Genomic DNA, 69,923 nt, shown 5'->3' on the forward strand with positions numbered 1-69,923 from the left:
GGAAGGGAAGAAAGGAGCAGGTGGGCACCTGGAGAAGGGTCTGCACACGGGAAGGAGGGGGGGTGTTAGCAGCTCTGTGAGAGGTGAGCTTTGGGCTAACAAACTCTCTCCTTGACCAAACTTTAGGCCCCTCTGAGCCCTCTTCACCAGGCCTTGACCTTGACACCCCACGTCCCCCATTAGTTTAGAGAGAATCCCCACCCCAGATACCTGATCAAGTTCGTCACCCCCTGACTTTGACGTCTAGGCCCTGGCCTGTCTTCAGCAAGAATCCCCCCAGCCTCGCTGTCCCTCTGGTATTTCCCCTCACTGCGTCCCACCCTGCCCCTTGGCTCTCCACCCCACTTGTCTTCGCTGTATTCAGAGCTGGCAATAGTCTCAGATACAGTCTTCCTTACCGTTTTAACAAGAGTCAGAATATCATCTCTTTAGCAGGGGAGAGGAAAGACGGCTTTTTCAGCTTTTGTTGGGAAGGACCGGTTAGCCCCTACAAAGGGGTCTCGTTGCTCTTGTTTGCTGGATTATATGTTACCTCACTTGGCCCTCCTAACATCTCTCCGAGCATCCCTGGGGCCGTCCCTGGCTGCACTGCTTCCCCAACACTCTCTCCAAGACAGCGGGACCAACTAATGCATTGTGTGAACCGGGGCGCTCCGGGCACTCCTAAGAGTCAAACGTGCGCAGTCACTAAGAAGGCCGGGGCAGCAGGCACAAGCCAAGACTTCCGGTCACCGCCACGAACGCCTCCCTTCCTTGCGCGCCTCCCGGCCGCCCAGTCGGCCCAGGACACGCGGCCGGGAGCGCGGGGACCCGGGTGCGGGTGAGCGGGGCTGCAGCTCAGCCCGCTCCGCCCTCCAGAGGCGCCGAGTCCGCGCACCGTCCCCACCTCCTTGAGTTCCAGAAAAGCCTGGAAATCCACGGCCGCCTCTGGGCCGAGCCCAGTGGCCACTAGGGGGCGGGCCGTGCGCGCGGGGCGGGGACGCGGCGACGCCGGCGCCTGCGGGTCCCGTGACCGCGCGCCCCGCCCGGAGCCGCCGCCGTCATGCCGTCCCCGGCGGTGCTCGTCACCTCCAGGTGAGCCAGACCCCCCGCGCCCCGCGCCGCGGCTCCGGCGACGAGAAGTCCGGGTGCGCGCAAGGCGCCCGAGGCGGAGGAGCAGGCGGAGGCGGCTGGCCTCCCGGGCGCGCCGGTTTCCCTGGACCCAGCCCCTCCACCGCCCTGCACGGGGGGGGGGGGGGGGGGGCAGCATCGAGTGTCCCCGTTTTACAGATGGGGAAACTGAGGCCCCTAGAGGGTAACGAACTCACCCAAGACCCAGTGGAAAGCCTGGACTGGCCGGTCCTGCGCAGGCCAGCAGAGAGGGGACTCTCCTCTCCCCTTCCCTGCCGACCTGCGTTCATTTCTTTTGACCCCCCCAAAAATATACATCCTTTCGGTACTCGACGTGTGCCAAGCCCAGTGGTCGGCACTGGGGACCGGGGTGAATCAGACAAGGCCTGGCCCTGCAGGGGCAGATGGGGATGAACCAATGCAGACCTGCCCTGCCGGGGACAGATGCCGGAGGGGACAGGTTGCCATGGGAACACAGGGCAGAGGTGTAACCCTGGCTTCTGGGAGGGTGTCAGTGAGGCCATGTGCTGTAGGAAGAGTGGGTGTGAGCCAGGTGAAGGGGAGCAGAGAGGTGGCAGCTGCTCCAGGAGGTGGCTCAGAAGTGCAGGTTATAGCTAAGGCCTGGGAGGCAGAGGCTGCAGGGTGGGCCCCACTGATCCAGGCCTGGAGGGCCCAGTGCAGGATGGTTCCTGGAAAGGCTGGGATGGACATGGTTTTACTCCTTTCCCCCTTTTTAGTATCTGTAAAGTGACCCAGTGCAAGAATTTTCTTACACTCTACTCATCCCCCCTACACAGAATCTTGGGCTTAGACCCCAATTTATTACATAAACGACTGTCTTACCCAGCCCAACTGTGATTTTTCCAGCTGTAATCTGAACTCCCCTGTGACTTCAGGTCTAGAAAAATATGATTCTTTAAGTAAACTCTGATGTCAGACCCTGCTTGATCTCCTCGGCTTGACACAGTGAGGCTGCAGGTCATATCTTCATTGGCAGAAGAGGTTTCCCTACTGCCACATAAGTCACTTCCTCTCGCTGAGCCTCGGTTTCCTTTTCTGCAAAAAGGAGGTTTGAGATTGGAGCAGGGCCAGCAGCACACAGCTCTCCCAGCCACACGCAGACCCGTGAGGGGGTCGCTTTGGTGCTGGGTGCGTGGGAAGGTGCATGGCTTCCCTGACTGCTCCAGCCTGGGCAGGGCTTGTTCACAGACGGCAGTGGTGCTCGCTCCTTCTTGCTGGCGGGCACCACCAAACCTGAGGAGCCGTCTGCAGGGTAAGTCCAACAACCATAGACCGGCCTCCATGCAGGCTCTTCTCAGTCGGGCCCCAACTCAGCTTCCCAGCCCAGCCTCCCCTCTCATCACCAGGTACATTCAGGCAGAAGTCCTCCAGCAGATCTGTATCGGGGGCCTACTGTGTCCAGTGTATGTCCAGGTTCTGGATACAGCAATGAGCCAAACCAAGTCCCTCTTGTGGAGCGTTAGTGGGGACAGGTGGACAGTAGGTAAATATATGGTGTGTCAGCGATGACAGATAGTATGAAGGAAAATAAAACGGCAGAGGAGATAGAGTGACAGGAGGAGCGAGTGCTGTTTTATGTGATGTGGTCCAAGAGCATCATTCTGATAGAGTGGAACTTGGGCAGATCCCTGACAAGCTCCCTGAGGGAGAGAGCCATGAATGAGAACTCTTGAGAAAGAGTGTACCAGGCAGAGGACAGCAGGAACCAATGTCCTGGGGCAAGAGGGTGTTGAGCATCAGCAAGGAGGCCCGCATGGCTGGAGTGGAGTGAGCGGGGAGAGTGTTGGGTGACGTGGTGAAGAGCTGTGGGCTTGGGAGCAGGGGACAGGACGAGCCTCACAGGCCATGGTAAGGCGTTGGATTTCCTTCTCAGAGCCATGGGACCGGCCTTAGATTTCATGAAGGTCCTTTGTTGCTGTGTTGAGCAGGCTGTAGGGAGCAGGTGCAGCAAAGAGACCATCTACGAGGCTCTTGCAGTCATCCACGTGCGGGCTGAGGGGGGCTTGGACCGGAGGGGTGGTGGTGGAGGGAGGAGCAATGTTTGGGTCCTGGGTTTGTTTGGAAGATGAGCTTTCAGGGCTTGCTGATGATGAGATGTGGGATGTGAGAACAAGAAAGAGGAGTCAAGACTGATTGCAAGGCTTTTGTCCCGAGTTCCTGAGAGAGGGAGGCTGCAGAGTTCCGAGATGGGGAGACTGTGAAGGGAGCGGGTGTGGGGCTGGTGGGAGTCAGCATCGGTCTAGACGTTCATTTTAAGCTTCTTGTGGACAGCCACGTGGAGAGCTTAGGTAGACAGCTGGGAGAAGGAGCGTGGCCTTGAGGGGGGTCCAGACTAGAGATAGGACTTTGGGGACCACTGGCCCATAAATGGTATTTAAAGCTTTGGATGCAGATGAGGTCACCTGGATAGGGACACAGCGAGAGAAAAGGTCTAAGGAGGGTGTCTGGGGGGGGACGGGGGGACCCTCCAGGGAAGCTGAGCGGGAGTGGCCAGGGAGGGCACAAAACCCAGAGAGAGGGGGCTTGCTGGAAGCCATGAAGACAGAGCCCCAGGGAGCAGAGAGTGACTTCCAAGTGTCACTGACGTAAGAAGAGAAGCGAGAAGTAACCTTTGGCTTTGACAGTGTGGAGGTCGCCGATGACCTGGGCACGAGGAGCTTCAGTTGTGTGTTGAGGACAAAGATTGGTTGGAACAGATTCAAGATCAAACAGGAGGAGAGGAACCAGAGATGGTCAGTATAGGCCACTGTCTTGAGTTTTGCTGGAAAGGAGAGCAGAGAAATGGAGCAGTAGCTGAAGGGACAGTCAGGCCGAAGGGCAGCCATTGTAAGAAGTGAGGATGATCAGTAAGGAGGGGAACTGATGATGCCGCAAAAAGGGGAGACTTGCAGAAGCACTGTCCTTGAGTAGGTGAGAGGGGTTGCCCTTAGGTAGGAGCCAACCAGTGTGTCCCCAGTGGTGGGGGGAGGGGGTGGGGAGAGCAGATGCAGGCTGATTGCGGATGTGATGGGGAAGCTTGGGAAGTCCTCCGATGGCTTCCCTTTTCTCAGGGAAATAGAATGCAGGGTCCTCAGGGATGAACACGTGTTAGGGTTTTACTGACAGAGGCCACTTAGATGCCATGTCTTGCTACTCAGCAGGTGGTCCTGGGAGCTGGTTAGAAATGCAGACTCTCCGCCGGCCCAGTGGCATAGTGGTTAAGTTTACATGTTCCACTTCAGTGGCCCCAGTTTGCAGGTTCAGATCCTGGGCGCGGACATATACTCAGCAAGCCATGCTGTGGCGGTAGCCCACATACGAAATAGAGGAAGATTGGCAAAGATGTTAGCTCAGAGTGAGTCTTCCTCACAAAAAAAAGAAAGAAAGAAATACAGACTCTCAGGCTCTTGCCAGACCGGGTGAATCTGAATCTGCGTATTGACAAGATCCCAGGCCCCTTGGATGCACTTTCCAGCTTGGGAAGTTTGGTCTAGGACAGAGGTGGGCAAACTGTACCCGTGGGCCAAATCCTGCCACCACTTGCTTTTATAAATCAGGTTTACTATGGCCCATGGCTGCTTTCCACAATGGCCAAGTTGAGCAGTCGACAGAGGCTGTGTGGCCTGCAAAGCCTAGAATATTTACTGTGTTTCTGGCCCTTTACAGGAAAAGTTTGCCTAGGGCGTAGAGGAGCGGGAAAAATGAGTGGATTAGGCTCAGGTACATCAGAGTCACCTGGAGGACTTGTCAAAAGGAAGATTGTGGGTCCCACCCAAGGGCTTCTGACTCAGTGGCCCGAATTTGCCTTGCTGACAAGTGCCCAGGGAGCACACTTTGGGAACCCCCCATCTAGACCAAGGGAGGGGAGCCAGGTCTCTGCTGCAGCTTGAGGGTTGTAGGTTGTGGCCACAAACTTCAGGTGGGACCTGGCGGTGTGTCCTGGTCACGTGCACTGCTGGCGTGGGAGCAAAGGAGGTGGAGAACTGGAGAACTCAGGAGAGAGGGCGGGGAGCGGGGGCCTGAGGCAGTGGTTCCAGCAATGGAATGGGGCGTCTCAGCTGCAGACGTGTGACAGGACAGGGAGGGACAGGAAAGGTGGTGGCATCATGGCTTGCAGGTCCTGGGGTGGTCAAAGGACTGTCAGAGGTGGGATACTGAGAGGGAGAGAGCGAGCTGCGCCCACAGGAGCTGCTGGTCAGCAGGGAAGTCAGGGGTCCCCCCATCTGCTTTCCTCTGTGGAGAGGCCCCTCCCCCTCCGGCTCTGGGGGGGCACCCCCTTCTATGCTTAGTTGTCGTAACGATCCTAATTCCTGCCTCCTTCCTTCCTCATGCCCTGGAAGAGACTGCTTGGGCTCTGGGGCGACTGCCCTGGAGGGAGTGCACCCTGGCTCCACCTCTGACCCCCGAGGCCATGGGCAGGTGACTCCCTTTTTGTACCTATTTCCCTGTCTGTAAATGAGTCTAAGTAGTAGTGTCCCTCTGTAGGACTGCAGGAGGCGGGAGTGACTCAGACAGGTAAGGTCCTCAGAACAGGCTGCAGTGCTGCCAGCTGCTCACACGCTCACCTTTGACCTTTAGTCTGGTTTTGCTCTCCCAAACTCAGCAGCACTCCTGTGCACCGCCAGAAGCAGCACGGTCTGTACTCAGGGAACGGCCAGGAACGCTCATTTGGTTACTGGCGAAAGGAACGGAAGGCTGATGTGTTTGGTGTGTTTTCCATCTTGCAAGGGCACATTTGGGCTCATATCACACCTTCCTGGAGGCAGGTTTGCGCGGGCCTTCCTGAGAGATGCATGCTTATCGTAGCATTCTGTGTACTGTCTGGAAGCGTTCGGTGTGCAGAGGTTTGTATGGTCAGTGGATGTGTATACACACTTCATATGAAGGCATATACCCCAGTTGGTGACAGTGGCATCACATTGGTGACTGTCACATGCCTAGTGTGGAGACGGGAGGAATCTGTGTGGAAGAAGTTCTGAGGGACAAGGTGTCTTCGATGGATTGGGACATTAGTCCAGAGAGAGAAGGGGCCTTGCCACAGGCACAGTTTTAGCCCCGGAAGCACCACCCCCCGCCCTGGGCATCCCCTTTCTTCTGTTCTGAAAGCCCTGCCCAGCACAGGGTAGGTCTCGGCCTTGACGATGCCATTTCCTGTCATAAGTGTTCGTGTGCACGGGTCTGCATTGCCCCTTACCCAGGATACATTTAACCTTTTTTCTCCCTTCCGAGAAAATGCTTCATCCCTTGTTTGCATACAGTTCGGCACGTTTGTGTTGTGTTACAGACTCTTGAACACCTATAACGTCTTGTGGAGTGTCTTCTCTAAGCCTCACACAGTGGCCTTCTCATGCCTTTCGGGGCCCGGGGCTGGTGGGGGCCTCACATCCAGTGCCTTCCCGCTTCCCCAAGCCAGGTGGGCGCTGTAGTAGCTCTGCCGCCCTCTGCCTGGCTGAAGAGATGAGTCTGCCTCTCCAGATTCCTGGTGGGGTTTCGTTCCTGCGTTGTGCACGCACAGCCGGGGAGCCCCCAGGATGCCATCCCCTCCAATCCTGCGGGAGCTCATGCCAAGTCTGTGTAAGACACCTAGCTGTGCGTGATGCTCCGTGACCCTCATCATCTCTGCTCTCACCTGTTTTCTTGCTGGGAGCGACACTTCGTCTGGCAGCAACCCAAAGGCAGGGCCCAGGCCTGTGGCCTGGGAAGCCAGGCTTGATGAGGGGTAAGTGGGTGGCTTGGAGCAGTGACCACTGAGGAGTGCCAGTGGAGCAGCCTTGCACCCAGGCCTGCCGAGCTGTCCCAAGGTCCTGCCTGCGTTTCCCTTGAGAAGCCTGCTGACTTGGACCTGAGCTTCCTTTGCCTTCTCTCCCTTTGGCAGGCGAGTTCAGAATGTCCACACAGGCCTCGACCTGACGGTGCCCCAGCACCAGGAGGTGCGGGGCAAGATGATGTCGGGCCACGTGGAGTACCAGATCCTGGTGGTGACCCGGCTCGCTGCGTTCAAGTCGGCCAAGCACAAGCCCGAGGATGTCGTCCAGTTCTTGGTGAGCTGGGGGCTCTGCCAGGATGCTCCAGAGGGTGTGCAGGGCCCAGGGGTCCAGGTGGGCAGTCACACCTGCCACCAGCGGGCGGGTGGCATCAGGGAGCGGACACTTCTCTAGCCAACACTGTCTCAGGGCCTGGACATGTCGAGCGGTAAGGACACAAGAATGAATCAAATTCCTACACTCCATGGGGAGACAGACGTAAAGAGACAGATGCAGGTATGACAGGAGCACATGGGCTGAGGGAGTGTGGAGAAGGGGCACCTAACCCAGCCCAGGGAAAGGGTCCCAGAAGGCTGCTCGGAAGAGGTGAGGGCCGAGCTGTGGTTTAACAAGCAGGTGGATTTAAGCAGCAGCAGAAGGGTGTCCCAGGCAGAGGGTATAGCCCAAGCAAATGCACAGAGGCTGGAAACAGGGTGTTGTGTGGGGACCTGTGAGAGTCGAGTATCGTCCTGGGTGAAGCAGGAGAAGATGAGGTGATGGTGGGCGGAACCAGGGCACGGAGGGCATGCAGCCAGCCTGACTTCTCCCGCAGCCAAGGAGGAGTTTCAAGCGGGGAGTGATGTGGTCCTCTTTGCCCCTCTCTGGCTGGTCTGGTGGGAGAGTGGAGCTGAATTGGAAGGAACGGGGCAGGGGGTAGGGAGCCCAGTCACGAGGGAATATGGCAGTCCCCCTGTGAGGGCTGGGAGCAGGCCAGCCGTCATTCATATGGAAGGAAGGGAGAGACTTGAAACTATTTCCAAGGTGTGCTAACTGATCATTTCCACCAACTGAAGGAGCACCAGCGGGGGCAGGTCTAGCGGGGACATGTCGGGTGTGAAGTGTCTGCTCAATGGATCCAGGAGGACGGATACATGCAGCTGGAGTGTGGGACGGGGGTCGGGCATAAGGGGCAGATTCGGGAGGCCTCAGCTGGGGGGTGATGTTGAAAGTCTGGGAGTGGATGAAGTTGCCCAGAGAATGGATGTGGAAGGTGGCGGGAGGGGCTGAGGAGGAAACCCCGGGATCACCAGCAGCTCAGGGACAGTCACAGAGAAGCAGGAGCCTCCGACGAGGCCGAGGGAAGAGAAGAGGGTGTCGTGGAGTCCCGGGAGCTGAGGGAGGAGAGAGTTTTTAAATGAAGGTAAAATGAGCAGGAGTCCCATGGTAGACAGGCACGCGTCGCTTAACACCTGGGATACGTTCTGAGACATGTGTTGTTAGGCAATTCCATCGTTGTGTGAACATCAGAGAGTATGCTTACACAAACCTAGATGGTATACACCATACACCTAGGCTGTATGCTAGTAATCTTATGAGACCACCATCATATATGTGGTCTGTCATTCACCAAAACGTCGTTCTGTGGTGCATGACTGTATCTGAGGTCAGTGTCCCTGGACGTGAGGGAGAGGCAGCATTCTGGGAGCCCTGAGGAGCACCCAGGCCCGTTTACTCAGTCCTGTTCAAAGGCCTGGCTTTACACGTGAGGGTGTGCGTGAGGACATCTTTAACACCTCCACGTGTTACATAGTGCCGCTTTTTCCTGACTGATGACACCCGTACCCTGTGGAGAGTGTGTGCATGCACAGCTGCCCATGCGTGCAGGTACTTCTCACACATTTTAAACCCCCTGTGAGGGCAAAGGAGAGCACATCTACTCCCCATTAGATCTGAAATCTCTTTGAAGTTTCATGATTTCGCTTAAAAAATTTTGCGTTCTACTCCTCAAAAGGATATAGATGTTTTAATATAAAAATGAATTGAATTTCTAACCAGAGAGTAAAACCAGCCCCCGGAAGGGGCACTGTATTTGCTTGTGGTTTAGCAGACACCACGTGCACTGACTTAGAGCAGAGGGACGCGAGGTGGGCTTGGGGCCCACGAGGCACCAACTGAGCAGGGGCTCCCACCCCTGCCTCAGGGCCTCTCCCTTGGCCTCCTCTCCTTGCTGCTGCGTAGGTAGCTACCTGAGAAGACCTTGTTTGGAACACTAATGAGCATGGGCCTTAGATGGGGGCACTCCTCTGACTTGAAACTCCCCACACTCGGTGCCCTGGAGACATCGGCTCCCAGAACCCCAGTCCTGATGAGTCTGTGGGACCGGCCTGTGTAGAGCAGTCAGGCCAGCAGAGGGCGCTCAGCCCCCAGGGTCAGGGCCTCCAGGATTGGGCTCAATCCCTGCCTGGCTAGAGTCACCGGTTCTCAGGACCGCTGGGACTTGGAGCCTGTGTCACTTTTGTGAAAGGATCCTCTTACCTTTCCGTGGGGCTGTTCTCAGGAAGGCTCTGGAGCCAGCCACTGTGTTGACAACTGCAGGCTTAGTTCTCTGACCTAATGACTCTCCTTGGGGTGGGGGGTTCTGCAGTCCCCCAGTGCCCCAGCCACCTGCTGGCGTCTGCAGCCCTACAGGCTGGGGGTTCTGGTGATAATGCTGGTTAGCCAGGGCTGCATGCTCCAACACAGCTGTGCAGTGGGATTGCCAGGTCTCCCAAGTCTCAGTGTATCCAGACTCCCCACAGCCCATCAGCCATGACAGCATTTTAGTGGTGTGCTGTGGGCGCAGTCCTGGCCGGGGAGTGGAAGTGGGAATATCCATGTCTTCACACTCAGTGCTCTCACAGAGGAGCTGGGCAGACAGGCCCAGCATATAGGAGAACACAGAGGAGTCCAAGACAAGGGTGGACGCCAGGCTGTTGGTGTGGTGTGTGACACAGAGCAGGTAACTCTTCTCTGAGTGCACGTATTGGGTTGTACAGACCTCGGCAATGACACCACTGGCTGTGCTGTGTTTGGCTGCTCGCTCCACGCGAGACCTGCAGCCTCCTGGGGTAAACACAGAGTAACCACAGCAAGAGCTTGAGAAGTGAGGAGTGAACCCTTGGCTGCAGTAGGGGTTCTAGGCAGGGGCCGAGAGGAGGCCCTGCAGGACACTGAATGCTGCCCAAGGTGACTTAGATGGCCCAGGACCACCTTCTAACAGCCAGCAGGAGCCCTGGCCTGCTTCCCTAAGGTCCCAGTACATGCCCGGGTCCTGGCTGACAACAGGGCTGAGAAGGAAACCAAATTTGCAATATCTGGGTCTTCACCACCTGAGCACTGTGAGGACCGTCCCTGCTGGTCGTCAGAGCTGCTGCTAATTCATGGGAGAACGATCCAGAGATCTGTGCTGAGAAAAGGTGACTTGTGTTATTGCAGGAAGATGACCTAATAGCCAGCCGGACCATAAGGTCACCCCACTAATGCGCTGAAAGCCCAGAAAGGAGGTGGCAGCCATGGTCACCTGCAGGCCAGGCAGGGTCCCTGTATCAGATGTGGCAACCTGTGACAGTGCCCAGATCCACCATGACTGCATCTTCCCTTTGGGCCACTGAGCCTTTTGTAATTGAGCCTGGCATTGACCAGGGAGTGGAGGAATGGGCCTGAGGCAGGAGCTGGGCGGAGGGGCAGGAGGGAGGCCCACCTGGTGCAAACTTCCTGGGGCAGCCAGCCCTCTGGGACCTCTGGTTGGGCTGGGAGAGGAGCGCTCTCCGCTCTCGCTCTTCACTCGGGAAACCGCGTGCTCCTCTCATTCCAGGTCTCCAAAAAGTACAGCGAGATCGAAGAGTTTTACCAGAAACTGAGCAGCCGTTATCCAGCGGCCAGCCTGCCCCCACTCCCCAGGAAGGTCCTCTTCGTCGGGGAGTCTGACATCCAGGAAAGGAGAGCTGTGTTCGACGAGATTCTGCGCCACGTCTCAAAGGATGCCGAGCTGGCCAGCAGCCCAGAGCTGCTAGAATTCTTAGGTACGTGAGGCTCTGTCCCAAATCCCTGAGGTCTCCCTGGCCTAGGACTAGGCATCGCTGCCCTGGCTTGGCTGGAGTGGCTCCACAGCTGCCTCCTACAGCCCATGGCTTCGACCAGGCTGTTGAGGCAAGTGGGCCTGACCTCCATCCTTGGGCGGGGTGGTGGGCAGAAGGACACTGGGGCCCAGCCCTCAAGGACTGACCACCTGGGTGCCAGACGGGGCTCACACAGGGACCTTCTCCATAGTCTGACCCCACCCGTGTCCCTCCTGGTCAGCCCCATCCCCAGAGCTCCCCCGACCCATACACACACACACACCCCTCCTCACCTTCTGCCAGCCAGGCCTGGGGACCTGCAATATCCAGAGAAGGCTGGGCCCCCACAGCCAGGCTGGTGACCTGGCCCCTGGGGACACCTCCCTCAGCTTGCACCCTCAGCAGAGATGCTTGTGGGTGTAGCTCCAGGCAGAGGCTGAGCCCACGGTGATCCAGAACCACCTTCCCCCACCCAGTTATGGGGTCTTGAATCCTTGCAGTTCCTGTCCCAGCCTCCTCCATTCTCTTTATAGACTGACAGGTGGTTGTGAGATTTCAGCAAGCCAACACATGTAAAGTGCTGAGAACACAGCCTGCCTCAGAGGAAGTGCTGTAGAAACGATGGCTAACATTTTACCCCCAACGCGGCCCCCTACACTCAGAACACCCCAGGTGGGTCCCATTCTTGCACGAACGCCCCAAGGCAGATAAAGGACTTGCATACCCTCGGGTGGGAACAGGTCCCATCGTGAGCTGCTGGACCCCCACCTCTGACCTTCTCCCCTCTTTGGACCTCTCCATTTGACTCTTTTCCCAACTACTGTGGATCTCCTATTTCCACGAGACAGATGGGAAATTTTCAAAAGAAAATTAGCAAACAGTAAACCAATTTTTTAAAAAAATGAGGGGTGGGAATAAAAGCAAAACCAGTGAATGCAGAGGCCATGACTGGGTGAGGCTGCAGAGCCCAGGCTGCTTCTGTCCTTGTCCACGCCCCCAGCGTGGGCCCCGGATCTCTGCTGCCCCCTCTTTGCCTCTCTCGGGGGGCTGCATTGACTGTGATAAGAGGGCTCCAGCGCATGTGCAGCTGGGAAAAACTCCCGACCTCCTAGTCCCCTCTGTTGTGGAGAAGCAGGATAGAGTGGTCCAACTTTCCTAGTCTCTCTGTGCCTCAGTTTCCTGAGCTGTAAAACAGAGGTACAAATCTCTCTCACATGAGGTCTTTGCAATATTTAAATGAATCTATACCTGTAAAATGCTTATTACATGATGTTTATTACACAAAATTGAAGGTTCATGACATTTTGAATGGTATTTTCACATTTGTCCTAATAAAGTAAAAAGCAGACTATAACATAATGTAACACAATCATTTGCCACTTAGTTTTACATATTACCTCAGTGTATATGTCACATCCTATGTGCCAGGCACTAAGTTCTTTACCTAAGGGTGGTATTTTTAACAAGTGACCACTGTCTAAGGTATACGCTGAGTAACTGTTTGGATAGAGATGAACAAGTAGTCTAAACCCGTGCTTCTCAGACCATCCGTGGGGAAGGACCAGTTTTGTGTCTCAGTCTGTCACAGACAGATAATTTCATGAATACAAAATCCCATGCTTGGATGTCATGACAGTGCCAAGCTGCTGTGGAAATTTCTAGATGTTTGCTCTCCCTTTCTGCACTTACCTCATCATGGACACCTGTCTGCGGACCATGTGTTGTGAACCACTGATATAAGCTGTTGTGTAATGGAGTCATCACAGTTTGTTCTAGAATCTTCCATGTGCTCCCTGTCCCAGCCTCCTCCATTCTCTGGGTGCACTCATCACCCAGACCCTCGGAGCGGGTCTCCATCCGTGGTTGGGTTGGCAGAGCTGCCTGACATGCCCCACAACTATAAAACATTCCTGGAGCTGTTGGTTCTATGGGACATCCCCCATCTGCTGGCTGCCTTCTCCTGCTGTTAGCCCGTGGACAGAGGCCTGGCCGTCCCGCGGTACCGACAGGGTCTGGGCCGCAGAGGTTCAGGAACTGCTGCCTCTGTCTTGCTCTAAGGCTCCCACCTGTAATGGCTCCACTCCAGGCGTCCCTGGTGCCTGTAAACCCTCAGGGCTGCAGTGGGCACTCGGAGTCCCGGCTGCCCCCATCTACCCAGACCCGCCATCCTGGTCCCAGGACACTGGCAAGCCCCCAGCCTCAGGCCGGGGACCTGGAGCTTGATGCAGCACAGCGCCTCCTGGTCCCCTGGCAGTGGGTGTCATATGCCTTCTTCTGTCTCCCTTTTCAGGCACCAGATCCCTGGGTGCTGCAGATCTCACCAGCAGAGATTGCTCTGTCCTGGACGCACGTAGCCAGGCAGGGGATGATGGGGACGCTTTTGACTTCTTCAAGCAACAGGACCACGCAGAGGATGAGTGTCCGCCCATCCTAGGCCGGAAGGGCGAAGATACAGGGAAGTCTGAGGAGGAGGAGGAGGAAGAGGAGGCCCTGGACCCTCTGGGCATCATGCGGTAGGTCGCCCCGTTCTGGGTGGGGCCCCCTTCTGACTGCTGCACGCTCTCTGGAGACAGCTCCGCCCCGCCTCCAGGGAATCTGAGAAAACCTGTCTCCCTGAGGCGTCACCCTGCGTGGCCTGGCGCACTCAGAAACTGGCTCTCTGCTCACCCTCAACATCACCCCTGTCTTTGGGGCTGGCCTCGGTGTTACCTGCTCCCTCTGGTCACAGCGTGGCCCCCTGCCCCGCAGCCCTGCACTGTGGCCTGAAAGTGCTGCCCCCAACCCCCGACAGCTCAGCAGCCCAGGCTGCCTGAACCTGGCCGGCTGGCCTAGGAGCCTGAGTTCTCTGTCCAGCTTATCACTGACAGCCTGTGACATGTGGCGTGTGATGGGAGCTCCCTCGGCTGTTTCACTGTCCTTAAAGCAGGGCTTTTTACCTTGGCCCTGCCTCTCTGCAAGGCAGTTATAAGGCTCCCATGAGTCACATGGGTGGAGGGGGCTGGTGACCCATAAAGTGCCAACTGTGTGTGATGCAAGGAGGTAGAGGGACCCCCGGGTATCCTAGCCTGTGGATTCTGTCCCCTTTACACACTGACACATGCACACACACGTGCACTGGCTGGAGAAGAAGAGGCAAGCCAGCTGTGGTCTTGGTGATCTCTCGATGTCCTGATTCTGTCACCTTCTCGTTCCTTGTCTTTTCTTGACCCTCTGACTGTCTTTAGCCAATCATTGACCTGCTCCCGAGCCTCCGCTGTGTGGACTACCCTCATCCTGTGCTTGGGGGAGGGGACTAGAGGCTGGATGAGGCTAGAGAGCCAGACAACTGCTCCCAACGCCTCTCCGACGGGCGCAGGCTGAGGTGTCTGGGCAGGACCTCCCAACCAGATGGAGATGAGGGGAGCCAGACAGACTTAGCCACCCCAGGACCCTCACTTTTTCTTCTTGGCCCAAACGTGCAAGAAACAAGGTGGGAACTGATGTTTTTGAGCACCCGCTGGGCATTGTACTTTGCACTTTGCTCACCGTCTCATTGACACCTTGCCCTGCTGGCAGCTGTCATTATCCCATTTTACAGATTAAAGAAACTGAAGTCTCCAAGTGCCTTGCCTGAGGTCGGACAGCTGGTGAATAACAGTGGTGGCTTCAAACCCAGTTCAGGATCCTGGGCTGTGGAGCCACACTGCCAGGGCTTGAATCCTGGCTCTGCCACTTACCAGCCATGTGTCCCTGGCAACTTACTCCTTTTCTTCAGTTTTCCACAGTGAAAACAGGGTAATGATAGCACCTCTGTCTCGGGCCTCTTGTGAAGATTGAGCGAGTTGTGGTAAGTGTTAGCGCTTCGCTCTTTTCGTGGCCCCATCTTTCTGTCCCACCACCTCCGCAGAGCCAGACCACAGACCTCGGGTGACATCCTCTCTGCCATGACAAGAGCGTCTTAGAGACTCTCTGAAGGTCAGTCAACAGAAGAGGCATGCCTGGCAGGTCCTGTGCAGAAAGGAATTAGAGCCAATTATTCATCAGGCAGGGGCCAGTTCACTTAAGCAGTGTGGAACATACCGTCCTGGGAGCATTGCCCGCCCTGCATCGGCCCTCCTCTCCTGCTAGGATGCGAGGGGAAGTGTGGGGCAGGATGGCCATGACCCAGCCTGGAGGGGATGAGGATTCGCACTCGGGAAAGGTGCCCAGGTGCTCAGGGAGACGGGACCAGAGCCAGAGGAGCTGCAGCACCTTGGCGCCCAGCAGTCAGGCTCCTGCCAGCCCTCCATGGCTGGCCTTGTCCTGGAGGGGGTCAGCGGCCCTGTGGGAGCGGCAGCGAGGTTATGCTGGGAGAAGTCTGTAACGGCCACTCCTTATCAGCCTTGCACAGCCCGCAGGCCCTCCTTGGGCCTTATTTTGGTGAGGATACAGCTTTGTTTGAACCCACACTCTGTTGTTCTGAGTAACCACCCGTGGTGCCAGGCTGAGATGGACGCCGGTGGTTTGTGCCAGCCTTTGGCTGAAGGACACGCTTAGCAAAGTGGCTCCTTTTTTGGGTAGGAAAATGCTCTTTGGGGTTGGCAAAGGCCGCCTTGAATTTCCTACTGGCTCCAGTAGCAGATTGTCGGGGGATGTGTCAGCCATCCGGGGACCCCAGCACCATACTCGGCTCTGCTCTCCGGGGACCTCGTTCCTGAATCCTAGGAGAGCTTAGCACCTAAAAGGGGTCCCAGAGGCTTCAGGCCTTCTGCCAGTTTTTCTTTTAATGGCCAATGTGACAATAGTCGGCGCTGTCGCCTCCATCAGGAATAAGAATAGCTGATGGGTTTTTGTGTGTGTGTGTGTGTGTGTGTGAGGAAGATGGGCCCTGAGCTAACAGCTGTTACTGATCTTCCTCTCTTTTGTATGTGGGATGCCACCACAGCATGGTTTTTTTTTTTTTTTTTTTTTTAAGATTTTATTTTTTCCTTTTTCTCCCCAAAGCCCCCCGGTACATAGTTGTGTATTCTTCGTTGTGGGTTCCTCTAGTTGTGGCATGTGGGACGCTGCCTCAGCGTGGTCTGACGAGCAGTGCCATGTCCGCGCCCAGGATTCGAACCAACGAAACACTGGGCCGCCTGCAGCGGAGCGCGCGAACGTAACCACTCGGCCACGGGGCCAGCCCCCACAGCATGGTTTTTTGATGAGTGGTGTGTAGGTCTGTGCCTGGGATCCGAGCCAGTGAACCCCAGGCCACCGAAGCAGAGCATGCAAACTTAACCACTACACCACCGGGCTGGCCCCCAACTAACGTGTTTTCAGAGCTCGTTAGATGCCAGGAACTGATTAGCCTTTACATGAATAGAAATTTTCTATTCTATTTCATTTTTTTAAAAAGGTCATGACGCACCAAATTGCTTCCAGGACCCATTGTGGGTCTGGTTTGGGAAATGATGCTCTAGGAAACCAGTACTGGCATCGAGCTCACTTTGTGTATGAGGAAGCTGAAGTTTGGAGTCATCCTAGTAACTCAGCCAAATTCATACAGCCACCCATGTCGGATTCAGGACCTGATGCCATCTCCCTGCACTGTCCCTCACTTCCAGTCTCTCAGCAGACTGGAAGGTGGCCAGAGCCCCAGGAATATCCCTCTTTCACAGATGGGAAAGTGGAGGACAGAGTTGAGTGGGGGCTTGTCCAGAGCATTCTGTGTGTGTAGCAGAGCCGTGTCTGGAAGTCGGGCTTCCCCTTGGCTTCTCCTGGGACACCCATGGGCCTGCTGACTTTCTTGCACAGTGCTGCCCACCCCGCCCTTTGGTGGAGAACATTCTGTTCTTTGCAGGTGACTTATGCTTTGCAGGCATGTCTCTGTCCTGTGCCCTCCGTCCTCAGCAGACGCACAGCCCTGCTTACTTTCCCAGCTGTGCGCCGCACCCCACCCCCGAACACCCATCTGGGCCTGGCTCTGAACTTCCTGGAGCAGCCAGATTTCCAGACGACAGGCGTCGGTCCTTCCTGCCATGGCCGCGAGGGGGCGCTGTTGCTCCGTGGCAGGGCCGCTGGAAGGGTGGGAGCCACCAGCACAAAGCCCTACGCAGGGGCCGGCCAGGCGTTTCTTTGTCTGTTACACCTGGTTTTGATCAAGGAAAAGACGCGTTACTGCACTGTTAGAAAGTGCTTCAAGGTAGAAAAACCCTTACCCAGCCCATCCCAACCCTGCTGCTCTCCTGTTTGTGGGGTGTCTGTGTGTCCCTGTCCCCGTGTGACCCACGTCACCGCAGACATAGCACATGCCGTTTTTAGAGTCTGTTCTTTGACTTAGTGTCTTCTCATAGCCGCCTTCTGTGTCGTACGTGGTTTCGCATTTAACTTTCTTTTTTTGGAGACTTCACAGTTCTGAGAAAGATGAAGTTCTACCACAGTAGCTCTGCCTTCTCCTGGAAATGCTGTTCTGGAAAGATTTTTAATTATAACTCAAATAATATATGATTAGTATAGAGAAATTGACAGCAGTTAAAAATTATTACCAAAATGAGATCATGTTATATGTGCCATTCCATAATTTGCCTTTTTTCAGCTTATGTACTGGATCTTTCCAGATCCACAGGTAGACTTCTTTTCTTTTCTTTTTTTTTTTTTAGATTTTATTTTTCCTTTTTCTCCCAAAGCCCCCTGGTACATAGTTGTGTATTTTTAGTTGTGGGTTCTTCTAGTTGTGGCATGTGGGATGCCACCTCAGCATGGCCTGATGAGCAGTGGCATGTCCGCACCCAGGATTTGAACCAGCGAAACCCTGGGCCACTGAAGCAGAGCGCACGAACTTAACCACTCGGCCGCGGGGCCGGCCCCCACAGATAGACTCTACATTCTCGTTCTGTGCTAGTCCGTCAGGTTGATGTGCTGTAAGTGGCATGGGCAGGCCCCTGCTTGGGGACACTGTGGTGTTTCTGTAGGTTTTTGCTGTTATAGGCAATAAGGACCTGTTTCAGGTATGGAGTGTTTATTCTCTGGAGCATCTCTGCCAGATCCCTGCCCCAGAGCAAAGTCCTGAAGCTTCCCTCCAGTGACGGGTTCTTCAAGGTCTTAACCCCCTCTGTTGCAAAGGCCTCTCTGCTTTTCCAAACCCTGCTCGCCTACAAGGCCTGTGGCCCCCCCACCTGTTCCCCAGTGTCCAGGGAGCCCCTCTAGGCCCCAGGTCCCTGAGGACCCTCAGCTTCCTGAGTGACAGGCTGTTTCACGCACAAACATGCCTTCCTGTAAGGCCAGGCCTCCCACTCTCTGCTCAGAGAGCGGAACCAGCGCCCAGGTCCCTGTGCCGTGGCCTCGAGCGGCGAAGCTGGACATTTCGTGGGAATGCGAGTCACATGTTTTGTCATAATTATCTGGACAAATTTTACTTTACCTTCCATAAAGTAGCCGTGTATGTTTTACTATAAAAATAATATTTTATTCCCTACATTTGGATGGACTCGCTCTCCTGGGGTGATTCTCCAAGTTGGTACACAAAGTCGGCCCTGAACGAACGGACTCTTAGGGGCAACCGATGCAGCAGAGCTTTCCACTCTTCTCCTCAGTAGCGAAGTCTTTGGTTCAAGAGAAATCTCATACAAACCCCGATATATAAGACAGACTGAGGTAGAATTGGCCCTGGGTGAGACCGGAGTAGGGACTGGCCCCTCAGCCTCAGCCCACCCCTCAGGTGGCCCTGGGTGTCTCTGCCGAAGGTCAGGGTCCCTCAGAGCATGGTTCGAAAACCACTGGGAAAGCCAGCAAACCTGGGATGTGTGGTCCCCAGAGCCGGGATAGAGGCAGACCATCCCAGGTTCAAATCCCACCTCTGCCTCTTAGCAGCTGGTGGGCACTGGGCAGGCTGCTGAACCTCCCAAAGCCTCAGTTTCCCTCTCTGTAAATTAGGGGTCAAGTCCAGGCCCAGTGGTTGTAAGGCTAAAGTGAGATGAAGGACGGGAAGTTTCCTTTAAAATGTTAGCATGATTGCAGATTTACTTTGCTCTGAAGAAGCCCTTGGGTGTTTAAACTGAACAGTTGAAATGCTGGGCGTTTAAACGGTTGAAAAGGAAAAGGCAGCCTTCTAGGTTCCTACTGTTGTCATGCAAATCTCAGCACCAGGGCCTGTACAGACAAGGCCCTACCTCACCGCCAGGTACACCTCCACCTGTCGGACCTGCGGCCAGCCATCTGTCCCTGGAGGTGGCCAGGTTCCTCACGCAGCCTCTGTCCCGGGAGGAAGGTGCTTGCTTGTCCATCCTTGATGGGCTTAAGTGGTGACTTGACTCCTTGGGGCATGGAGCTTTGGGGGGTCATACCTGCCATTCCCCTGCCTCAGGATGCGCTGGGTTCTTTTGGCAAGAACCCCCCAAATCAGAGCTTTCTTCAAATGACAGAGCCTTTAAACTGTGAGGGACTGGAGGTCAAATCCAGCGTCTTCATGGTGACAGTTGAGGAACCTTCCCTAGGTCACACAGTCGAGGGCCCCATCTAAGCTGGAGCTCCGGCCTCCTGACTGTTGGCCCAGGACTTTCCCGTTACCCCCAGCCTGAGACTCCGCCTGAGGCGGGTGCCGACTTCCCGGGCTGGATGGTATGTGGTGGCTATTCTCCACTGCAGGGACTGCCTGCGCCCCACTGGTCATGTCAGCATTGGGAGGGACGAGTGTGGGAATAAATGAAGACCCCCCCCAAAATGAGACAAGCAGAGGCCATCTGTTCAGAGCTGTCCATAGCAAGGGAGGGGTCAGCCACCAGGACCTGCAATTGGCAGAGGCTCACAGGCAGGCAGGGGCTCGGCAGGGTTTCTGGTGGAAAAAGAGGAAGCTCAGGTGTGCCCCGACTGGAGGCTCTTGGGATCGGGAAGCTGGGGGCCGCTGACTAGGAGTGGGGCCCCCTGCGGCCTAGGTGATTGTTGGGGCAGCATATTTGGCTTTCTCTGGCTGGTCCTGTTAAGTGGGAAGCAGGCAGTTCCTGAGCAAGTGCTGGCCACGGGGCCGGAGCCGGAGCTGCGGAGGTCGTGGGTTGGCTTCCTGGACCCGTGGCTGCAGGCTGTAGGTCAGAGTTCCATTTTACATCTGCTCTGGTCATTGCCCATTAGTCTGTTCAGTCTCTCAGGGCCGTTTTGGGTGTGACCAGGGTTGGGTACTGGCTTTCAGGCAGTGGGTGGCTGAGCCCCTGCAGCTGGACCAGCCTGGTTTCATGGTGCTGCTGGTGCTGTGGTGGGTGAAGGGTGCATTTGGCCCCTGTGCAGGGAAGCAGAAATGTTGTCACCCACAAGCCAGGAAGGGAGGGCTGTCACTGAGGTCCCGATTCTTCAGGGTGGGGCTCAGTGGCTTGGAGAGTCAGGCTGTGACTGTTGGGAAATAGGTCCTTCAGTGTGACTGTGGGACCACAGCAAACGATGGGTGTCTACCCGACAGGGCCCATTTACTTTTTAGGGCCCAGGATGAAGTCTCTTGGGTCAAAAGCATGATGTGAGCTAGACATCATCAGGCAGCACCTGTGGTCACAGGCTTCTGCTTTGCTCTGTGCCGACAGCATACTGGCTCCACTTTGCAGCTTCCAGAGCATTCTTTGTTCCCATTGAACAGATAAGGAAACAGACTCAGAGAAGTGAAATGACTCGCCCAGGGTCATAGCGGGTTCTCCTGCATCTGTCTCCAGTGCTGCTCCCTTGCAAGTGGCCAGAATCGCCCCAGGCCCTGCGGGATGTGGCCTGACTTCCCCTCAGACCCTCTTCCTCCTCCCCCCATGCATCTGCTGCCCAGCTGTTGGGCACTTTGCATATGCCAAGCTCTTCCCACCTGGACATCACAGGGCTGTCCTCCTGCCTGAAGCACAGCTTTCCCAACTCTGCTCATCCTTCAGTCCAGTCCTTTTGCGAAGCTCCCGTTGGAGTGAGGCTGGCTCAGACCCACAGGGTGAACGCCTCTCCTCGGTGATTCACGCTACTCTTCTGGTCAGATCACCGTGGAAGCCCCGTTGCCTGGTGCTGCCACAAATAACATTGTCCTGGAATGAATTTCAGAAGTTCATTTATTGCCACTGTGAGAATTTTCTCTAACTGGGAAAAGAAGCTGAATTTAAAATTAAACAATGGAAAGATCCTTTCTTTGAAAGCAGGAGAGTTGTGTGATTGGAAAGGAAGTTGGTTTCCACACTTGGTTGAGCATCACCCTGGCTTTGAATGTAACTACCTTCATGTTGTCTGTGAGTCCTGGTTCTGGAAGGATCCTCCATCTTCTCTTTAGTCTAAGAGATACCCCTGAATTCAAGTGTACTCAGGTCCCGGACAGTTGGTGCCCATCGGTGGTCTGCTACAGGGGGCAGGTTCATCTCTGGGAACTTGACACGGCCCCCTGGGTGGCCGGAGCAGAGGATGCTCTCATGTGTCAATCACTGTCGCCAGAACTGCTGAGCCACATGGCGGAGGGCCGCTTCTTGGCCTGTCAGAGCTGTCAGCCGCAGCATCTGCTGCCTTTCACTCATGTGCATCCACACCCGCCTGCACAATGTGGCCTGGTCTGGACATCTGTCTTCTATCAGGCACACACAGCAGGAAAGCTGATGTCTGTCCGTGCACACATGTGCGTACTACAGGAACACGCTTCCACATGCCTGCACCCTTCCAGGGAACCCCCCACCTGCCTCATACAACCTGTGCTGTGCTGGAACCTGCACAAATTCAGAGGACAACCCCCTCCTGATGTTCAGGAAGTCAGGAGCTTCAGTTCTCTTCATTGTAGACATCTCTGTTTGAGGCTCAGTTGCTCCTCCCTGGTGACAAAAGTCTAATCATACTGGCCTCCATCATGTCAGTGTGAAGGGTGGGCTGGTGGGCAGGCACAGCTGAGCTGGGAGGTGCGTCCTGCAGACAGCTGGGTGGACGCTGATGGAGACAGAGTGGGGAGGGGATGGCGGGGGTGTCAGGGCCATCGCCTGTGTGTGCAGCCTGAGTCCATGCTCACACGACCTATGGGAGGGGAAGAGACGGCTTGGAGTCTGAGTGACTCACGTCACATATGAAATGCCTGTCCCTGTCCCTGACTCAGAAATCTGGCATCATCCTGGACATGTCCCTTCTGCCTGCTGATCACCTCAACAGTCCAAATTAATAAGCACGTTTGCCTTCTGATGCCCTCCCTGATCTCGCCTCCCCGTCACATGGCCACTGCTCCCCTGGCCCAGGCCCTGATCATTTCTCCATGACCCATGAGCAGAGCTTCCATGGGGGGCCTGGGCCACTGCCCCCCCCTTCACAGCACTGCCCCTGCCGAGGGGTTCCATGTCATCCAGAGTCATCTGGGTTCCTGGTCCCACCCCCTGCAGACCCTCACAGAATGAGGGTCTCCACCCTTGGCACACTGAGGTCACTGCCCACCTCTGCTGCTCACCTCTGGGAAGCCCTCCGGCTGCGTTGGCTCCTTTATCTGTGCTCTGGCTGTCACGGAATTATTGCCTTATGTTGTCGTGATCGATTTATGTGGCTGTGACTCTGCTCGGCTGTGAGCTTCTGGGGACAGTGGCAAGTCTTACTCATCTCTGTGCCCTCGTCACCCAGCACAGGTTCCTGCATGTGGGAGGTGCTTAATGAGTGCTGGGTCATCGAAGCACTGAGCGAATGGATGTGCTGCTTACAGAATGGCCGAGGGGCTGGTGCTGAGGCCACGGAGAGGACTGAGAGATCTTTGGAGGAGGAGTGATGGAGTGGAGGGGCTTTCTAAATAGGGGTCTCTGTCTCAGACTGAACCTGGGACCCCTCTCTCTTCACTCCCTTTCCCCTCCTCCCTGGGGGAGGAGGTAGAAATAAGTCTGGATAAGAGATGTACTGTCACCCTGTCTGTGCGTCTGTTTGTCTGGTATCCTTTCTTTCCCCTCTTCCTTCCTTCCACCATCCATCCATCCTTTCATCTGATATTTGCTGAGTGTCTGCTCTGGACCAAGCCACATGACTGAGTCCCAGAGACTGAAGTTTTGGGGCCAACCAGGACAGGACCCTGGGGCTCTCAGCTATCAAAGCTCTGTATGTCCTGCTTGTTCCTTCTGTCCCTGGAGATGGGTCAGGGAGAGTTGAGGAGGCAGGATAGCCCAGGGCGGAGTGGGGTGCCTACAGACAGTGCCTGCCTGAGTAGCCCCACAGGCCCCACATTCACAGTATTTCAATTCAAGACAGCAAAAGATCAGAAATGTCTCCAGAGAGAAAAACAAGCACCTTCATCCAATTTGAGATGAAAACGCACATAGCAGGAAGGTCAGGCCCGACTCGCGTTCTCAGAACAGAAGCAGGTGCGAGAAGGGGAATTACTGAAATCTCAGATGGCTTCTCCAGAGATAATCAATCATGTTCACTCACTCTTGCTTCCTTTGTTCCTCAGATGGTTCCCTTCTCTCTTCTTGCTCTGCCTCCTGGTCCCTGGGAAGCCTCTCTCGCCCTTGCGGGGTGCCTGTGTGCTGGGGTGGGTGGGAGCTTGCTTCCCCGGGAGCTGTGTCAGGGCCTGCTGGTTCCCGAGCGGGTGGACCTGCGGGCAGTGCCCTCCCTGGGAGCTGCCGTCCTGGGCCGGGGGTGCTCCGCCTTCACGGCCGCAGTCACTGCCCGTTCCAGGAGCGGGCCAAGCAAGAGTAGCTGTGAAGGGTAATTGAGGGGCAGCAGTGGGCAGAGCCTGCAGGCCCCGGGCCGGTCCAGTGGCTCCAAACCTGACTGGTCGTAGGATTCCACAGGTACTCAAACACAGCTTCCCGGCCCACCCCTAGGGTTCTGACTCAGTAGGTCTCAGCTGGGGCCGTCTCTGCTGGCCTGCCCCCAGGGCCATGGCCTCTCTTTGGCACTCACTTCCAGCTGTCATGAGAGCTGAACTGGCTCGGCCTGATCAGTCAAACAAAAGGGGGAAAATGTTGGAGTAAGAGCAGGCCACCCTGAGTCCCTGAGTGATGTGAGGAGCTGCCGCTGAAGTTTCCAGAAAGCACATGCTCTTGGAATGAAGTCCAGGCCCGCTTTCACCTTGCCCAGTGTCACAGGCAGGGCCTGGGGCTGGCGCCAAAGCAGAGGTGTGTCCCTGGTGGCCTATGAGTAAGCGCGTCTGGCTTGTGTCTGGGACAGAGAAGGAGCAGGGATGGGTGCATGGGGCTCCCTGGCACAGCCCCTGTTACTGAGTCTCTGCTTTCCCTCTCTGCCTTCAAAATGCGCTGCTTTCTCACAGAGAACGGGGGAGAGAGCCTGTTGTCCCCACCTGTGCTGTATCTCCTTCCTGTTCATGGGACACTTTGAGGGGGCCAGAGACTAGGACCATGAGCGTGGCTGCCCTCACTTCTAGTCACCCTGTCTACTGTGTGGCCTTGAGTGGACACCCAGCTTCCCTGAACCACTGTTTCTTCATCTACCCAACAAGCCTGACAGAGATCTTCCCTCCCGGGCTCCGGCCCTAAGCGTGGAGGTGTGCTCCGTCCTGCAGCCTCCCAGCAGGGCATTCCCAGCTTTCGTAGCTTCTCCCCGTCTCAGCTGGGCACTTAATGTTCTAGAGATGTCTGAATCCAGCCCATGGGAATGGTTGCTCTGAGCGCCCTGCCCTCCAGCACCCGGGGCCACCTGCTGCTATTTTTATCTGCTCCCGGTTAGTCTGCACCACGGTTTAGGGCAGAGCCAGCCTCTCGGCTCAGTTTAGCCACATACTGTTGCGGGCATGAGCTCAGCTGGTGACCTCGGCCCGGTGGAACTGCCCTCCAGGCAGACAGGGAAACCGGAAATCCCATTTCCAGTAAAAAGCTGGTTCTCATTGTTTGCAGGAGGCTTCAATGGCTAATTAGGCATCAGCATCGGGGATTGGATCCCCTTGTTAAACTAAAACCACGTTTGCTTGTTTATTTACCTACCGGTGATGTAACTGACGGTGACGTGCGCAGACCCCTAGGGTTCGCTTCGTTGAAAGTCCACATGCAGTGTAGCCACCACCCGGAGCGGGAGGGAAAATACTCTGTGGCCCAGAAGCTTCCCTCGTTCGTGCCCTCTCCCTGTTCCCTCAGCCGTGTCTGCCCAGAGCAGGACCTCGGCCAGTCGGTAAATGAGACGGAAGGGGACCTTAAGGGGGACAGAGCCGACTGGGGCTCTGTGTAGCCAGAGGGGCTTCCTGATGGAGGTGGGGTTTACTCAGAGGGACTGAAGTGTTTTCTAGAATGATGGAGGTTACATCACTCAAGGGACAGGGGGCTGTGTGGGAAGTAAAGGAACATTTACCAAGGCTGCCTTCTGCTCTCCCCTGGGGCCAGGCCTGAGGTTTGTGGCCTCAGACTGCATCCTCCCCTGTTTCTGAGTGGTGCGGTGTGACTCTCTGAACCTGTCCCCAGGGAGGTGCTGAGCTCAGGCAGCCCCCGCAGCCTCCGGAAGCAGAGCATGTTCTCTGACCCATGACCATGCAGGCAGGCCTGAGGCCTGAGCCGCCCTTCAGGGCTGGGAGTTGTCTGGCGGTTGATTGTGTGGTCCAGACACCCACCTGCTCCTCCTGCACATCTTGACAGCCGTGGTTCCCTGGGCACAGCCTTGGCTGCTCCAGTAGCCGGATCTCACTGCCTTCCGTTGCCAGGTCCTTGGAAAGTTCATTCTGGACGCAGCTCAAGCCCGCCCAGCACCTGTGTGGGTCTGACAGGCCACCTGGGCCATCCGCCAGGGCTCTCATGAGAAGTCTTAACCTTGTCCTTCGTCTGTGATTCCCCAGCTCCAAGAAACCCAAGAAACTCCCCGAAGTGGCCGTGAAGCCCAAACCCTCGCCCCGGCTCACCATCTTTGATGAGGAGGTGGACCCTGATGAGGGGCTTTTCGGCCTGGGCAGGAAGCTCTCCCCAGGAGGCCCCGCAGAGGCTGCGCCCCTCAGAGACCGTGAGTAGAACCCAGGTGTTCCCATCCCTCTTGGTGTCTACTCGGTGACTCGGCCGGCCTCTGTGAGCACCTTTGGACCTGCCACATGTCTTCCCCTTGTCCTGCTTCAGCGTGATACAGACTCAACTCACAGAGATTTTCCACAGGAGAAGTCTAGTTTCGTACCTCGTGTCCCCACACCCTGGAACATTCCGGGGATGTGTGTTTATTCTGATCATCCCTTGGAAGGGAGGGTAGTTTTCTCTGTTCGTTAGAGAGGTGTGATTGTGATTGTGTGAAAGCGCCTTCATTGTATCTGCGGCCAGATGTGGGCACTGGGTGGGAAGTGGGTGCTGACCTGCCCTGGGCCTGCTGCTGCTCTAGGATGTGGATTATAGTAAGAGATTTTCTGTCGCCCGCTTAGACTCACTGGAGGGTTCTCTGCAGAGATGGAAAAGAGAAAACCAGCAGCCTTGGGACTTCTACGCTTGTCCTTGGGTCTGCGCTTTCCTTACCCTACCCAGGTCTTCATCCAGGATGGGGAATTGATGTCACGTGTTAATTCAGCCAACACCCACCAAGGGCCAGGCTCTGCGCTGGGTCCGAGAACGTGGGGATGAGTAAGACAGTCCCAGCCTCAGGGCCTCCCATGGGAGACAAGACATCTGACAATTACAGGGTAGCCTGAGTCTGTAACAGGTCTGAGCAGAATATCAGTGCCTGTGGGGACACCGGGGCAGGCTTCCTGGGGTGGGGGTCAGGTGGGGACTGTGCTGGAGCTGGATCCTGAAAAGTCAGCGGGGTTTGCCCCACCTACTGAAGAAGTATATTGCAGTTGAAGAGGCCACGGTCACCTTTCCTGAAGGGCAGCATTGAGCAGTCAAGACAGGAGAGGGTCGGAAGTAGACCCAGGCTCCTTGTAGGCAGGGACTGTAGTCAGAACAGTGTCTGGTCACCCCCCAGCATCACCTCCCAGCAGGCAGCAGTCCTGGCCGGTGGTTGGCACTCGGTAAGTGCTTATTGGAAGACGAGGTGCAGCCCGGGGCCAAGCTGAGGGATCCAGCTGCACCAGGTCATGGGGAGCCTGGCGCAGTGAGCTGAAGAGGCCGTTTCCTCCTAAAAGAAGAGGGAAGGCTGTGAGGATTTGAAACCGAGAGTGGCCCAGCATGGGGGAAGTGGGGGGTGGGGCTGGGCAGACAGGTGCCAGACCCCAAGGAGCGCCTGTTTCTTGCCCCGATCTGGCCCCATTCCTCTGGTTCTTCCATGCTCTGCCTTGTCCCTCGCTCACTCTCTCCTGGCTGTGCCAGCAGGCTGGACCAGGCCATCTCCACCCACACCCCCAGGCAGCTGAGGACGAGCCAGGACTTCCTCTGACCACTCTGCTGCTGCCTTCTCTGCAGCCCTGAAGTTGTTTGATGATCCTGAACTCGGCGGGGCCGTCTCCCTGGGTGACCCCTTACTGCTGCCTGCAGCCAGTGAAAGTGGAGGCCCCACGTCCAACCTGGGCCTCAGGGAGGCCTCCGAGGAGCTGTTCAGGTACTACCTGACCCCAACGATGCTTTGCCAGCTCTGAGAGTGGTCTGGATAGAGCCAGGGACCCGTCCCAATGTGGGTGCAGCCTTGGCTTCTGAGGGAGGGAATCCAGGCCTGTCACAGGCAGGAGGCTGTGGTGGGAACTGACCAGGGGGCAGCGAAGGGGATTCGGTGAGTTGGCTGGGGGCTCAGCCACTCAGCAAGTTCCAGAAAGGGAGAACTTCATGCATACAAGTCTTTTTCTTTTTTTTTTCCACACTCATATTTTAATGGTTTATGTAACGAATAATTAAATTGTATAATTGCAAAAGCAAGTATAACTGGCAGGAACAGCCTTGGGAACAAATAAAACTGACTCTTAGTAGCATGTGGCTCCCCCAGAGGGAGCAAAGCGCAGATGTACTGCACAGTGGCTGGTCACCACGGGGTCCCATAAGTGGACTTTACAGAGGGGAGAGCGAGGCTTAACCTGTTGTGGGAGGTCAATTGACAGAACGAGTGGAAGATGTGTGCAAAAAATAGCCACTACTTACAGAGTGCTTGCTGTGCATCCAGCAGTGTGCTGGACTCTTCACATGTTATCTTGTTTAATCCTCACGACAGCCCCCTGGGTAGGTGCTATTATCTCCATTTTACAGGAAATGCAGGTGGGAGAGATCTGGCCCAAGGCCACAGCCCCCAAGTGACAGAGCCAGGACTGGGACCCAGGTCTGCCTGGTTGTGTGCTGTCCTCCCACTGCTTCAGGACCCTCTAGGCCCTGGGCGAAGGAGAAGCTGGGAGAGCCACCTCCCACCCGGGTTAGCAGCTCCCCCAGGCTTCTGCATGTCCACGGCTTGCTCAGCGTGGTTGGCGCTGTGCGTCTCTCCCTCGCATCTTCGACGTCCCCCAGAGTGCAGGCTGTGCTTGGCCATTTACAGGACGCCAAGCTGTCTCTTTCCAGGGACAGTTCTGTGGCGCTGAGGCGTGCAGTCCCAGGAGGCTGTCATCCCCACCCGTGTTAGCAGCCACGGGCTGTTGGGCAGCCTCTGGAAGTGCCCATGGAGCCTGAGTCACAGTGACAGCTTCTTGTCTGTACATCTCCCCACGACCCCTGGCACCTGTTCACTCGCATCCTGTGTCCTCGCCCCTGACATCCCGGCAGGCTGGAGAAGCTGGGATTATTGTTATGTCATTAGGGAAGAAACTGAGGCACAGGGAGGCAGAGGACTAGAGTCAGCCACGCGGAGTGGCAGGGCCTGGCTGAGCATGTCCTGCACGGGGAGCCTCTGTGTCTCCAGAATTCAGCGTGTCCCAGCGGGACCTTCTTGGCATCGTTTATTCTAAACCATGGCACCGGCACTTGCCAATCCATGTTCTGCAGAACATAGGTTTGGTGGATGTTCAAAGGTGTCACCTTCAAAGGGCTTCTGTGGTCAGGGGCTGGGGCAATACCAGTGTTGAGCAGGACTCCGCGAGTATGCAGGCTCAAGGGGGGAAACACCATGCAGCATTTCACGTTCTTAGTGGTCCCTGGGGCCCTTGCCTATAATGCCTCTGAGCACCCGCAGAGCGCCTCACTGCTTCCCGACCCAGTCCTACAGCCCTACCTCACTCCACCAGACGTCTGGTGACAAAAGAGCTCACTTCTGGAAAGCAGGAACCATATTTTCTTCTTTGTGTCTGCCTTGTGATTCTCCAGGTAGTAATCAGGCTTCTTTATAATAACTTTCTAATATTCATTCCCTGATGTTTTTACCGCTCATTCATCACATAGCTGGCACCAACCGTCCCGAGGCAGCATGGAGCGGTGTGCGAGCGGGGTTTGGAGTCTGAGAAGCCTCCATTCCCTCTTGCTGTGCAGCCACACCAAGATGGGGCCTCCGGTGTTGGTCTTTAGCCAAGTCCTGTCCTCTGCAGGGAGCTGGGGAGGAGGAGTGGGACTAGGGTCTTCGAAGCTCCCTCCAGCCCCTTGGTGGTTGACCTCACACCAGCAGGGCCTGGAAGAGAGGAGACCTTGCATTAGTGGGACCTACTAGCTATGACTCAGAGAGCCCAGGTGGAAATTGGGGGCTTGGAAAGTGGTGCTGTGCGTCCACCCGTATCCCAAGTGTGGCTGCCCCACCTCTCGCCTTGGCTTGCCCCCACCTCCCAACTCAGAGCGAATCCAAGAGTCGTGGCTGTGCCAAGCAGTACAAATCCTGAACTTGGACGCAAGCTTTTAGCTGCTGCTTTATTTCCCCAAGGGCCCCGTTTGACGATAATTCAGTCCCTCTGAGCTTTTCCTGGGCACTGAGCCTCCAGTGGAAGATGCAGAAGCAGCCAGCACCTGCCTCAGGGGAGCTCGAGGAAGGGCTGCTGCTTGGAGGGAGCCAGGCCACACTGGAGTCAGGACACATCTGAGCTGAGGTTGCCGGGAGCAGCTGTCCCTGGATGACGTCTCCGGGGATGGCCTGGAACTCAAGGCAGCTGCTCTCTCTTTGAAGGCCTGGCTCGGGCTGTCCCCTCTGGGTCTGGACTGGAGGGACACCTTTTGCTTGCTTCTCTGCTGTCCACAGAGGCTCTGAATTCTCCCTTTGTGGTCTGTGCCCCGTCACAGAAGGTTGACCCAGGAAGCAGGCAGGGGCGACCCAGAGCTCCCTCAGGCAGCCCCTCCAGGGAGGGTGTGCAGGGCACCTCCACACTCACGCAGGCCTCTGCCAGCCCTGTAGTGCCGGGAGTTGCTCTGACCAAAGGCGCCTCCTCTCCACTCATGTCTCTGTCCAGCCCTGCCATCGGAGCTGGATCCCAGATAGGGATGGAGAGACTGAGGACCAGGAAGGTGGGGTGTCTGAGGCCACTGAGGAGGGAGGAGCGGGTGAGGAATACACCCGCATTCCCCTGGGCACCGTGCTGCGCTCCTATGTACACGGCGCTCAGCAGTCCCGCGGGTAATGCTGCTGTGCCCATTTTGTAGAGAGAAAACAAGTCTGGAGAGGCCAGGTGGCCTGCGCAAGGGCCCCTAGGTCTCCTGCTTCCAGCCCCTGTGCCCTCCTTCCCTGTCCCCAGCATGGCTGAGTGAGGCATGTCCTGATGCTCTTAGACACATGGAACCTCTGCACCCAGGTGTGGGTGGCACCTGTCTAGATATCTCTGCTGGTTTAGGAAGCTTGGAAAGGGCCAGGAACGCCCATTTAGGAATTCCAAAACTGGCCCCTGGATTTCAGTGGGAGTTTTCCATGTAACTGTCCCAGAGCTCCCAGGATACTGTGATCAGACCCTTCCACCAGCCCAGGGTCTCCTGCTGTCTCCTAGTTCCAGACCAGCCTGGTCAGTGCACAGCTTCTCCAGGAGGGCAGGCAAGAGGCTGACGCGTCCCTGGGAACGTAATCTGGAGCCAGGAACGCCTACTGCCTACCCTCAGCCCAGTGAGGGGAGGGCAGGGAAGCACCGGTCGGGTCATTCTTTCTTAGCATCTATAAAAGCTGGTACATTTCTGAAATGACCTCATCTGGCCACTCACAGGTAGGGAAACTGAGGCCCAGGGAGGGGAAGGGCCCTGTCGGTGGTCACTTGTTCTGCAGCTCTTCTTGCTTTGGGTCTTCTTTGAATTGCCGTGTGCCAGGTGGGACTGTCCTCTGTTGAAGGGACAAGAGAAGAGGTGTCCTAAGGCCTGAGCCCAGCAGACCTCCCTGAGGATGCAGGTGTGTGGGAGGTTACCACGGAGTCCCAAGAGAAGCTTCTCCCTCAGGAAGGCGAGAGGGGGTCTGGGTTGGGTCCTCCGAGGCAACAGGTCCAGCAGTGTCACCTGGCAGATGATTGAAGGGCCTCTGGGGAGCCCGGGGCCTCAGCATACAGAGGGATCCTTGACCTTGGAGGAAACCCAGCCTGGCCCTGGAGAACAAGCTTCAGTGTGTTGGTGCCCCAAGAAGGCAGACACACCCTGGAGACCCAGCCACACCCAGGCCGAGTCCTGCTCCTCCACAACTAGCCGTGGGCCCTAGGCCAGGCCCTTCATCTCCCTGCGCCTCTGTTTTCACAGTATCTACTGCCAGACAGTGTTTTGTGATTTTTAAGTGAGTTAATGAATGTAGAAAAGCCTGACCATAGTAGGTATTCAGCACAACGCTGATAGGGAGGGTGGGTGGGTGGGTGGTAGAGTGGATTGTATGGATCTTCTGCTGTGCATCCGGTCCTCAGGAATTGAGTTCCCGCACCAGGAGTTCCCTCAGGCAAAGAGGGCAGAGCGAGGCTGTGGCCTGCCTTTCTTAACTGCCATTCGATTTCTGCAGCGGGTCCCATGTGACCATCACACTGCTGAGGCCGTTAGTCCTACTCACTGATGGGCCATCAGGTCCAGGGCCATGACTGAGTCTTGGTGGACCCTGGCTGAGGCCGCTCCAGCCCTCGGTGGGCTCTGCCTAGTGCCTGTGTGGCCCACAGGGGGCAGGTGGGCAGACAGACCCCATCCCACCCTACAACGGTCAGAGCCCCTCATTTATTGTTTGTCTGGCTGAACTTGGTCTAGATGAGAGCTCATTTCTGGAGTCACACATCCTGGCTCCAGCTCAGGCGCTGCCACATACTGACGGTCATCTCAGGCAGCCGGCTCAGCCTCCTGGGACTTGAGCGTCCACATTTGCAGGGCAGAGATTCAGGGGTGCTCCCCAAAGGGTTGTTTGGGGATAAAACAAGATAACATGTCTAAAGTGCTTGGCACAAAGCAGGAGCTCCGTGTCTGGCAGCTGTTACTGTGGTTTCTTGTGGTGTTGAAGGAAAAGTCACCTAAAGAGGCCAGTGTGTCTAGAGCGGGTCCTCCTGAGACGCAGCTCTCGAAAGGCTGCTGAGGGCCGGCTCTGCTCCCGCTGTGCTGTGGGGTTGCAGGGAAGGACAAGCCTGCCCTTCAGTTCCTTCTGGGGGCAGGATGGTGGCAGGGCCAGGTTGGGGCGGGGCCTTGGCCTGGCCCAGAGTGAGAAGCCAGAGCAGGGAGGAGGTCTGGGCGCAGTCCCCCTGTGGGGGCCATTGCCTGGGGCCCTTGCTCCTTTTGCAGGAGTTTGTGCTCAGGGCTTCTGCTTCTGGTTCCCTAGAGTCGAAGAGGATTTGGACCAGATTCTGAACCTGGGGACTGAGCCCAAACCCCAGCCCCAGCCTAAGCCCAAGCCTCCAGTGGCGGCTAAGCCCGTGCTACCCAGGAAGCCAGCTGTTGTCCCGAGAGCAGGCCCATCTGAAGCCGTGGCTGGGCAGTGGAAGCAGCAGCAGCAGATCCAAGCCATGGATGAGATGGACATCTTGCAGTACATCCGGGACCACGACACGCCTGGCCAGGCCGCCCCCAGCCTCTTCTGACCCTCCCACCCCGGTGCTGGGCCTGGGCCAGCAGACCGTCTGCTTTGGAGGGGCGTGTGGTGAGGTGGGCACTTTCCCCTCAGGCCCAGGACCTCTGTTCCCCCAGGTCGTAGGACCCCTGTACTGCCTTGTTCTGTTTTCTCCGGCCTGTGGGGTCACAGAACCCTGCAGGATGCAGAGAGCAAGGTCACCATAGGAATTGGAGCCCAAATTGTCTGAGCCACGTGGACGTGGAGGGGAGAGCATGTGGGGATGCTTCACTAATCGGGAGCCCAGCCCCCAGGATGGAGTGAGAGTGACAGGGCCCAGGGAGCCTTGCCACTCGGGGCAAGGAAACTTTGTGCCCACTTGTGCCCACTGGCTCTGCCAGCCCCAGCACAGGAGGGAGGGCTGGCCAACTTGGGGTGGGGTCGGGTGTTCAGAGTCTCTGGGAAGTGTGGCGTCTGGGGACCTGCAGGCTCTGAGAGGGTCCCTCAGGAGAGAGATGCTGAGTGAGAGTCTGAGAGAGCCAGGTGGGGCAGGGTGTCCCTGAACTGCCTCTGTTTCCCAGGTGCTAAGCAGGGTTCTTTCCCATGTGTCCACCTTGAGGGAGACGTCAGGCCAGCCCTGCCTTTCTGGGGTACAGATAGCCTGACGAGCCCGGGTCTCCCCCCTCTTCCTTTCCCGGGGAAGGCCTGGCCAAACCATGGCCTCCTTGAGCCTCTGGCCACAGGGCCACTGCTGTTGCAGCTCTGAGCAGAGTGGTCATAGCACCCTCCAGAGCTCCATGTTGGCCTGTGGCCTGGGGTGTCCCTCCTACTCTCGATGGCCCTAGGCGGGATGCTCTCCGGCTGCTGCCTCGAGGGCCTCGTCTGTCCAGTGGCGGATGCTGCCAGGCCTTCCCTGTCCTCTGGGTCTGGACTTGCTCACCAGCCTTTCACAGTGGGAGCTGCCTTCCCAGGGAGAAGGAGCCCTGTGCCAGGGCAGGGCCAGTGCCTTAGACTTCCCCCGGACCCCCTGGACCCCCCAGACCCCGGCACACAGGTCTGGGCGGAGCACGGTGCTCAGGAAGTTCTCAGTGAATGAATGGTGTTTAATGGAGGAAAGAACGGCTTTTTTTTTTTTTGACATTTTGTCGTTTTTGACATATTCTTCATGTTCAGAACTAGTTTTTAATGAAACAAGTTTTTAATGAAATGCAACCACTTTTGTCCCTTGAGTAGACCTGTCTGACAGAGGCATTGGAAGGGGGTTTGGGACTAGGACCCCAGACCCTTTCCTGATTGGGGCCAACAGCCAACCCTGAGGAAGGCCCCCAATGCTGGGCTGGTTGTTTGCCACCATCAGAGGCTCTAGTGCCCTGCTCCTGGCCTTTGCAGGACCTGCTGATCTGTCCTGCATCTCACTCACCTTCATCAGCTGTCCAGTGCTGAAAAGGTGCCCCCACCCCACCCCCCGCCTTCACCTGTGCCAGAATGGGAGGAAATAGGCAGTTCTGATGCTGAGAGCTGATTCCTCCTCCTTGCCTTACTGCTCCAAGGGCCCCTCTCCCCAGGGCCCTGAGCTGGCTCTGGGACAACCCTCAGCCCCCAGCACGAGCCACTCCACTTCCCTTTCACTGCCAGGACTTCACACCCGGCCCCAAAACCCAGCCCTGGGCCCCGCGCCCTCCTGACCACAGGAAGGCCTCGAAGGAGCAGTGGTGAAGCAGGGCCAGCTCTGCCTCGGGCCCTTTCCCCTCCCCATTGTGCCCTCTGCACCCCATGCCAGCTCCCTGCCCCTCCCCCTACCTGCCCCACCTCCCACCACCCTTTAACGTTGGAGCAGAGGGCGCAGCTGACAGGCGCCTGGGTGCTGGTCCTCTGGTGGAGGTCACCCACTGCGACTGGCCTCGTTCTCTGTGGCCTGGTGCTCTCCGGATACCTCAGTGAAGATGTGCGCTTCCCCAGATATTGATGCTCAAACTGCAGCTCGTTTTTCACCACAGGTCTGTGACCTACTGACCGAGTGATGATGCCCAATAAAGTCATCCAGGAAAGTCCATGTCAGTGACTCGTTCCAGCATTTCTTGGTGGCGCTCTTTTCCATACCTGGGCTGATGGGGGACGGGGGGGATAGTCTTTATAAACAGTGGGCTCAACAAGCGGAGCTGCCCTTGAAGTACCGGGATCTGTCAAGGTTCCGCCCAGCCTTCCAGCCTGGTACTTGATAGGGTCGGGCAAGGACAAAGGGAGGATTCCACTGTAAACTGAGGCAGAGGGGCCAGAGGCCCAGGCCTGGTGGGGGTCATCGGGTCAGTAACTGCTCAGCCAGGACCTGTTTGGGAAGAGGACACTTCCTGTCTCCAGACCTCACCTCCCATTCCACCTCCACAGAGTGGGGACTGGCCCTGCAGCCCTTTCAGCTCTGACCCCAGGCAGCCCTGCCGGATAAACCCGTCCGTCTGTCCACAAACATCTCCTGCCAGAGCTCAGGGTCTGAGATGCTGCTTTCTGCCCGGGACCCAGAGGTTCTGAGCAGACAGCTCTGCAAACTGACAGCCCCTGAAGAACTAAAAATGGGTTCCCGGGAGTCACGGAGGTCCCGTGCAGGGGCAGTCTGCACCGACCCTGGCCTCCCCCGACCACTTGGCCTTGGATCCTGTAGCTAAGCTCAAACTGGGGTCTTGGCTCCTGAGGACGAGCAGTTGGGCTATTGTGAGAAGGGCCTCTCAGCCCTCCAGCCTGCAGCGGAGAGTTCACCATAGAAGGAAAACAGGTTTAATTGGGGGCAGCAGCATTGTTTGTGTGGAGGCTGTCGTGAGCCTCGTGGACAGGATGCGCCGTCTGAGGCAGGGGTTCCTCTCTCTTCCAGCATTGTTCCTCTCAGGAAGCTGGCAACTCCGGCCAGTTCTCCTGGAAAGTCCCCATCCGAGCACCTGTGCTGGCCAGGCCGTGCAGCCGGCTCGCTAGAGAGCCCCCACCCTTTTGAGCTCTGGTGTCCCCTGATCATGTCAGTGCAATGCGTCTGGAACCAGCTCGCCTCCACGTGCTCTGGGGGTGTCCCGAGGCTGAAGCCCTCAGGCTGGACACCAACAAGACAGCAAAAGTCCAGCCACTTTGAGGGGTCCTGTGGCCTTAGTGCCCAGCTGCCCCCTTGGCATTCTGTCGAAATGCTGTGATTTAACACCCAGTGTTAGGCTTTGGTTTGTCTCCACCAGGGAGACCTGGTGAGGAAAGTCACGCTCAGTTCTCCAGCTCACCAACTGGTCACCAACTGGGAAAGAAAGAAAGGCCCAGAGCCACCATCCCCTGGATGGTGGCCTTGGCCTGTGGCTGGCATTTCCCAATGCCCCTGGGTCTGTGTGTGGGTTGATGGCTGCCCAGAGCAGGCATGGTCAACACTCAGAGCGCCTTTGAGCAGCTGACCTTAGTGTCAAGTTTTCGATGGTGTCATTCAGTGTAAACTCTGATCGCCCCAAACCATTCCCCGCCCAGCACCCTGAGGCGTCACGGCTGGGGGCAGCTTAGCAAAGGGCCAGTGAAGGAATCAGCCATCAGGCTCAGTGGGCATGGAAGGACCCAGGTTACAGTCCAGCTCGGCTGTGTGACGCCCCTCACCCCACAGTGCTGAGTGAAGAGACCTCCCGGGGCTCCTGTGAATGGCCCAGCTAGACCGTAACATGTCATTCGAGCCCGAAGGAGTTTCTGTGGGCTGGCCACTCTGGTTCATCATTAGGGACCCCTGTCCTGGACAAGCTGGGCACCATGGGAAGTCTCAGGCTGTCAGAATGGTGGTCAGGGGCACTGCCAACTTCAGCTCAGCCTAGCCTCCGGCTCCAGGCACTGACCATTGATTTCCAGATGCTGTGCTACTTACGACATGGTGAATGGGACCCAGGAGGACAACATATGGAGACACCCTGGAGTACAAATGCTAACCCCTCTCCTCATGCTGCCCTCTGGCTCTTGTTGTCCATGGTTCTGGCCACTCTGAGAGCCGAGGGACTTCATTTCTCAGGTCACACTCAGGATAAGGCCACAGCCACAGGAACGGGAACGGTGGACTTAGTGTGTGCCTCAGTGAATGGGAGTCCCTGTGGACAACTTGCCGGGCTGCTGACGCGGCTCCACCCACTCAGCGAGCAGCAGCAGCCTCTAATCACTTTCTCGGTAAAGCCGAGTTGGCCCCCCCAGCCCAGCTGGCCAACCATGTCGTCTGTCTCCTCACACACAGAGCTCATCCAAAAACACTAAGCGTCTAATGGCACCTACTGTGTGCAGGCACTGTGACATGTGGAACACGGGGAATCAGGTGAGGCGAGATGGAGGAAAGCAGGACAAATGCAGGTCAGCCCTTTTGGTCTAGAAGCTGCCCGTCACATGGGGCGTCAATCGCAGTTTGGTGAGTAAGTGATACAAGATGTGAGGAGCGAGACAAGTGCATGAACCAGACAGTGCAGAGCAGAGGGAGGCAAGCACCGTGTAGGAGGCACAGCTCTGGTGTTCCGGGGACGCGGGGAGGGAGAGATCAGGCCAACACAGCCAGGGAACTTTTCCTGAGCACCCACTGGGCACAGTGCCTGTTAGAGGTGTGGTGGAGACCACAGAGATGACAAACCGTGAGCCATTAAAGACACATCTACCAGCTGAGCCTCTAGTTTCAGTTCTGTTCTCTGGGCCTCCTGCCCAAACCTCAGACACAACCAGAAGAGGTGCCGCCTCCTCCGTGCAGTCCTCTCCGCCTGTCATCCTTCCCCCTCTGACACCCGCACCCATATATGCTCTGTCCCATGCAACCTGAGCCTGGCTCTTGGTCACCATGTTCATTTCCTAGGCGGCTGTAACAAAGTACCACAAACTGGCTAGCTTTAAACCGCTGAAATTTACTCTCCCAGTTCTGGAGGCCGGAGTCTCAAATCAAGGTGTTGGCAGGACTGTGCTCTCTCTGAAGACTCTCAGGAGAACCCCTCCTTGCCTGTTCCAGCTTCTGGTGGTTGCTGGCAACCCTTGGAATTCCTTCGCCTGTAGCTGCATCACTCCAGTCTCTGCTTCCGTCTTCACATGGCTTCTCCTCTGTCTGTGTCCAATTTCCCTCTTCTCGTAAGGGCACTAGTCATTGGATTAGGGTCCACCCAAATCCACTGTGACCTCATTTTACCTTAATTACATCTGTAAAGACCCTGTTTCCAAATAAGATCCCATTCACAGGTTTTGGGGAGACATGAATTTGGGGGGACACTTTCACTCAGTACAGTCCCTAAGGGTCTCGTACATTCCAGGAGGCTGAGTTGCCTGAGAACAGAAGCGATGACTCCGCATCTCCTGTATCTGCTTCAGGGCCTAGCAAAGACCCTTTCTGAGGGCCTGTTGGGTGCCATCTGGGACCAGGTGGTCTTGTTCTCATACAAGATTTGGGAGATGCCGGAATCACACTGCCACTGAAGCTGTACTGGCCTTCGTACATCTCCGTGACTGATGGTGGGAGGCAGACACACCGAGGATGTGACTTATGGAGCCCTAGGACCTGCCCATGTGGCCAAGGTGTAGCCTGACCCCCCTGTGCCATTGAGCCCACCCCTAGGCCATTACACCCCCTTCCCCAGGGCGGTGGCAGGTCCAGAATGGGTCTGGATGACCTCCTGTCCTGAGAGGTCGGCTTTCAGGAGTCACCTGGGGCAGCAGCGTCCCATGCTGTCCTGTCCTCTCCAAGCCGCAGCTGTGAGTATTTCAGCAGCACCGGGCCCTGTGAGAAGGGAGGACGAGTCGGGGAAGGAGTGGAACGGCAGGTACCTGTTGGACGCTCACCATGTGCTGGGGTTAGAGTTCTCTCATTTGCTACCAGGAATGTCGAAACCTTTTAATCAAAAGTTGCAACTCTTTTGGGGCTGGCCCCGTGGCTGAGTGATTAAGTTCGTGCACTCCGCTGCAGGCGGCCCAGTGTTTTGTTGGTTTGAATCCTGGGCATGGACATGGCACTGCTCATCAGACCACGCTGAGGCAGCGTCCCACATGCCACAACTAGAAGGGCCCACAACGAAGAATATACAACTATGTACTGGGGGGCTTTGGGGAGAAAAAGGAAAAAAATAAAATCTTTAAAATAAAATAAAATAATGAATAAAAATTAAAAGTTGCAACTCTTTTAAATAGTGAAACTTCAGATCTTACTAAAAACGACTCTAATTTAGAGCAAACTGTGGCACAAACTGAGAAGTCAGTGGTGCTCAGAGCCATCCTGGCTGACAGTGGGCTGCTTCCCCCTTCCCAGAGGGCCGCACAGCTCTGGAGAAGGCCTTTCCTGGCGGGCCCCCAGCGCCTGCCTGGCCCAGGAGTGGCCTGACGGCTTTGCCTGACGGCTTTCCCAGGCAGCCGGCTGTGGGGCTGCCCTCCCACCGTCACCCCATCATCCTCTCACTGGGCCTCCGAGGAAGTTGGGAAAGGCTCTGACAAAGCTGGCGGCGCAAACCGGCTTCCAGAGCATGAGAGCTGCTGGCCGCCTCCTCCCTCTGCCTCTGCTTTCTCAAGTTGGGCTTCTTGTTTGGCGAGATCTCTCTTGACCTCCCCAAGTGTGTGTTTCTCTTTTTCCTTTTGATTTAATAGCCACTTTGCTGATTTCCCCTGAAGAAGTGCTCTGGGTCCCAGAAGGCGATTTTCTTGGGTTAGAAACTAGAGCGGCTGCCTTCTTGTCCACCTGTTTCTGGACCGGCAGCAGCAGCGGGGGCGGCTGAGCTGGACGCAGGGCCGGCCCGAGGGCCCCCGCTGTACCGCTCAGACGGTCTAGGGTCTAACCAGGCTCGGTCTGGTTGTATGGGTGGCCCCGGAACTGGAACGAGTCCATAGGCATGGGAATGGAAAAGGCTGCTGCCCCTTGGGGAAAACATTTGGCAGTTTTTTAAAAAGTTGAACATAAATTTACCATCCGACCCAACAATTCCACTCCTAGGAATATACCCAAAGAGAGAAGGAAACATGTCCACACAAAGACTGCTACACAAATGTTCACAGCAGCTTTATTCATCACGGCCAAAAAGTGGAAACAACCAAAAAAATCCATCAGCTGGTGAATGGATAGACAAAATGTGGGATAGCCACACGACAGACTATTAGTCAGCAATGAAAAGGAATGACGTGCTGACACATGCTACCCCAGGGATCAACCTCAAAAACAGACTCAAAAGACCCAACATTCTCTGACTTCATTATTATGAAGTTTCCAGAAGAGGCAAATCTACAGAGACAGAAAGTAGATTAGTGGTTGCCTCAGGCTGGAGGTTGAAACAGTGACAGGAAGTGGACATAAAGGATCTTTTCTGGGATGATGGAAATGTGCCAAAATTGGTTCGTTATAATGGTTGCACAATTCTATAAATTAACTGAAATCATTTAATTGTACACTTAAAATGGGTAAATCTTAAGTTAAATTACACCATTAAATTATACCTCAATAAAACTGTTTAAAAATTAATAACTGGAAAATGGTACAAACAAAAAATCCGCAGGTAGCAGAGTGCAGTGTCTAAAAGTGTGGGCCACTGCCGGCTCTCTGGCCTCCTAGCTGTGTGGCCCTGGGCCAGTTACTCTCTCCCTGCCTCAGTTTCCTCACCTATAAAATGGGGATAATAATTGTACCTGCTTCATTAAGGTAGTTATAAGGAGAAAATGAGTTAGTATTTATAAAGTTCTTTGGTCAATACCTTGTACACAGTACACGTTTTCTGTGAATAATTAAAATTCTGTTGAGTTGTTTTTCAGTTGTCTATTGTGCTGTAAGGAATTTTGGGTTCAGACGCTCCTTCTCTTCATCCAAGAGTGGGAGCCAGACCTTTGGGTGGAAAGGGAAGCTGAGGGGCTTGCTGTATGGAGGGTGGTTGTAGGTGGTTGTAGAGGAGATCCTGTGCCATTTTATGCCAGCCACTCAGCTTCTCTGAGCCACAGCCTGCCCATCTGCCGAATAGGGTAAGAGCCTGCTTCTGCTGCCTTATGTGGGGTGGGGCTCATGCAAAACCATTTGAGATCCACCAAGGGGGCCTGGCACTGAGGGGCCTTGTGTCTGTGGTGGGGGTGGCTCTGGGATGTGACCAGGGGCCTAGATCTGGATGGGCTGTAGAAACTCAGAAACGTGCTAGAAACAAGCTGCTGGAAAAGACGTCATTCTGATGAGGATACTAATAACACCAGTGGGGTTGTGGCAGCAGGGAGCTGATCCCGGGATGCCCCGCGCTCCAGACCTCGTACAGCTTTCCCAGCACTGTGGAGACAAGGAAATAAACATCACTTCCCTCTTCTGGCCCCTCATCTTTTGTTCAGAGCAACTGGCCAGGCAGGGGAGGGAAGGGACTGTCTGGTGGAGAGAGGTTTCCGGCAGTCGTGGCAGCCCTGTGACCAGACTGAGGGGGTCGTGGAGGTGCCTCAGCACAGATGCCCCTTCCTCTTCATGGTTGGGCCTCTTCCAACTTCCTCATCATCCCCCTGCTCACTCTGGACAGGACTGGGGCGGGGGCCCTGCATTCCCCTTTGAAAAGAGCCACACCCACAAAGACAAAAATGTTCATAGCAGCATTATTCATAACAGCCCCCACTGCCAACCAAAGGAAACAACCCAAATATCCATCAGCTGGTCAGCAGATACACAACAGTTCCATCCATACAGCGCAATACTACTCACCAATGAGAAGGAAAATACTCATGGACATAATGGCTCAGGTAGATCTCAAAAACAAGCTAGTGAAAGAATCCAGACCCCCCAAAACTATGTACTGTATGATTCCATTTGTATGAAATTCTGGAAAAGGCAGAACTATAGTGACAGAAACAGATCAGTATTTGTGGGGGTCTGGGTCGGGGGAGGGGGAGCTTGGCTGCGAGGGGGCCTGAGGAATCTTTCTGAAGTGAGAGAAAGATTCTGAAATTTGAACATGACTATAAACAAAACTCGCTGAACTTTACTCTTAAAATGGGGGGATTTTATTGTATAGAAATTATACCTCAATAAAGCTGTTACAAAGGAACCACGACACACAACATACTCTTACATCTGATCCCACAATCACGCTCCTCAGTATTTACCCAAATGGGCTGAAAACTCAGGTCCACATGAAAACCTGCACTGGGGGTTTGTAGAAGCTTTACTTTTCCAAAACTTGAAAGCAACCAAGATGTCCTTCAGTAAGGGAGTGGATAAATAAACAATGGGACATCCAGACAGTGGAATGTTATTCAGCACTGAAACGAAATAAATGAGCTATCAAGCCATGAAAAGATGTGGAGGAAACTTACATGCATATTACCAAGTGAACAAGGCCGATCTGAAAAGGTTACATACTGTAGGATTCCAACTCTATGACGTTCTGGAAAAGGCAAAACCATAGAGAGAGCAAAAAGATCAGTGGTTGCCATGGGGCTGGGGGAGAGAGGGATGAATAGGCACAGCACAGAGGATTTTTAGGGCAGTAGAAATACTGTGTATGCTACTATAACAATGGATGCATGTCATTACACGCTGGTCCAAACCCATAGAATGTACACCACCAAGAGTGGACCCTAATGTAAACCATGGACTCTGGGTGGTAATGATGTGTCAGTGCAGGTTCATCGACCGTAACAAATGCACCCTCTGGTTGGGGAGGTTGACAGTGGGAGAGGCTGTGAGTATAGGGACAGCGGGCATACGGGAACTCTGCACTTTGTGCTCAATTTTGCGGCGAAATTAAAACAGCTCTAAAATATAAAATTCATTTAAAAAAAAAAAAAAGAAAGAAAGAAACCACAGGGAGGAGGAGGCTCTCCTTAGCCCAGAAGATACTCCCGGTCAGCCCGCCTCCTCAGACCATGCCCCAGCTTCAGTGATCTCCCCCGAGGCCTCCAGGGTGCCCTGGGCTCCAGCTGAGGCTCAGCAAACATTTAGCTGATGGTGGAAGGGGTTTCCAGTCCAGCAGATGGGCAAAACGTAGTGTGGGAGCTGGAGGACACCCTATGAAGGGGAGGACCAGCCCCAGCCAGAGTCCTCTGGAGACACGAGGAGTCAAAATGCCCAGTTGGCCTGGAATCCCCAGGTGCTGACTGACCTTGGTTCATCATCGAAAGCTTCTCTCTCCTCCTCGGTGTGGCTTCCATCTTTACTTTTTCCCTCCTGTAGTTGCCCTGTGTCGTCCTGGACAGGCAAATGGAGAGGATTTATTGCGAGGTGGCTCAGTGCCTCTTGGAGGTGGCTGAGATCCCCTGAGCAAATCCACAGAGAGGCACAGCCCCGCCTTCTCTCCTCTCTCCGCTTCTCTCTCCCCTCATGGAGTGAAGCTCAGGGTCCTCAGTATCAGAAAAAGATGCCCAGGGTGTTCCCAAAGCCCTCATCCAGCTCCAGGGGCTTGGCTACAAGGGCCCTCAAAAGAATGAGCCTTCCAGGAGGAGGCCCAGAGGTCCAGCTGGACCCCTGGATCGGACTTTGAAGTCTCAGTCCTGGCAAAGGTCTCCACCAGCTCTCCCTCTGGGTTGGAAAGTGCACACACCTTTGCTTGCTGGGATCAAGGAGGAACTGTTGTGTGGTTCTCAAGCGGCAGAGAGCCGAAGACTGCTCCCAAGGCCCTGTCAGAGCAGTCGGTTAGGTCCTGGTGTGGAGCAAGGCCTGGATCTGCCCCCCAGGACAGTCTCATCCCGCTGCAGGCCTTGGACAGAGATGGGGAGGTGTTTTGTTTTGTCCCATGGTCATGCAAAAGTGGACACACTGCACGGCTACAAGGTAGGAGCTTTACACAAGCCCTCCATTTCCCGTTAGTCTAAGCCTGAGGTGCTGTTATTGCTGGTAAGTGAGAGGTGAGCCCTTGCTGACGCCCCCACCTGTTCCAGACGTAATTCTTCTCTTGGCATTGGTGTCTTTTGGCTCAGCTTGAGGAGGACCCCCTTAGACCGGAGGCTCAAAGGTCCCGAGTTTGAGGAGGGACAAGGAGAGAGCCCAGAGCCTGAATCCCAGAACTGGGTCCCCAGGCCCACGTGCAGATCAGAACAGCAGACCGACGGTAAAAATGGGGAAGTGCGCAGACCAGCTCTCCAGCCAGCTCCCCAGGCCTGCCCCCACCCGCCCGTCCTCATCCTCACCTGTCACTCATCAGTAATCCTTCCTGGGCCTGCGCTTTGGAGGGACTTCGGTCATTGATAATTATTTCTGTTTCTTCTATGAACATTAATCTGCTCAGGTTTTTCTAATTCTTTTCAAGTTAATTTTGATCATTTATATTTTCCTAGAAATTTGTCTACTTCAGATTTCAAACACAAGTCATATTCTTTTATAACTTTAAAAATTGTCATTATATTTGTGGGTATAGTCCAATTTTCATTTCCAGGAGTTTTTTTAATCTCTTTTTTTATTAGATATATTTGTCAGAAACTTACCGCATCAGTCCTTTCGAAGAACTCGTTCTTGGTTTGAAAGATCTATTTTGTTATTTTTGGTATCTAACATTAACTCGCTTTAGCTTTATCATTCATTTATCCTTTTAGTTCTTTTCTCAGTTCTTTTTTGAGAATCACATCAATTCTTGATTTACTTTCCTTTTTCGTTAATTTTTAAAACACTTAAGGCTACAAAACTCCTCCAGCCCAGTTTTGCACCCTCCCCGCGTGGATTTTATCATGTAGTGTTTGCAGTTTATATTTCCTGTTTAAAACTGAAAAGCTATTTTAAATACTAGTAGTGTTGGTATGTTTGTGTTTTTGTTTCCAAGGTTTTATCTCTATTTGTATTTTTATTTTATTTATCTTTTTTGTAAGGAAGATTGGCCTTGAGCTAACATCTGCTGCCAATCTTCCTCTTTTTGCTTGAGGAAGATGGTCCCTGAGCTGATATCTGTACCAGTCTTCCTCTACTTTGTATGTGGGATGCCACCACGCATGGCTTGATGAGCAGTGTGTAGGTCCACACCTGGGATCGAAACCTGCGAACCCCGGGCCACCGAAGTGGGGCATGCAGATTTAACCACTGCACCATCAGGCCAGCCCCTGCTATTTCTTTTTAAGCCTTTGTAATTCATTTCTAGTCTCAGTGCACTATGGTCTGACAATGGGAATCTGTGTAACTTCTACTTTCTGGAATTTAAAAATCTTGACATCCTAGAATATAACCAATTTTTAAAAATGTTCAATGGATATTTTAAAATATATATTCTTTGTGGAGTATATATAATTTTTAAATTATTAACTATATTTCTTAGAATTCTGTATCCTTATTTACTCTGGGTTCTTTTGACCCATCGTTTCTGAGAGGGGATGGTAAGTATCCCACTGTCATTGGTAGTTTTGTCTAGTTCTCCTGGGAGTTGCTTGGTGCCTCTCCTGGCTGAGGCCCCCGGCAGTCTCTGGCCTGGTCTCAGAGAGGTGCTGAGGGCTCCCATGAGGAATGACCTCACCTTAGCCAAAGGAGCTGGCATAGCAGGAAGGTGCTGCTCGTGGTGCTGGACTGATCTGGCTACTGTCTCTGGATTTATGCTCCAAGTCCACTCTTTTTATGTCTCAAGCCATTGACTTCACAGAGGTGCCTGGTCTCAAGGGCCTGGGCACCAGGGGGACACTTATGGATTCCCCTCCAGCTGAGAGAGAAGGGGGAAAAGGTCCTGCCCACAAACAGAGGTTTCCATGCCAAGTCAGCAGGCTCCACCTGCCATGGAGCTGGGTGCCCTGGAACACCTGTGTCCCTTGGATGGCCATCAGTTGTTTCTGGGCTCCTGCCGATCAGGCCAGCAAGAACTGGAGATTTGTATTTCCTGTGGCTAGGCTGGCCCTACATAGCTCTGCTCAGCAGGACTGACCTCTTAAGCTCCTGAAAAACAGGTGCTTTTCAAGACCTCAGTATTTATGAGGTACATAGGTAAACCCTTCATGCTTAGAACTGTGGGAGAGGGCCAGGAAGGAGAGACATTGCCTGACCAGTTGGGGCCACATGAGTGAGACACAGGGAATTTCTCAAAAAACTTAATTTTGAAGGATGAGGAACTCAACTGGGTTGCAGAAGGCAGAGGTGGGGACTGGAGGGTGTGGCAAGGGCTGGAGAGTGGTTTCCTTGGGGGCAGAGGAATGAGCAAGGGTAGGGAGCCAGATGCCCTGGAGAGAGTGGAGAGATAAGCCAGCGAGAGTCAAGAGAGCGCTTGGTGAAAGACTGAAAGCATTCCCCGAAGATCAGGAACAGGACAGGATGCCTGCTTTCACCACTTCTATTCAGCCTGTACTGGAAGTTCTAGCCAGAGCAATTAGGCAAGAAAAAGAAATAAAGGGCATCCAAATTGGAAAAGAAGCAATAGAACTCTCTCTATTTGCAGATGACATGATCTTATATACAGAAAATCCTAAAGAATCCTCAAAAAACTGTTATAGCTAATAAATGAATTCAGCAGAGTTGAAGGATACACACAAAAATCAGGTGTATTTCTATACACAATCTGAAACAGAAATTAAGAAAATAATTCCATAGACAATAGCATCAAAAACAATAAAATACTTAGGAATGAATTTAACCAAGGAAGTGAAAGACTTGTACACTGAAAACTATAAAACAATGCTGAAAGAAATAAAAGAAGATGGAAACAATAAATGGAAAAACATCCCATGTTCATGGATCAGATTAGGCAACACTTCCTAATCTGATCTACAGATTCAATGCAGTCCCTATCAAAATCCCAATGCGTTTTTTACAGAAATGGAAAAGCTAACCCTAAAATTTCATATGAAATTGCAAGGGACCCTGAATAGCTAAAGCAATTTTGAAAAGTAAGGACAAGGTTAGAGGACTCACACTTCTTGATTTCAAAACTTACTACAAAGCTACAGTAATCAACATTGTGATACTGGCACAAGGATAGATACATAGATCACTGGAATGGACTATATATTTGATCATTGTCTAGTATCCAGAATATATAAAGAACTCTTACAATTCAACAATAAAATAAAACAAATAACTCAATGCAAAAATGCACAGAGGACTTGCATAGGGATTTCTCCAAAGAAGAAAGACAAATGGCCAACAGACACATGAAAATATGCTCAATGTCATTATCATCAGGAAAATGCAAATCAGAACCATAATGAGATATCACTTCACACTCAGCAGGATGGCTATAATTAAAAAAAGGAAAATAACAGGTGTTGGTGAGGACATGGAGAGATTGGAACCTTCATACATTGCTGGTGGGAATGTAAAATGGTACAGCTACTATGGAAAAAATCTGGGTGTTTTCTCAAAAAGTTACACATAGAATTACCACATGATCCAGCCATTCCACTCCTAGGTATATAATCCAAAGAAGTGAAAACAGGTGTTCAAACAAAACTTGAGCAAAAATGTTTGTAGTGCCTCCATTCATGACAGCTGAAAGAAGGAAAGAAACCAAACGTCCATCAGCTGATGAATGAATGAACAAAATGTAGTCTGACCACACAACAGAATATTGTTCAGCCTTAAAATATATGTTGGTAGATGCTCCAACATGGATGAACCTTGAAAACATTAAACTGAGCAAAAGAAACCAGACACAAAAGGCCATATGTTGTATCATACCATTTATATGAAATACCCAGAATAGGCAAATTCAGAGAGACAGAAAGCAGATTAGTGGCTGCCAGAGGATGGGGTTGAGGGAATGGGGAGTGACTCTTTAGTGAGTATGGGCTTTCCTTTCAGGGTGAGGAAATATTCCGGAAGTAGATAGTGGCAATGGTTGTACGACATTGTAAGTGTTGTAAGCACCACTAGGTTGTATGCTTTAAAATAGCTAAAATGGTAAATTGTATGTTATGTGTATTTGACCACACACACGAAAGTGTCCCTAGGGCATGTTGGGGAACTAGGCCAGCAAGGAAGGGGGCATTGCCTGCCAGGCCAAGAGGCCTTGGAGTCACTAGACGATGGGGAGCAGTGGGTGACAGAAACCTGGGGCCATGGGGGATGGAGGGCAGGAGGCAAGGGAAAGGAGTGGGGGCAGTGTGTTTCCACAGTTGATGTTGAAATCCGGGTGAGAGAGGGCTGGGAGTGCCAGCCCCCCAGGTTTAAGGAGCTGTGTGTTTTTGCGGGTTTCCTGGGAATGACATGGGCTGAGACTTGTCTTTCTTGGCTGCGTCTAAACTGAAGACAGGCTCTCCCTGGTTTGGCAGGGAGCACACAAAGCTATTGCCAAGACATCTGTTTCATTTTCCTTGGCAACAAAAAGCATCCTGAGAGATAGACTCGGCTTAGAACTGGGAACATCCGTAATTCTTTTTTCCTTTTCTCCTATGGGAGTCTAAACGGAAGCTCCCAAGCTCGAGTTTAGAGAGGGTCAGATGGGAGGAAACTGAGCTGCAGAGAATCTCTCCCCAAATAAGAGGATTTGGGGAGAGAAATGAGTGGGGATGGGGAATGAGGGGCAGCAGATAGCACAACCAGGTGAGGCCCAAGGATATTCCGAAAATCCAGAGTCTGGAGCAGAGTACTTCTTGTGGGAGGGGAGTGGAGGAAACCCCTGTCCTCTGTGACCGGCTCTGCTTCTAAGATGGAGAAACTGGGGGACCGGTCCAGGAGAAAGAGCACGGCTTTAGCATCAGACAGGCTGCGTTTGAATCCCAGCTTGCTTACTCTTCTCGTGCCCTTGGGCGAGTGTCTGTGTTCTCATGTGTTAAAGGGGGAAATGATATCTACCTCATAGGTTTGTGGTTGGGATTAAGTGAGGGAACGCACGTGAACTGTGAGCAGAAGGTAGCACACTGGAGCGGCTCAGTAAATGCCCCGAATCCTCCAGAGAACAGGGCTGGAGAGGCCACTGTGGCCGGGCCCACCTACCTTGTGCCTCAGTCTCCTCAGCTCGAACACGAGGGGCCCTGGCACTGACTTTTCTCTAATTTTATGAGTGAGAATGTGAGACCCAGGGCTATCCCTGGGGATTGTCTAAAAGTAAAAAATAAACATAAGGTGGCTTATATAGGAGCTGAGAGAGGCAGGGTGTAGACTAAAAAGCTATTGATTCCTCAGCTGAGGGTCAAGCAGTTAAATGACTGCTGAAGGGTGGGTAGCCTCCTCTCAGACCACCCTGGAGACAATAAGACCCCATCCCACTCAGCCCAGGCTCCCTGGGAGACAGGGGCAGAAGAAGTGGCCCCAGCTACACGCTTGCCTTCCAGGACCTTCTCTGAGTTTCTCAGACCTGTAGAATCTGATGAGTTGTTATTTAAATATTTAAACATCAACAAGGCCAATGTGCCGGTAAAGAGAATCTCCAAGTGCCACTCAGGAAATTTGGCACCTCCCAAGGGCAAGGACCTCGGAAGGCCCTCTGGGGGGCAGTGTATTCAGTTTCTACTGAGCGCTGGCAGCCTTAGGCCCAGCACAAGCCCACTGTCATCAAATATCAGTGTCTCCATTTTAGGGAGATGAACTTACTTGTCTGAGGAGGTTACACAGTTGACAAGTGGCTGAGCTGGAGTTTGAACCTGTCTCTGTGATGCCATGTAGGCCTGGGTTGCAAAAATACTTAGTCTAGAGTGGGCCAAGCATGGCGACTTCCTAGTTTTGCTTTTTTTAACAGCTTTATCGAGATACAATCCACATACTGTATAATTCACCCATTTAAAGTGTATAATTCAAGGGTTTTTATTATATTCACAGAATTGCACAACCACCACCACAATCAATTTTAGAACATTTTCATCACCTAAGAAACCCCAACACCCCTTAGCTATCACACTCCACTCCCCCCAGCCCCCCAGCTCTAAGGAATTGTTAATCTGTTTTCTCTCTCTATATATTACTCATTCTGGACGTGTATATGGAATGACAAAATACATGGCACCTTCTTCCCTGCTTCTTTCGCCTAGAATAGTGTTTTCGAGGTTCATCCATTTGTGGCATGTATCAGTGCTTCATTCCTTTTTATGGCAGAATAATATTCCATTGCATGGCTAGACCACATTTTGTCTATCCATTCATCAGTTGATGGGCATTTGAGTTGTTTCTACCTTAAGAGTAATGTTGCAATGAATATTCATGTGCAAGTTTTTGTGTAGACATACATTTTCATTTCTCTTGGGTATATACCTAGGAGTAGAATTGCTGGATCATAGGGTAGTTCTGTGTTTAACTTTTTAAGAAACTGCCAGCCTGTTTTCCAAAGTAGAGGCACCATTTTACATTCCCACCAGCAGTGATGAAGCTTCCGATTTCTCCACATCCTCCCTAGTACTTGTTAATATCTGACTTTTTGATTATAGCCTTCCTCATGAATATGAAGTCATATCTCATTGTGGTTTTGATTGGTATTTCCCTGATGACTAATGATACTGAGCGTCTTCTCATGTCCTTATTGACATTTGTCTATCTTCTGAGGAGAAATGTCTATTCAGATCCTTTGCCTGTTTTTAATTGGGTTCTTTGTTTTTTATTATTAACTTGTAAGAGTTCCCTATGTATTCTAGACACGAGTCTCTTATCAGATATACAATTTGCAAGTATTTTCTCCCATTCTGTGGCCCATCATTTCATTTCTTGATAGTGTCCTTTGAAGCATAGTTTTCAATTTTTATGAAGTCCAACTTATCTAGTTTTAATTTGGTAGTTTATGCTTTTGGTGTCATAGACTTGCCAGGTTTTTTTAAAGCAATATTTAACATAGAGAAATATGCCCATACCAAAACAACAAGAGCTATTAATTCTTTTTTTGTTCTTTCAAGCTGAGACATGTAAGAATTCTTTCATTATACTCCACTTCCTTCCAAAAATAATTTGATGCCGCTTATGAAAATACAAATAATACAAAAGGATACCATAAATAATGAATTCCAAGCAAAAATGAAAGAATGCGTCCAAGATGGAGCCAAGGGTAAAGTCAGTGTGTAGAATTACACACAGAGCTTCCTAGTGACCAAAGCTAAGAGAAAAATGAGATTATTATAAGATTCACAGGCCCATGAGATAAAAATATATCTGTAACTTAGGGGAGGCATTGCTTTTCCTGGCACCGAGACCAGAAATAAATTTCTCCTATGGCTGCTCTTAAAGGGAGAATGTGTTTGGGGAGATCAGCTGGAAGCGAGCACATCCACAACGTCCCTGATAGCCTATCTTCTCACAGCCTGATTTCCTTCCCTTTGTTTCCAAACCGACGTCTCTTACTGCCAACAGTTTTACCACACGAAATTGTCCTTGTTGCTGTAATCTTTTAAAAACACAAATATGAGCACCTCACTTACCTTCTTGAATTCTTCCAAAGCTCCCAGTTGCCCTCAGGATAAAACCCAAACTCTTCAACATGACTTGCGTGCTATTTCATGATTTAACTCCCACCTACAAGGGCCATTCATTTTGAACACCTCCCCACTCTGCATCTCAGCTTGCCAGTGTCTCCACTTTGCAGCCCTCTCTCAGATCTGTGTTCTGTTAGTTTGCTCACACTTCTAACAAATATGTGTGTTTTTTCCAAGACAACAGAAGATTAGAAGGACCAAATTAGAAAGACTGGAAAAGAGTTGCAACGGGCTAGATGCTGAGACTGACAATTTATCAGCAGCGGAAGAGATTGAACAATTATGAAAAGAAAATCCAGCTGCTCTATAGGAGGAGTAATCTGAGGCCATTTACACAGGCACAAACACTTCTGCTCATCCAGTGGCCATGAAACCAGCCTATTATTTAATGTGGTAGAATTTGGACCCTTCACAATGTCAAATTCTTTTCTTTGTACTCTTGTTGTAAGAAGGCATGAGAATATGCAGTACTGTTTGGAATAATTTTCTTACACATTGGTTAATGTAAGACAAATTTTTTAAAAAGTATTTTTTTCTTGGATTAATAAAATATTACTTATAAAGAAAATTTGACTCTCCAAACAATGCCCTCTCGTGCATTTTGTTAACTGAAGTTTGATTACAGAGGGAAAGAATGACCAGCCTCTAATTCTCTGCACCGATTTTTAAGAAAATAAAAGTTTTTAGAAATGCAAGAGAAATTTTTGTTCACTATAGAAAACACAGAGAAACCAAAAGAAAATTAATTATACATGATCCCACTTTCCAAAGGGCTAACATTTTGAAATGTTTTTACTATGTATGTGATTTTTTTTACCAAATCTTATCGGCAGTTTTTGTTACCTTGTTTCTGTGTATTGTGAGGACTTTCCTGTAATACACGTAACCAGCATCCTCATTTGAATGACTGCACCTGCGTTCTCGTTCAGCTGTATGATGCCTTATGTAACTGTCTCTTGGACATTTGGGTTGTTTCTAGTTTTTCTCCTGCCCCTCTGATTCTGGGCTCCAGGGTGACTTTGAGGCTGATGCTGGAGCCGTTCTCTTTAGTGTACTGGGCTCTCTGTGACTTGAAAGCATGATGCGTCTCCTGGTAGGGCCGTTGAGACTTGTAATAATGCTGCTTTGTGGCTTAACGAGAACAGGGCTCTATTAATCCCTCTTTGTCTGACCTCAGCCAACCTCGCTTTCAGTAGAACCAGGATTCTTAGGCCCTTGGGACCCTATTGAGCTGTTGTCATAGTGACTGGTGCCAGGGGCAGGGTCACTGGGCCAGTGTCCCTAACCAGACCATCTCTGTCTTAACGACCCACACGGGTCATGGCTTTTCAATCCCAAGCTCGGAGAGAGACATGACTAACCTCCCTGCGATGCCAGCCATTGGTCTGACTGCCCTGAGGCTGGGGGACTCCAAAGGCTTTCTGGGGCCTGGCTTAACTCTCCCCAGGAAGGCAGCTCAACTCACCTGCCCAAAGAGCCCCAGGGGTGCTCTCCTGTTGCCCCATGGCCCTGGGACCACTTCCAAATCAACAGCCCGAGGCTTCGAGGGCTTCCGTCTCAGAGGACGCAGCATCTTATGGGGAGCCTCCCCGTGACGGAGCAGGCCAGAGGAACCCAGACAACAGGCTGTTTGCTGTTCACACGGCGAAGCTTCTCGTCTCCTGATATCAGGGCTGGAAGGACCTCGGAGACTACCGGGTTCATCTCCCTGTGGTACAGATGGGGAAACTGAGGCCCAGGGAGCCAGATCTGATTCCAAACCATTTGGCGAGGTGGGAGCACAGTCTGACCCAGGCAGCCCCCCACCCCCATGTCTGAAAAGAAACGTGTTTGGAGTCTCTTGTAAGATAACAGATATTTTTACAGTAAGCTCTTCAAGTCTGATCTTTAACAAAAACTTAATATTTGTTATTGTTATTACTCAAGTTCATAAATAAATTTTCCTTGCAAAAAAAAAAAAAAAAGAACATTGCAGAGAAAGCTCAAAGCCCCCTTGGCCTCTGTCCCCAATCCTAGTGCTCTCCCCAGAGGCAGATTCCTGGTTTGGTTTGCATCCAAATCTGATCTTAAAGAACCCAAATCTCATTTGTTTGACTTGGGTGGCCAGGACAATTGGAGTGACGCAGGCCCATGTCCCCAGCGGGGCATGAACCCAGGCGGCTTGTTGTGGCTGGCAGGACTGTTCACACGGGATGCATTTCCCTGGCCCCAGGGTGGCAGGGAGTGTGGGACATGCTGGCACTGTGCGTCCTCACTCAGCCTGGGCCTGTGACAGCTCCTCCGTCTTCTTGTCCCAGTTCCTGTTTCAGAATCCCAACAGCCCCTGCCACTGGCCTGGATTGGATGCCAGGAGTCTGAGCAGAAAAATAAACATTTCCACCAGAGGTTAGCAGTCTCTCCAGTAGGCCACAGGCCCCAAGGGACAGTGTCCAGGCTTCGGGTTCCTGAGCCCATCTCGAGTTTCCGTCCCCTCACTCCATTCCCACCACGCACCACCCCCAACCTACCTTCCCAGCCTCTGTCCCCTCCCAAAGGAGGCTTTCCCGGCACACCTACCTCACACCCAGTGGGGGGCCTTGGGGCCCCCGCTTTCAGCTGCCTCATCACCTGGGCTGGGCCCTGCTCCTGGCATTGAGGGAGGAAGGCCCCTGAGAAGAAGACTGCCAGGCTCTCTGGCCACACCCGGAAGGATAATAAGAGTCTTGAGGAAACAACAACCACAGTGTACAGCCTGGGAAACAGGAAGCAGGTCTTCTTCCCCGGAGTTCTCCCAGTCCTAATCTTTGAGAATCTACTACAGTTTAAGTGCACACTGTTTAGATTTTTAAATGCACAGCAATCATATCCAACACTTTTCTGGTCTTTCTTTTAAAATCAGTGAAAATCTTTATTGTTTTTTCCAAGCAAAAAAATCTTGCCCAGCTCTTTAGCATGTCTGACACATAAAATCAATAAGAGAAGTCTTTTCCAGGCAAGGTATTTGCTGGCAAAAGTACTCTAATGTCTGTGGAATCCCTAAGGTTCCTACAGCCCGGGTTTGATCACCTCTCATCAAAATGAACTTCCTTCTTTTGCAGCTGAGAAAACCGAGGCAGAAGGCCTAGACGTTTACCGAAGCCCCCAGCAAGTCAGCGGCAGAGCCCAGATTGCCCAGGACGCCTGGAAATCTGGCGAGGGGCTAAAACCGGCACAAGACCTTCCTTAGTCTGAAAAGGTAAATTTGGACAAATCAGAGCTCGTGAGGACACTTCGCTAGTCCGAGGCTGCTGGGGGAAGGGGGGTTGTTGCCGTGGTTACCCTGGCCCAGGAAGTGACCTTTTGCTCCAGAGTCCTGGAACAGATGCCTGTTTCCTGCTGGGCTGGGCGAAAATGGTCCAAGCTGAGGCCAAGGGGCCAAAATCCCATGTTCCAAGGCCACGCAGTAAACATGGAATTGCCCAGGGGCCCAACCCTTGGGCCTCGCTCTTCAAGTGAGATGAGTGATGATGATGCAGACTCAGCCACTTTCTGTGGCCATGAGGGGAGGCCCTGAGCTGGACCTTAAACACACTCAAGGGGCCCAAATCCCACCCAGAGTCTAGTTCGCAGTCACCAATGGAGCCTCCACGTGGGCTCAGCCCAGAGAACAAGGAGGTGAAGAGACACCAGGCTGTGAAGGAGCCCAGACAAACGTGGGGACAAAGAGGGAAGTGGGCGCTTCAGACACAGTGAAAGGGAGGATGGCGGGCGTATAGAGAGGGGAGGAAGGGACAAATTTGCCTGTGTACATAGGGGGCAGCAGGGAGAGAGATCAAAATAAGCTTCTTGGAGGAGGTAGTATCCTAGCTGGGGTCTTGAAGCATGACTAGGAGTTTTCCAGAAGAAGAATGGGAGGGAGAGAGATTGGACATTCCAGGCTGACAAAGCAGATAGTGTCAAAGACAGGAGGTCCAGGACAGGAACAGGAGTATCTGAGTGGCACGATGCAGGCTTGGAGAGGTATTGGCGGGATGGAGGCAGAAGTTATGAGGAGCTTTAGATGTTTGGGTCACATCCAGCAGTAAGTAGTTTTCCAAATCCTGGTGCCCTAGGAGCCCCAGGTTTGTGGAAGTGCTTCAGGGCCCTGAAGGGGTGACCGGGGGAAGCTCTGGGCCACTCCTTCCTCCATTTTCTATTCTGGGGTTCCACACAGGAAAGCCTTTGAACGAAGTTCCCAGTGATTAAAAAGTAAGGTGAGAAATCCAGTTGTAGCCGTGCTATAAGCTCTTGGTGTCTACTCCGGGGCGCCTCCTGGCTTCACCTCTTCCTGGCCACCCAGAGGACACAGGGCCCTGGATAGGCCTCCATGGAGCCCCGGGATGTGGCAGGGATGGACGTGACCATCACCCTGCCCACCTTCCCTGCCCAGCAGGGTCCAGCTGCTGGCTTCCTCAGCTCTGAAGATGGTGTGTCTGTTGTGTCATTTATGTTTATGTCACAGAAGAGTCAGCAGGAACCAAAATACAGAAATAGGACAGAAAACAGCCCTGCTGGGAAGGACAGCAGCAACGAGTAGGCTGCGGCCCCTCTGGGGGAAGTCAGTCAGCCAGACATGGGCTGTGGAGGGAATCACGTTGCTCCCAGCTCAAACTCTCCCTCCTCCATGAAGCCCTCCCGGTGCCCTGTGGAGTGACTCCCTCTCTCTGGGCCTACCTGCCTCAGTTAGAGCATGAGTAATTGTGGTGGTGAAGATAGTGGTCCTGCTTGACATGGACCCCAGAGCTGCCGCTAGTCCACAGGCACATCTGTGCAAATCAGAAGAAGACACCACTTCCTCCAGGTGGGCATGGCCCTGCTCCAGGGCGTGAGGCCCCCGCTCACCCCCTCAGTCGCTGCCTTTCTGCAGGGCATAGCTATGCCTGCCAGCCTGAGAAGTCGACAGCTGGTATGATCTCTGCCTCACAGATGGGAAACTGAGGCTCTCATCACGTGGGGGCCTCCTCCCCAGGCTGCCGAGACACTCACCCTGATCCCACTGCTCTGGCTGCGAGGAAGTCTCCCCCGTGTTCCAGGATGGGGTGTGCTGGGCTCTGTGTCTGTCCCGAGGACCCCTTACTTCCAGGCAGCTGTGGGGGCGCTTGGCCAGGCCCAGCCAGTGCCCCGGCCTTGCAGATCCAAGCCTCAGCCAGGAGGCAGCCTCTCCCGCCAAGCACCACAGCCACACCAGAAGCAAAATGCAGGGCAGGGATCCAGCTCATTGTCTATGGCCTCCACTCCAGCCTAGAGAAGGAGCAGTCACTTCACTGGGTCATCCAGGCCTTCTCGGCTGGCAGTCCACACTAGCTGCCTCATAGTCACCAGCCAAACTCAGCAAAGGATTTTTTGTGCCATCAGCTACTCTTCTTGGACCCGTTCACCTCTGCCAGGATCTTCTCTCTACCATAGGCATCTACAGAGTCATGTAGACCTGTAACCCAAAGCACCCTCGCATCATCTCATTGAACTCTGCACACCTTGGCCCTCTCCTCCCCTGCACCAATGGCAGGCATTACTGATACACCACTGCACTTCTTTGCTTTTTAAGCCTAGACTGAACTTCAGAATCCTTCTCAACTCAGTGCTCTAGGCAGCCACAACAGAGCTGTTGGAGTTGGTGTGTAAGACGAAAGCTGTTTCAGCTGTTCCTGATGTGATTGGGCATCCAGGATTAGATGTGAGGAAATGAGACCAGCAACAGGAGGGAACGTGTGCAAGCCCCAGAGCCAGTCATCAGCAAAGCCGTGACGAGAAACCAGCGTCCCTTCTACCTCCAGGCCCCGGGCTCTCTCTCATGGACCATAATCTACCTCTGAAACGGAGATACTGGTGGTGTTAGGGATTTCTAACCAAATGCATGGGTGTGTTGGGGGGGCCCCCCAGTTAGTGTTGCAGGGCCCAAGGGCCAGTCCACATGCATTCTTTCAGTGCCCCTCTGGAGGCCCTCCTGCCAGGCATCAGTGCCTCAGAAGGACCTGCCCCCTCCCTGCACCCCCATCCCTGTGGTAGATCTGCAGGTGGGCAGGGGCAGCAGGGCCCACAGTATATTCCCACCCTGCTCCCTGTGCACACATGGCTGAATGTGACGAGGACACAAGCGGGCCAGACAGGGAAGCACCTCCCATTTGGAGAACTCAACCTGGTGTCCTGGTGACAGGATTGCTGTGCACTGCTTCTGGGCAGAAGTATTGGATTGCCTGTGTCAAGGGGAGGCAGGACCCCCTTGGGTTTGAAAGGACTATGCATTTCTGTGGAGGATGGCAGCCGAGGGATTCTGTTCCTGAGAACGATGTCTCGGAACCTTAGGATCCGCGGCAGTTAGAATTCTCCGTCCTCTGATTCTCAAGATCCGGGTTCTTACAATTCTGGAACTTGATGCTTTTGGACCTGGAAGAGACCTTCGAGATAACACAGCCCGTTCTGGCACTTAGAAGTTGAATAGCCTCAGCCTCTGGCACCCCTTCCATCGAAGTCCTGGTCCCTCAGACCATTTCCTGGGTCAGCTGGTGCCAGGTCTGGTCTCGCCTAGACAGACCCATCAGTAGCCTATGGCAGTCCCACCTCCAGAGTGGGGTAACCATACAATTGTATTGGACACTGCCCCATCACCCTTAGAGAGGAGCTCATGTCCTCCAAAAGCCTTCTGAAACGTTTCTCGACTCCCAGTAAGGGACACTGTCCCCCAGACAGAGCTTGGGGCACAGGGGTCATTAGTAGCCAACCATTTGATAATGTACTAGAAAGATAAGATTTTCACATATGAAATAGCTAGGGACCCAACGGAAAACTAAAGAGCTATGTGGTCAGGCAGAAAGTGCTGGAGGGGTCCAGAAGAGATGGGCCTGGGGCTTCAAGAAAGGAGTGGCTTCTAGGAAGAAGCCGGCTTTGGAGGCGCCCATGGCTATTGCGTTCTAGAATCAGCTCCCTCCCTCAGAAACCACACGGATCCTGCAGACCGCTGAACGTGTGTACAAGGGCTGCTTTGGTCCTTACAAAGGCAGGATGGATTAATGCCCAATGTTAGAGATGAGAAAATAGAGGCCACAGAATCTCAGGGTCTCACCAGGATCACATGGTGACTCGGGCACAAAGACAGAGGCCGATTCTGTCCTCCTGACTCTTGTGCAATGGTAGCTTCCCACCCAGCAGGTCACACTGTCCCCCTGGGGACATTCAAGCCCACAAGGGAGCTTGATCTGGGAACTGGCTCTTGACTTGGTCATCTGGACTTCTCTGTGCCACAGAATCTGTGCGACCTTGGGCTGGAAGTTTGGTGGAGAGCAAGCTCCACAGGAGGGAATGTGTGATGAGTCTCCAGGGAAACTCACCATTTAAGTTGCAATCAATAGATGTTGAGTGTCCAGAATGAGGAGGTTGGAGTCTCGCTCTATGCTACGTGGTCAGACCTTGCAGTGTGTTCAGAGGAGAGCAAGTAGGACGGTGAAGACCCTCAGTGACCATCTGAGGAATGGCTGGAGTAACTGGGGATGGGTCAACTGGAAAAGCAAAGGCTCCGACTGGGGACGTGCTCATTCATCATCTGCAAACCTACAAATCCATCAGGAGGGGCAGGGACAGGGGTCTTATTCTGTGGCCCCGGACAGAGTTAGGGCTGAAGAGGAGAGCCACAGGGAAAGAGAGTTTGGTGCCCGAGTGGAGAGAGAACAACACTAGGTGACAGTGGCTTTGGTCGCAGGCCTCTGCCTTGGTGGGCAGCATCTAGTTCCCATGGGAGGTCACAAGATGGCCTGGACACTCTGGCCTCGCTCCACCTGGCAGCTCTCACCCTGGACAAGTTGGATTCTCAGAATGCAGGGCCTACTGGAGCCCAGGACCTTGGGGACAGGCCTCAGAAGCCTTTGGGGGCAGAGGGCACTGAGGTCAAAGGGATTCCGGTCAGGCCATCTTAGGAGAGATGTCCTGCACCTTCACCTCGTGTGTCTTTATGTCAGCTTGCTTTGTAAAAGTGTGCAGACACATCTGAGAGCGAGGGCTGGGGTCTGCGAGCCCCCACGCTGGGCTGCAGTTCACTCCCAGGAGGGAGCTGGGACCCTCTGGCCTTGCTGGCAGCGGAAAAATTGGTTTGAATAACTCAGGAGGCATTTTTCCTCGGTAAGAGAGAGAAGCATGTGGATTATTTTTAAAGTAGCCTTTATTGTTTGTTCCAATTACAGACGTAATATATACTTGATATAGAAAATGTTAAAAATGTAGAAAATTAACATCACTTATAATCCTACCACCTATTATAAACTATATTTTGGTCTTTTTTTTTTTTAACGTGCTGAAGAAACATGTCCACTTCCTTGGTCACCAGATTGAGGTAGCCTAGTGTTCACAGTCTGGCCCCAAGAACCGGTACGAGAGCGCCTGGGGGGGTCCCGTGTCCTGGGGCATTGGGCTGGGGAGATCATGGGATGATGACCAAGCCTGGTCCTGGGTTCAGTGGTCAGGCTCTCCACACTTGGCCACTTGGGTTGTGCCCTTCAAAGGGGTCCTGTTCTTGGTCCACTGGCCCTGACACTTTCTGGGCCACTGACCTATCACGGACCCAGGGTCACCATCCCTGGGGGCACCCAAACATTCTGTCCTCCTGGACCTTCCCTCAGGCTCCTCCCCCATTCCCAGCCTCACCTCCATCCTCTGAAACATTAAATGGCCTCATGACACACCTACCATCTTTGTGAGAGCAGAAGATGGTGCCAGCTTACGTGCCTTAGGAATTGTGCCAGAAGGAAAAGCATCGCGACTTACTCTCCCTGCCTCAGGTGTACATGGTTGATGGCTGTCATAATTCTATATGGCCATGTCATTCATATATGTATGTAAGCTTTGTAAAATTGCCTTGCAGCCTACCTTTTTCCCTTAATATTTTACAGTTATTTTTCCTTTGTATGAATGTTCTTCAAAAACACCATTTTAAATGGCTGTATAATCATATATCTGTATTGTAATATACTCAATTATTCACCTATTTTGGAACATCTGGGCTTCCATTTTTTGCTATTCAACATTCTTTTTATTAGTCATCTTTGTCCATAATTTTTTGTTCGAATTTCTAATTATTTCCTCAGAGAAAATTTCAAGACGTTTAGGTTTTCTAGTTAAATATCCTTCATACATTCTGCCAAAGTGTTTCTAGAAGGGTTGCCCCTGGCTCATATGCTACCACTAGCCCAGGTCTGAAAGGGCCGGTGTCGTGGGTCTGCACGAGCTTATGGTAACACCAGTAAAGCAAATCCTATTATCCAAAAAGTCAATACTACTATTTCAAAATTATAACATATGATTATCAATGAAACAAACGTTCATAATTATTAAGCCATTTTAAATTTGGGGAGTCAATTATCTGCTTTCTTCGCTTGTTTTTGTAACACAGTTTGATAGATTTATTTAAAAATCATGTTATGAGCTCTCTATACGTTGCCATTGTGACATCTGTGGCATATGTGTTTTACTAGTGTGCTGTTTACTTTTATTTTTGTTTTTGGTGGTTTTTAGCATACCAAAGCTTTACATGTTTACATTGTCAAAGCCATTGGCTTTTCCTTCTGCAACATTGTGCATTACTTAGAAAGTCATTCCTGGGAAACAGCTTTTTAAATGGGTCAAGAGTTTGCCTCTTCCTCTTCTTGGTTCTCTATTTTTGGTAGATTTTGAACAAACATCCTTTTCCCGAATCTCATTTTCCCGGGAACATCTGGAATGTGCTTGCTTTTATTTCTCCGTCCCCCGAGGCCAGTGCCTTGGGGTAGGAACAGGCTCTCACAGAGTGATGGTCTCCGGGTGGGGAAACTGGAGTGCGGAGGTTTGGGTTCCAGAAATGGCTCATTCTCCACCTTCAAGGTGGCCATGCTCTGTTCTGAAAGACATCTGGTCTTTCCCACCAAAGAAATGAAAGTGCTGTCCCAAAACCTCTTAAATGCGATGTATCAGCCAGTGAAGACCATCTGTTTATGGGCCTCAGACCAACTCAACCGGCTTGTTTCTGTGCTCTTGGGCAGGACAGTCCTGGCTCCTTAGTAGCCAGAATGCCTGGGGGCTTTGAGGGTCTGTGGGTCCAGACGCGTGGCTTAGCCATTTGTCTCTGCCATGGGCCCATTGGAACCATATTCCCTTGGAGCCCAAATGGCAACCCATTGCTGAGCTTCTGTAATGCATGCATGAAAATGGCCACTGTGGAGAATTCACTCGGCTCAAAGTCAGGATCCTTGAGTTCTAGCCCCAGCTCTGCCTCCTCCCAGCTCTGTGACCTTGGGGAGTTTCCTTTCTGTGGAAGCAGGACTATAACACCCAACTTGCAGGATTGGTGTGAGGATTAGAGGATCGTACCTTGTGCAACACCTGGCACACAGTAGGCACAATGATGCTTATTCATCTGATGATAATGATGCTGCTGCTGCTACCAATGAACAAATGATTTGTGCACAATCTCCCCCAGAAAGGGAGCAACATGGCAAAGATAGCCAAAGTGTGGGGCCAGGAAGAGGGCCAAGATAACTCCAGACTTCAACTGTAATTTCTCTACTATTTGGAGATATTAAATTCTCAGTCCTTCAAAGCATCAAAGGATTTTAGAAGAGGAAGTTGGGTGTTGTGGCTACACAAAGGGGCTTTGAAGTCAAGAGCTGAGTTCCTAGGCTTCTGGATCTGCCACTTCTAACTGGATGACCTTGGGCAAGTTACTTATCTTCTCAAGCCTTAGTTTCTGCATCATAAAATGGGGCTGTTAGCCGTGCCTCTCTTGTAGAGCACTGTGGGGACTAAATAAAATAATACCCATAAAGTTAGGGTGAATTTATAGTGATCTTCCAGGCCAGGACACTTTAGAGAGTGAAAGAAGGCACTATTAATAATTGTCCAGCAACCCAGGACTGTCCCAGGCACACCAGGGCCTATGGCCACACTGAGTTGAGGGCTTAGCTCCTTGCCTGACTGATGCGCCCTCAGTGATAGCAGCTTGTGTTGTTGAAGTCTATGTGGGCTCTCTCCACAGCTAGACGGCCCATGTTGGAGACAGAAAAGAACCATCTATGTCTCAACAGAGAGCCCTGGATGGGGCGGGTGGCGAGGATTCACAGCCACGACTCTGGGGGTGAAGCCAGGAGCAGCTAGAGCCTCAGCAAGCCCTCTCCGTTCTCAAGGAGACTGTCCTCTGTGGAAGGAGGTGGTGAGGGAGCAAGTCCCTTTCTCAGGGTCACAGCAGGGAGGCCCTGTTCGGACTGGCCGCTCTCTACTCTGGGTCCCACGGGACCAAGTTAAAGCCAGCTCTGGACAAGGCAAAGCCATCACTTCCGGCCTGAGTTTGGCCCTCCCCTCTTCTGGTTCTCTGGGGCCCCTCTGGGGCCCACGCAGAATGGCATCTGAGTAGCTCCAGAGGTCATAGCCTTTTCCCCTCATCCTTGAGAGGGCCCCTCATCTCTCTCCCCAAGCCAGCCGGATAGAGAGTGAACAGACACATGGTGTGTGCAATCCCTCTTAGGCCTTCGGCCTCCCTCCCAGCCTCTTAGCATAAACACATTCCTGAAGCCGAGCAGGAACCAAGAGTGACTCAGGCCTCAGGAATGTGCAATCTGATCCCCTCTCTTAGGGGTAAATTCCTCAGCCGAAGGTGGGCAGCTAGCTGGCCAAGCCAAGAAGCCCTGGAGGCCCTCTGCTGCACCCGGGGTCTGAGCGGCTGAGTCAGGGCTCTGGACTGGCTCTAAGGAAACAACCTGTTACAGCTGCAGCCTCTGGACTCTGCTCCTCCCACTCAGACCCCCAGAGCCTTATGGCATTGCGGGGGTGGCAGGGGTGGCAGAGGTGGGGAGCGGGTGTGGGGGTGGACGGAGTGCTGGGGACCCCATTCCACGTTCAGGTTCAGTGCTCAGATCCTGGAGCAAGCAGGCTGAGTCAGCAGAGGCAGGAGGCTGGGAGCAGGATTGTGGTGGGAGCAGACACACCAGTCCTTCCCAGGCCCAGCCGCTGAGCAGCAGAAGAGAAGAGATGTCTCTAGATGGGAGGCTGAGAGAGCTGTCAGCCAGGGGATCCCATCCACCTGGCTTCCCCGCGTGGCCCTCCAGGATGCTGGCTGCTTTCAGGGGCAGCAACTGGGAGGCTGCAGCTCCCTGTTACTCATGCCCCGCCGCCTGGCCCAGCCTAGGCTGGGGCTTCTCTGGGGACACAGCTCTGCGTCCTTGTTCAGTGCCGCCAAGCAGTTTAATAGGGAATCTCCTAAAATCACAGACGAAATCTCCCTTTTGATGGCTCTGAGGGTGCCCATTTGCTAAAAGGGCAAAACACTAAGTAAGCCTACGTCTGTGAGCCAGGTACCAAGTAAGGAAAGAATCGGAACCCCAAGTCATGGTGCACAGACAAGAAATGCAGGACCTTTGGCCTGAAGCACAGACCTGGGCAGCTTGGTGGGGGACCCAGTTCTAGGACTAGACAAGGCACAGTCACCCGCCATCACTATATATGGAACAGTTAGCTGGCCAGGTCCAAAGAGTGACCTACTGCCGTCCAGCCGCTCTCAGACAGGTCAAGGAGACCTTGACCCCTACAGCATGGTTTGGTGTGCACTGGCAGTGCCGAACCCTGGGTGTTGCAACGGCCAAGACAGGGAGCTAACCTGAGAGTGTGGTGGCCACACCCTTCCTCTGTTGGAGGACTCCCAAGAAAGGTGGCCCACCTCCTCTCTCTGTGGAAGATGATGTGGGGCTGCTGGCCCCTCCTTGCTCCTGGGCCAGAGTGATGGTTGGGACCTACACTTGACCCCCCCTTTTCCCTGGGGCTTTGAATGTGGAGGGAGTGATGCAAGATTTCAGAGAGAGGCTGAGAGACCGGAGAATCTAGCAGTGTCCATCCAGGGGTGGCAGACCCTAGCACACTGTCCACCTGTGCTCAGCTCCCTAGTTCCTGCCTGTTTCCAGCCTGGTTCTCCAGCCTTCCTGATAATCCCGTTAGCCACCCAATGTCCTTCCATTAAAATCCTTTTCTAAGTAAGTTTGCCAAAGCTCGTTTCTGTGGTTTGCATGCGAAGGCCAAGTGCCATGGATTGGCGTGTGCCAAGGCCTGGGGCGTGAGAGATCCTGACTCAGGACAGCTCAGAGGGGTTATCCACGATGTCAGGACCACACCTTTGATCCCATATGCTTTGCTTTAGAATCCTTGCTTGCTTAGGGTATGAGCAGAGGCTGAGGGTGACTGAGAGCCTTGGTTCTGGGTGGAGGAGCTGGCCCTGGGAGCTCTCAGGCTGAGAGTGGCAAGTAGGTCAGAATGTGAGGGGACATTGAGGCAGGCCCTAGGGTCCAGGGTTGGTGAGTGGCACAGGGCTGGGACTCCTCCTCAGCCTGCTCAGAGCAGGCAAGTACCCCATCCAGCCCATGGTGTGGCAGGCACAGAGATCAAAAGTGGTGAAGGTGCGGGAGGCAGGGCAGGCAGAAGTACTCAAGAACTGGGCAGGCAGCTGAGCAGAATCCCAGATTCAAGGGCTCACCCCTGCCCGGGCCACCAGCTCCTCGGCCTTGTCTCTCCATAGCGCATGGAGGCCTGAAGCGTGGGCTCCCAGGGCAGGGCATGGGCGCTGGATGTTCTGACCCTGCCAGGTCTGAACCCAGCCGTGGGGGGAGACCCAGCATAGCGGGTGCTTGTTCCTGTTGGACATTGTTCCTCCCGAGAGCAGGATGAGCCGAGCCCAGCGGGCTGAGGTCACGTCTGCCCAGTGACAATCATCCCACTGTCCCTCTGTGGGGATACACAGCACCCTTCCAGCTGCTCCTTAGATGACCTTTTAGATGCCTGTGAAAGCCGAGTGGAGAGGGGGTGGGTGGGTCCCCTGACGGCGACGATGGCAGGGGCAGAGGAAGAGGCTACAATGTAAGGGGCTGACCAGTGACGGGGAGAGGGGCCCATCTCTGGGGCCCTCTCAGCTGGAAATGGGGAAATTCGAGGACCATCCCAGGGCAGCCACAGAGCACACCCTTGCCTGCTGCCCCCATCCCTTCCTTACTGGTTTGTGCTGCCCAAGAGGCCAGCCATCCTCCAGGACCTCTTTTCCCGCCCATCTCTCTTTCCCAGCCTCCTCCACACTTGGGTTGATAAGAACTCCAGCACCATCCCTGTCTGCCCGCCCTTCCTCCAGAGGTTCAGAGCCCTGCCCTTCCACCTGCGCTGGGAAGGCTGTGTTTCCAAGGCTGTTCTGTGCTGCCTGAGTCTTCATCTCCCTTCAGCAGACCAGGAGCCCTCCCCTTCAGGAAGGCAGGCAGGCAGATTGGTGGACAGACCCTAGGGTGGCCTCATGATTCCCCGCCCCCTGTTCTATCCATAATTCCCTCCTCTTGGGTGTGGGTGGAACCTGTTTCTTGCTCCTAGCCAATAGAATATGGCAAAGATGAAGGGATTTTGCAGGTGTCATTAAGATCCCAAATCAGTTGAGCTAATCAAAACAAAGATTGGGGCACGCCCAGTGCCATAGTGGTTAAGTTCATGCACTCCGCTTTGGCAGCCTGGGGTTTGCTGGTTCAAATCCTGGGCACAGACCTACACACTGCTTATCAAGACATGCTGTGGCAGCATCCCACATACAAAGTAGAGGAAGATGAGCACAGATGTTAGCTCAGTGACCATCTTCCTCAAGCAAAAAGAGGAAGAATGGCAACAGATGTTAGCTCAGGCCAATCTTCCTCACCAAAAAAAAAAAGAAAGAAAGGAAAAAAAACCTCAGAGATTGTTCTGTGTGGGGCTGGATTAATCTGGTAAAAGCCCTTAAAAGAGGGATTGGGCCCTCCCTGAGTTGAGAGTCTCTCTTTGCTGGCTTGATGGAGTAAGGAGCCATGTTGAGGAAGCCCACCTGGCCAGGAACCATAGGCAGCCTCTAAGATGAGAGGTGGCCCCCTAGCTAACAGTAAGCAGAAGAGCTGGGCCTCAGTAACACAGCTGTAAGGAAATGCATGAACTCAGAAGCAGAGTCTTCCCTGTTGGAGCCTCCAGATGAGAAAGCCACTCAGCTCACACCTTGATTACAGTCCTGTGAGACCCTGAGCAAAGGATCCAGCTAAGCCGTGCCCAGACTCCTGACTGGGGAAACCGAGACAAGATGATGAAAGGGGGCTGCTTAAGCTGCCAAGTTGGTAGTAATTTGTTACATAACAAGAGAAAACTAACACCGGCATGGAAGTGGAAGGGTCAGCACTCAGGCTGGAGCCTGGAAAGGGAGGGAGGTGTCTTTCCTTCTTCAGGGTCAGAGCCCTGATTCCAAGTCCCCAGAGGGCCAGAGGCAGCAGCTGGCCAGTGGGCAAGGGCCCTCACTGGGACCTGGTTTCCAGGTTTTGCTGAGGAAAGTCTGCACTGGGGACGGGTGTAGCCAGGAGTGCGTGTGTGGGACACTTACCTGGGGGTGAGTCCTCTGCAGGTGGGTCCTGGGGCCTGGTCTAGTACCCTCAACAGGAGTGGAATTCCTGTTTGCAATTGAATTTGAATAATACTGAATTTGCATAATGATTCTCAGTGAAAACTGATCACTTGCCTGGTTGGCCTTCACTCCCACCAGCAGCTCCTGGGCTCCCTGTTCCCCGCAACTTGCCAGCACTTGATAGTATCCCTCTTGGCAATTTTTGCCAATCTCACGGCTGTAATATAATATCTCATTGTTTTAAGTCGCATTTCCCTGATAGCTAGTGAGGCTGACAACCTCTGCACGCACTTGTTAGGCATTTGAGTTTCCCTTCCTGTGAATTCTCTTTTATATCCTTTGATTCCTCTCAAAAACTTTTTTTGCTTTTTTCCCCTGGAGGTATCCAAGGACCTCCAGCTTGGTCCAAACCCAGGGGCAGCCACTCAGCCCTCCCCTCCTTATCCCCTGGCTCTGCCCAGCTCTGCCACCAGGCCCTGTGCCTTCTGCACTAGCCCCTTGGGTCTGTGTCCCTGAGTGTGGGCCGCTTTCTGGGGTGGAGCGTGGGTGTGGGTTCAGGATCTTCCTGCCCTAGATAAGAATCTGGAGAGATTATGATAGAAACAGATTTATAGCTGTCTGTCCTGTTGATCCACAGCCTTTTTACTTGCTTTTTTTTTTAAGCCAGGAGGCAGAGAGGCAGTCTGTTCCCTCCCAGGCCTGGCCCGGTCCCTTATTAGGGGTATTCTGATGGGACTTGTGGGTGGGTGACTAGATATTGATTTTCTCCTGTTGCAGGGACCCAGGCAGCCCGGAGGATCCCCACCCCCGAGACTGACTACAGTCACAGAGAACCAGAGAGAAAAACACAAGTGACCCCACTGAGGCTGCAGAGGCAACGGGGGCTTCCGGGACAAACAATGGCCCTCTGTGTCTGGTTTCTCCTGAGGCCCGGAAGCGCTGGTGCGTGGCACACCGATGAGTCATGCAGGATATCTCCCCGGCCTGCTTTGTTGTGCCCAAAAATTGCTCCCCCGACCTGAAAGGGCAGATGATGTCATCGGCTGCTCTGGGGAAGCCCTGTCACTGGACAGTCCCAGGAATGTCGCCTCCCACTAACAGCTCCCAGTCCAGGTCCCCGGCCTTGAGAGAGTTCCCGGAGATGGGGGGTGGGTGCTAGGCAGAGAGAGCCAGCTAGGAGGAATAGACCCTCATGGAGTCCAGGGAAACCCCTGCTTTGTTCCCTCTGGACGCAGTGCGTGTGTGCTGGCTGCCCAGCCTCAGCTGTGTCCTGTGGAGTTTCCTGGACTCACGAGAAGCCCCGGACAAGTGTATTAGGGGCATCCCAGGGAGGGCCGACCAAGACTGGCAGGAAGCCGAGGGATGGAGCGGTCACCGAAACCTAGCTTGGACTGTGCGGCCTGGGAGGGAATGAGGACGGACTTTCCACTTGGCTGGATTTGACAGAGATTTCAGAAACAAAAGTCACGTGATACTGAGGCCATTTCGATTTTCGGAACTTGGACATTGCTGCCATTTTCAGTTGTTTAAAGTATATCCCACTGGATGGTCCAGAGTGTGGCTCCAGAGTCACACAGCCACACACCCACTGACTGCATGGCCTTGAGCAAGTTACTTTACCTCTCTGAACCTTGGTTTCGTCCTCTATAAAATGGGATGGTGGTACTGCTCCTAAGGCTGTGTGGGCATGCAGAAGTTTACTACGCCAGCTGCCTAGCCATGGCCAGCCCTAGGTAAATGATGGTCTCCTCTCTTCCCTTCATTCCCCTAGAGCTTGGATGGGGCTCTTAGTTGGGCTTCTATTCTGGCTCATCTCCCGGAGACTCATGGCCTGGACATATTCCTTGCACCGCCTACCTTTCCTCCGGATGCAGGTGGTGAGTGAGGCCACCTGTCAGATCCTCTGGTGAAAGAACCGCCCCAGTCAATCAGAAGCCCAAGAATGATGTCATCGCCACCTTCTGCTGGGGTTCCACATCTGGCTGGTTACCATGGCGAGCAATTGCTCAGAGGACAGCCCAAAGAGAAACACTGTAAGGATGGAAAGTCTAGGCCAGCAGGCCCAGGGGAGAGGCGTGGGAATCCCAGGGCTCGGCCCCAGAAACCACTGAGACCCAGGCCCCTCCTACACACACTGCATCTGTCCCACCCCTAGGGCAGCCCCGGAGCAGCTGAGGAGCCACAGATAGCACGCCAGGACCTGGGCAAGAGAAGCCGTTCTCGATGGGCGCCTCTCCACCTCTGCCCTGTGCTGCTGTCCTTAGAGCGCTGGCCCTGATCCGCCTGCCTGTACCCTTGCCAGGGATCCACAAGTCACCTAAGGGGAAATGACACGGTGCTGAGTGTTCCCTGTCAGAGGCTGCCAGCCCAGTGGATCATCACGAGAAACTACACACGCAAGTCCGCAGTCACCCCTGGCCACAAAAACACCCGACTGTGAAGGGAGTTGAAGAGTCACACTGGAGAGGTTTGAAGACAGAGGCCACGTCGGGGCAGGCCCTGGAAACGTGTTTTCAGGGGGTTCTGCCATGGCCGGCGTGTGGGTTACTGAGCCGTGTTACGCAGTCTCTGGAAGGCCTGGCCCCACGCAGTCCCAGTGCCAGGACTGTCGCTTGGACAGCGCGCTCCCTCGTGGTCCCCTTCTGCCCACGTGGAGCAGCAGTGGCTCTCAAGAGGCCATCCAGCCCAGGGTTCAAAAGCCCCGTCATTTCAGCTTCAGCAACAACCTCAGTCGGTCTGGACCCTGCTTGTGTCCGTCTCCTGCCCATCTCCACCTCCCGGAGGACCCTCCAGCCACAGAGAAGCACCCTCGCACTTCCCAGATGGGCCCTCCTTCCGCCCGCAGGTCTTTCTTCCCCATCGCCCCCTCTGTCCACGTCAGGGCTGTGTTAAAGCCACTGACATGTCACTGGAAATGCACGGAGTTGGGAAAATTGCATGGACTAGAGCTTCTCTTGGGGAGAACACTGCATGTGGTTCAAAGGAAGTCTTGGACAAGACACTCAGAGAGGAGGTGAGACCCCCAAGAATAGCGCTCAGCCCCAGCAGAAGGCTGGGGAGCATTCTGGGAGGCTGGGCCTGCAGCCCTTTGGTCTCTCCGAGTGGGCGGGTGTGGGGCCAGAGCTGAACTGCTCACGTCGACAGAAGGCATCCTCCTTTCTGCCTACTTCCCACTCAGCTTCCAGCCCCTCCCCCACATCAATATTAAGTCAATATTAAAAGAATATCAATTTATAGTGTCCCCCATCCTTAATCTCCCTGGAACCCTATACCCTTAGCTTGCCCTGGGCCACCCCATGTCTCAATCCAGGCCTGACAGCACACCCCTACTCACTCTGCAAACCCGACTCAGCCGTTCTTCCTTTGGGAAGCTTGGCTCACACTAGCACTAAACAAATATTGCTTTCTGTTCTTTCTCCAGTACTCATCCCAGTGCTCAGCCCAAAGTGTGTCCCCTGGAGTGTTCGTGATGGCCGCAGGGGCTCTTAACCTGAGTCAGCAGAGGACACCTCATTACGCCCACACACGGCCTGAGGTGCACGTACTTAGGTGTGCATGCAGACGAGAAATGTGTGTGATGATTTCAAGCATCTGACACCAGATCCATGCCCTCTCCTGCACCAGACGTGCTCCCCTTTCCGATGTCCCTGTTCCTGTCCTGGCCCCAGCAGCCTCCTAGCCCCACTCAGCCCACTTGGAGTCTGTCTGCAAATCCACTTGCACTTTGTC

General features: G+C 53.5%; 1 protein-coding gene and 1 long non-coding RNA gene across 2 annotated transcripts; one reads left to right on the plus strand and one right to left on the minus strand.

The window, feature by feature from the left end:
- The first annotated feature begins 915 nt into the window (after positions 1-915).
- On the plus strand, positions 916-34,619 carry HS1BP3 (HCLS1 binding protein 3). The gene is made up of 7 exons (XM_023619451.2): positions 916-1,074; positions 6,986-7,151; positions 10,708-10,915; positions 13,242-13,464; positions 25,623-25,783; positions 27,163-27,298; positions 32,339-34,619. Exons 1-7 carry the CDS (start codon positions 1,043-1,045, stop codon positions 32,595-32,597), a joined length of 1,185 nt encoding a protein of 394 aa, XP_023475219.1. The 5' UTR covers positions 916-1,042; the 3' UTR covers positions 32,598-34,619.
- A 4,932-nt stretch (positions 34,620-39,551) lies between these two features.
- Positions 39,552-50,938, minus strand: LOC111768142 (uncharacterized). The gene is made up of 4 exons (XR_002800279.2): positions 50,756-50,938; positions 42,622-42,707; positions 41,834-41,904; positions 39,552-40,805 (listed from the first exon to the last, which is right to left on the minus strand). It is a non-coding gene; the product is annotated as an uncharacterized lncRNA (long non-coding RNA).
- Between the last annotated feature and the right edge of the window lie 18,985 nt (positions 50,939-69,923).

Source organism: Equus caballus, chromosome 15, assembly GCF_041296265.1.
Source record: "Equus caballus isolate H_3958 breed thoroughbred chromosome 15, TB-T2T, whole genome shotgun sequence".
In the NCBI taxonomy this organism is placed as follows: Eukaryota; Metazoa; Chordata; class Mammalia; order Perissodactyla; family Equidae; genus Equus; species Equus caballus.

What these genes read in the sequence shown, in the direction of transcription:
- HS1BP3 (XM_023619451.2), top strand. Translation starts at nt 1,043, where the DNA reads ATGCCGTCCCCGGCGGTGCTCGTCACCTCCAG. An exon ending in GCGGTGCTCGTCACCTCCAG is followed by an intron (nt 1,075 to 6,985) that starts GTGAGCCAGACC and finishes TCCCTTTGGCAG; the next exon opens with GCGAGTTCAGAATGTCCACA. An exon ending in GACCCTCTGGGCATCATGCG is followed by an intron (nt 13,465 to 25,622) that starts GTAGGTCGCCCC and finishes GTGATTCCCCAG; the next exon opens with CTCCAAGAAACCCAAGAAAC.